The sequence below is a fragment of the Amblyomma mixtum genome, chromosome 4 (assembly GCF_055824585.1).
Source record: "Amblyomma mixtum isolate Tamu chromosome 4, ASM5582458v1, whole genome shotgun sequence".
Classification (NCBI taxonomy): domain Eukaryota; kingdom Metazoa; phylum Arthropoda; class Arachnida; order Ixodida; family Ixodidae; genus Amblyomma; species Amblyomma mixtum.
In genome coordinates, this window is record NC_143015.1 from 52,792,707 (window position 1) to 52,864,795 (window position 72,089).

Here is a 72,089-nt window from a genome sequence, read left to right on the forward strand (position 1 = left end):
ACTGAAACAACGGCCACTCCGGCCACTGTAGACATGCGAGCTCATATATGTCCGAATGCATCCATGCATGCCCTTGTTCACAGCGCAATCGTGGTAGCACTTCCAGTCTTAAGACGTGAATATAGTCCCCACTTTACGCACGCGCTCGCACATGCTGCGTTATGCTAAACAACTCCTACAGTCCGACGCACTGCAGCGGCGACGTAACCGGCGCAGATTGGGCCCCTGCTCCATTCTCGCGCCTGCGCCGCCGACTGCGTCGACTCACAATGCTTTGCTCAGAGATAAATGGCTGATGCCAGTGCGAACAACATGAGATGCGCCGGCGGCACAAACGTTTAACTTGCGACGGACAAGCCGGAGGAGAGGTGTATCGAAGTCATAAAACGTCGCCCTTTCTGTATGACCCCAAGCTACTTGATTCCAGAGATCGACAGTGCAAAGGGATCGCATGGGCACAGGTACGGCAGAACAGCGGTCCCTCCACAGGTGAGCTGTTTACGACTGCTGTTTTCGGCCTCATCTGCACGTTTCTCAGCCGTAGCACACCCCTAGCTGCTTGCACCGTAATGTTTGATCAATTTTCTTCCCTCGTTTCCGCTTTTAGTTGGAGAATGCCACAAGTTGTGCAAGGAACACAAATGTTAAAAGAACCTTTGCAACACACATGTGATATCTCACTAGTGCAATTCATGTATAACTCCTGAACTGAATGATCACGAGACTACTAAATAAAGTCAAATGTAGAGTTGACGTCTCACTTCTGCTTGCTTTGCATGGAAATGAACGTAGCTTACAGACGGGGAGGCAACAACCATGTTGCGCATTAGCATCGCCTTACTTCCCTCAGTTGCAATGCAAGGAACCCTTTGAGGACATGGAGTATCTCACGAATTCTCATGGTATCTGAAGCTGACCGGCTGCAATTGCCAGTACTCAGATGGCTCATGTGCGCTATGAGCTGCCTCCAGCCACCTTAGATTCTGTCACCAATGACCCGGTCACTATAATAATTAGGACAACAGGCCCTGTCAGAAGAAGAAAATTATGCAGACACACCGCCGCACTAACCATGTCCGTTAGCAACCCCACATCGGTTTCGAAGAAGCAGCCCCACAGGGAAACCCAAATTTCAAACGCGTTCGCAACGAAACAGAGTACCCTTGACAACCTTTAGTTAAACACCCTTTCCGTGTCATTCATTTTAATGCCATGATAAGTGCGCAATGAGTAGGGCTGCAGGGGAAATTCTGCATCTCCCACGAATCACGACGCCGTTGGTACAGCGAAACGGATAAGGCAGAGACGAAAAAGGCGCGAACGGAATGAAGATGGCCCGCTGGTTGGCGATCACCGCGCACGCCTGCGATAGTTCTGCGGATGCTCCGCAGAGAGACGCCGACGGCGCGCAGCGCCGAATTGTGTTTGGGGTCGCCGTTCGTCTGGCGTATGGAAACCGGCGCAACGTGAGAGGCCGCTAGCAATGCTTGCCAGCGCGCCGAGCACGTCCGACTATAAACACGCCTTAAAGGTTGTCAAGGGTACTCTGTTTCGTTGTGAACACGTTTGAAATTTGGGTTTCCCTGTGGGGCTGCTTCTTCGAAACCGAAATGGGGTTGCTAACGGACATGGTTAGTGCGGCGGTGTGTCTGCATAATTTTCTTCTCTCTGACAGGGCCTGTTGTCCTAATTATTATAGTGACCGGGTCATTGGTGACAGAATCTAAGGTGGCTGGCGGCAGCTCATAGCGCACATGAGCCATCAGAGTATTGGCAATTGCAGCCGGTCAACTTCAGATACCATGAGAATTCGTGAGATACTCCATGTCCTCAAAGGGTTCCTTGCATTGCAACTGAGGGAAGTAAGGCGATGCTAATGCGCAACATGGTTGTTGCCTCTCCGTCTGTAAGCTACGTTCATTTCCATGCAAAGCAAGCAGAAGTGAGACGTCAGCTCTACATTTGACTTTATTTAGCAGTGTCGTGATCATTCAGTTCAGGAGGTATACATGAATTGCACTAGTGCGATATCACATGTGTGTTCCAGAGGTTCTTGTAACATTTGTGTTCCTTGCACAATTTGTGGCATTCTCCAACTAAAAGCGGAAAAGAGGGGAAAATATCGATCAAACATTACGGTGCATGCAGCTAGGGGTGTGCTTCGGCTGAGAAACGTGGAGATGAAGCCGAAAACAGCAGCCGTAAACAGCTCACCTGTGGACGGGCCGCTGTTCTGCCGTACCTGTTTCCATGCGCTCCCTTTGCACTGTCGGTCCCTGGAATCAAGTAGCTTGGTGTCATACACAAAGGGCGACGTTTTATGGCTTCGATAAACCTTCCTCCCCCTTATCTGGCGAAAGTTAAACGTTTGAGCCGACGGCGCCACTCACGTTGTTCGCACTGGCATCAGCCATTTTTCTCTGACCAATGCATTGTGAGTCGACGCAGTCGACGGCGTCGGCGCGAGAATGGAGCAGGAGCCAAATCTGCACCGGGTTCGTCGGGGAGCGGTGACAGCCGCCGGTTACGTCGGCGCTGCACTGCGTCGGGCTGTAGCAATTGTTTAGCGTAACGCAGCGTGTGCGAGCGCATGCGTACAGTGGGGACTATATTCACTCGTTAAGACCAGAAGTGCTACCACGATTGCGCTGTGGGGCGGGCATGCATGTATGCATTCCGGCATGCATGAGCTGGTATGTCTACAGCGGCCGGAGTGGCCGTTGTTTCATTGAGAGAGCGAGCGAGCACCAAAGGTCAATAAAAAACAATCCAAAGGGGAACCTTCCTGATGACCGCCGCAATTGTAAAGTCTGTAACCAGTGCTTGATTGGGCTGGGTTTACCGGCAAATTCAAGGAGCACATCGAAATGGGAATAATAGAGGCTTATCTTTAAAACAGAAAGCGGAGCCCACGTCATCGGTAATCTCAGGTCACGTCATCGGTCATCAGTGATTTTAAGTTGTCTCTGTATTTTTTCTAACTACCTTGTTCCCACTGTTATAATATATCGGTGTACAAAAAAACATGGTGTTTTTCGCAATAAATAAAGTTTCTAGCAGGCGCTCTCGCTATCCTCCCTGTATTTGCTTGTATCGTATCCTATGCGCAGTTCAGAGTTGCAGCAACATTTTAGGCTTATGTTACTTCTGGCCAGTGCATTTCGTTTACCGTGTCTAAGACACCACGAAGCAGGCAATCAAAAATGATACCACAGCAGCAATGCTTCTGCCAACCCAGGACTCATCGGTTGTTTTCTCATTCACACTGCAGATGCAGGCCTCGCCTCGAAGTATTCTTTACCGTCTGGCCAGTTGCGTAACAAGAAAAACTAAAAGTGTTCGCTTGTTATCTTGATAGTTCCTTTAGCCAAGGGGCGCAGGCTGGGCAAGAGGGTTATGTTATTAGCATCTCAGCTAGGCGCAGGGTTCATTTTCCGGTTACTCTCTATTTCTCTGGTTTAATTCTCCTTCCTTTGCAAAGGCCGTAATTGGGAAGTTAATGCTGATATTTTAATATTTAATTGTGACATCGTGGTGCACGCGTTCCTTCCAATAAAGACCACAGACAAAGACCCCGGCTTGTTGGCCGTTGGGAGATGACATTGCACAGTCGTCTCTGGTTAAGTTCGTGTTCGGAAGACCGTGAGGCTAGAGTAAGAAGCGTCAGCGTTAAGCACCCGCCGCCTCCGCATGAAATTTACGAATGAAAATGTGTCTCGCCGAATGTTTTAGGTCAGCCGTAGCCTAGGCGAGATATTACTATTTGTCGCGCCTAATGTAGAAAATACTTATACAGGTAAAATACACTCAGTCGATTGTTTCTATTTTGAGTGCCGTTAATGTTACCGTCAATGGAGCGTCTGAATACTCTGATGATATGGTCGGTAAGGCCTCGCGCGTCTTAAGCCCATGATTTATTCAGTGTTTATTACTTAAACAAACGTACATTTTACGGGCACTACGGATTGAAACAGCCTTCATTTGTAGTATCCGGAAGATGAACGGAGCTAACCCATTCGAAGCGAACACTTTGGTATTTCCATAACTTCTTATCATTTATGCTGAATTATGTACCGTCATTTTATGCATGATATTTCAGCCTTTCTTCGTGTGTAGGGGTGCGTTTATTAGGCGTCCTCAAGAGACCGAACCGCTGTGCAGCGTCTGGCAGCGTAGACGGGCGTAGCCAGCACCAAGAGGGGGGGAACTTCGTCGTCGTCAGGCGCAGCGTAGTGTCGGCGCATAACTTCGTCGTCGTCAGGCGCAGCGCAGTGTCGGCGCATGGCGGTAGCGGAACCTGTCACAGTTGGCACACTACAGTTTCCCCCGGGTGAAAAGGAGCCATCCTGGCGTCTTAAGGGGAAGGAAGAACAGAGGGGTCGTAGTACGGCTTCAGTCGGTCGACGTGGACGGTTTCGCGGCCACGGCGACGCAATTCCGCAGCGGGTGCAACAGGCTCAACAATATAATTGACCGGAGATGTTTGCTTGAGAACCCGGTAGGGACCGTGATACCGTTGCAGCAGTTTCCGCGAAAGGCCGGGAGTTGTGGGAGGCACCCAGAGCCACACAAGGGAGTCGGCAGGGTAGGAGGTAGAGGCCGCGGAAGTGTCGCGGTCATGTTTTTGCTGCCACTGGGTCTGCGTGGTAAACGAGCGAGGAATCTGGCGGCATTCTTCGGCGTATCTGGCAGCGTCGGACAGTGGCGTGGACTCGGAAATGTCGGGTCGGTAGCGAAGAAGAGTATCCATCGTGCAGGGGGGCTCGCGGCCGTACAGAAGAAAGAAGGGAGAGAATCCAGTGGTGGTTTGTGTCGCAGTGTTATATGCGTAGGTGACGAAGGGAAGAACTTGGTCCCAGTTGGAGTGGTTGGCGTCGACGTACATGGACAGCATGTCACTGAGGGTTCGGTTGAAACGCTCGGTCAGGCCGTTGGTCTGAGGGTGGTAAGACGAAGCGGTTCGATGGATAATGCGGCATTCCTTGAGGAGGGCCTCAAGAGCGTCAGACAGGAATACGCGTCCACGGTCGCTGAGCAGTTCTTGAGGAGCATTATGGCGAAGAATCAGGTTCTTTAGAAGAAAGGAAGCCACGTCGCGGGCGGAGGCAGATGGTAACGGAGACGTTTCAGCATAACGTGTGAGATGATCCACGGCCACGATAATCCAGCGGTGACCAGCGGGAGTGGGAGGGAGGGGGCCGTAGAGGTCTATGCCAACGCGGTCAAACGGGCGGGCAGGGCAGGGTAACGGCTGCAGTGCAGCAGGCGAGGTGTGAGGCGGACATTTACGCCGTTGACAGGATGGGCAAGATCGCACAAAGTGGCGAACAAAGCGATACATGCCACGCCAGTAGAATCGAAGACGCAGACGCGTGTAGGTTTTCAACACGCCGCCGTGGGCACACTGTGCGTCCGCATGAAAAGCGGCGCAAATGTCGGTGCGTAGATGGCGGGGGATCACTAGGAGCCATTTGCGTCCGTCGAACAGGTAATTGCGACGGTAGAGGAGACCGTCCCGAATAGAAAAGTGACGGGCTTGACGTAAGAGAGAACGGGACGAATTATCAGTCGTAGGACTCGAAAGGAAGTTAATAAGAGTGGCGATCCAAGGGTCTTTCTGCTGCTCGGTTGACATGTCGGCAGTGGCAAGCGAGGACAAGTCGTAAGCAGACACAGGAGCAGGCGATGAAGCACTAGGTAGCGGCGAGCGGGAAAGAGCGTCCGCGTCATTATGCTTGAGGCCGGAGCGGTAAATGAAATGAATGTCATACTCCTGCAATCGCAGAGCCCGGCGAGCTAGGCGGCCTGACGGCTCTTTGAGAGAGGCCAGCCAGCACAGGGCATGGTGGTCGGTTACTATACAGAACGGACGACCGTAGACATAGGGATGAAATATATATATATATATATATATATATATATATATATATATATATATATATATATATATATATATTGTAGGGGTGCGTTTATTAGGCGTCCTCAAGAGACCGAACCGCTGTGCAGGGTCTGGCAGCGTAGACGGGCGTAGCCAGCACCAAGAGAGCGGGGGAACTTCGTCGTCGTCAGGCGCAGCGTAGTGTCGGCGCATAACTTCGTCGTCGTCAGGCGCAGCGCAGTGTCGGCGCATGGCGGTAGCGGAACCTGTCACAGTTGGCACACTACACGTGTAATAAGCAATTTTTTTATGTCAATGTTTAAAAAAAGCGGCCATTCATTTCGCAGTTAAGAATCTTTGACGCTTGATTGCGGAGGAGTAGATGTCAGTACTGTGTTTAGAACTCAGAAATACATGTCAGCGTTTTCAAAAAAATGAAAAGACTGTTGCATCAGTACGAACCACTAAGTATAACAAACTCAAGACATTTTTTTTTTTCGAAAAATGGCATCATCCAATGAAAATTTTTTACAGAATAGTTGTCAAAAAAAGAATAAAATAAATGTTGTCAACTGCCCGCGTTAAGACGGGCTACGTAACGCACGCCACGATAGACAATATTTTGTTACAGATGAACGAGTTAAAGGCAATGTTTCGATATTATACGCTTGAAAGCATAATCTCAATACGTCTTCTTGAGCACATAGGCGTTTGTCAAGGATTAGCTTAACGATGGCCAGATTACCCAGCGTCTAACCGCTGCCCGTCAACGCACGACGGGCAGCGGTTCTTAACATTATAAATCCTTGTTCTAAGAGAGCAGGTATATTAACGACATTGTATGCACGATGGCATATAAATATGTATGATAATTAGGCATTGTTTTGCGTACAGCGATGCGTTCTTCTGTACACATGCACTTTTCTCCGCGCGAAATTATTTTCCTTGTAGGCCGAGCTCCCATGCCCTAGTAATGGACGCGCATCGAAGCTTCCGCCATCCTCGGAACCAAACACAAGTACCTAAGGAATTGTTCTTTTGATCCTCACACATTTAAACTACTCTAAACGAGGCCAGGCGCATACGAGCTAACCCCTACACCCTTTCTGTGTATGCGGCAGGACACTGCTCTGCAGCTTACAAAAGAAGAAATAACGCCAGTGGCCATCCATGTACAGCCCAGCACCGTGCCTCAGAGCCGTATAACCAATCTCTTGGAACGTTCACAACGCCGCAGTTCTCTCCTCTCAGCCATGCACTTAAAGCTGGAAGCCAGTTGTTCGCTGTGAGCCCTGATGAAGTTCTCGGGGCGGATCCGAAACACCGGATTTTAAATAAGATGTTTTAATTATGTATCTCACGTAGTTTACGAATATATCTCGAAATGCCACGAGAAGAGTATTGTGTGAAAATGCCTACTGCTCAAGCTGCGTTATGAACCTTGTTATCTCCTGCATGCGTGCTCCTGACGAATTTGTTTGCTCTGTATAGTATTTCATCTTGAAAACAGGCATAGATATGTCGTGCCGACTGGGCTTGGCGATGCTACCGGAAGCCGACCATTACAGACTTTATGCAGCTGATTTTAATCGGCGAATCAGCGGGTACATTAACAACGTAAGTTTTTAAAATTCCGATCATTGCCTCAAATATGTTTTGCGAAATTCAAGGCCGCGAACTTGGAATCGAGCACAATTGTTTTGATATTTTTAACCTCTTTAATGGTTTAAAATATCTCTCGATGAAAATTTGTTTTTAAAAGCTAATAGAATAAGCTTTTCTGGGCTGAATATTTCTAATGTGGCGCCGCGCCTTATTTGCAATCGTGTGAATAAAGATGCTCATTGTGAATGTTGTGGAGTGGGCGTAGGTAACGTTATGCTGACGAAGGCAGCAAGTAGAGTGACGCAATTTTACAAATGCGTAAGGCAGCAAAGCCAACCCTGCGAGCTTTGAAAAGCTTGAATTCGAAGCTCGATTCTTTAAACTACAATAAAGAGCCAGAAAACGCAAGCACAGTGTCTTCCTTAATGTTAACGGCCTACAATTTTTCATTGTATTATTGTGATCTGAAACAAGAGATCGAAAAAATGCTAAGCAATGTTAAATATTTTGTTTTCTGTGCTTAGCACGCGCAAAATGTCCACATTTATTTACAATCCACCATCACAGAAGGCACTTACGTATGTATGTCTGAAGGATTGTAGAAAAAAATCTGTAATGAAAAATTGTTCCGTATGGCTAATCATATTGAGTTTCGATGGCAGTGGAGTGCCAGATGTGTAACCTCTCTGAAGACTGCTGTCCCAAAACAATACAATTCAGCTCTCGAATCGATACCAATACAATAATGACAACCACGGGTGATGTACGAGGTCACTGGCGACAGCAGTCATTGCCTTAGTGTTGTTGAACGCTTTTTGAAAAAATATTTTTTTGTTCTGCTAGCCTGGAATGCGTTTATCATGCGTATGCTGAAGCTTCTTGTACCTCATGAACGCATGAACTAAACAGGAGCTAGTGCTACCTTGTTCACATGGTTCGTGCGCCATAAGCACGTGACAAGTCGACATGTGCGCAGCTGCAGCACTAGTCCCGCAGGATACAAAGCAACCTGCGCTGCGTATAAGAAGGCGGCAGTCTTGATGTTGCGGCCACCTCTACAGCCACAGCAATAGAGACAGCACACCTTCTTTGTGTGGCTTGCTGAATATGGTGCGTAACTTTACATTTTCACTATTTTTGATTTCACTGCCGTCGAACTTTTGAGGTCCCGAAAACACGCTTTTGCGTTCTACGAAGCCGGCAGCAACGGTGCATTTTCGGTTTCTACCGACGTTTCTCATCTTCAGGAAGAAACTGAATCACTAGTCTAAAAAGGCAAAAAACGGAGCATGTGCCCAAAATCAAATATACAACTATTTCTTCACTATCCAGAACCAGTAACAGCTTTACTACGCGACGTTTTCTTTTTATACGTCATCTTTTTGCCCACAAATACTAGGGCGTAGTTTATCCTTTTCCCCGGCGTCGCCGTTGAATTCCACATCTGTTGAATAGGCGCTGCCTATTTTCATCTTCATTTTAGGTGGCATGGCCATTGCCATTAAACTACAGTATTCTCGAAGAAGAGTTGCATAGTGCGGCAGCTCGGCAGACAATCTGTGAAATTATTCCAGAGTGTTACCATATTTATCATTGCAACCATTATATTCTGCAAGCTGACAGTTCATGTCTGAAGTTTACAGCTTGCAGCTTGCAGTTTACAGTTTATGCTGAATGCGATATGCTGCAGAAAGGAAATTTGTTGATTAGCGAAGGGCCAGACGCCAAACACGTCCGTAATATTTTTTTAAATGATGAGAATTAATAAATGATACCGAAATCATGTCTATATTGTTTTTTAAATATTATAATTTTGTTTATCGCCTAAATGGCCCATTTATGCCGACAGAGAAGTCTGTGAGATCAGTTGTTGAAACAACGAAAATGTATTTTTTAAGCTCTGCGACGCGAAGACATCCAGTGCTTTCTTTTCCACGAATCCACAAAAAACTCGTGAACAGCTGAAGAATTTCACAGATACTTTAACTTCCACAGACGGCATGTTCGAGTGCAAATGACGACCAAATTGAACAATGTAAGCTCTTATGGAGGACCAAGTTAAAAATGCGTAGATTGTAGGAAAATGTCAATATTATGATCATCAACATCATCATCATCAGCCTGACTACGCCAACTGCAGAGCAAAGGCCTCTCCCAAGTCTCTCAAATTAACCCTGTCCTTCGCCATTTGTGGCCACAGTATTGCCGCAAATTTCTTTATCTCATCCGGTAAATTGGTAAATTGGTGGTCATATGTTTAGGGGAATCCCCCAAGGTGGAGTAGATTTGTAATAAGGGAGTAATTAGTCATTGGCATCCACACGAGCGCAGCCATGCGGTTACAAAGGAAAGCTATACAGCTTTCTCAGAAACTTCGTAGTTAAAGAAAAATTCGTCCTGGTCCGGGGTTCGAACCCGGGACCACCGATTCACCGGAGCAGTCGCTCTACCAACTGAGCTAACCGGGACGGCGAGCTTATGGTAGGGCGGGAGCGAATTGATCAATAACTCGAAGTGGGAACAGTGTTGGTCAAATGTTTAGGGGAATCCCCCAAGGTGGAGTAGATTTATAATAAGGGAGTAATTACTCCCTTATTGCTTGAAGTAGTCAGGAGTGAAAGCCGAAATAACGAATAGTGGGACGGCAATCTGGGAAACAAGGCAAGAATAAAGGGATGAAAATGAAGGGGCGTTTTTGGTGACAAAAGATTTCAATGAAGAGAAAAAAACGCTGTCCATGAGAGAAAGGCGAGAAAAAGAAAAAAAAGGGCGGCCTGAGGCGAAAGTAAATAAGGATGGGAAGAGAAAATGGGAAACTGTTCCAGAGAGATATATAGAAAGATCCAAATCTCAGGCATAGGTAGTGATACAGCCCTTCACTCGCTATCGGAGCCGCGAACATCATCGACAACTCTTGCTGGTCCAATCAGTTGTGCATATTTTGCCCTTGAGCGGCTGCAGCCTGTACTTGAATACGCCGCCCAGATTGCGACGCTGCGCGTATCGCGTCTGCTAGACGTGTTGCGCTTCGGCTCCGTCCTTTTTTGACAGGACCCACGACTGAAGTCGTCGGACCTCATCAATATTGCTCACTTTGGATTTGGCAAGCTGATCGGCATCCGTGGACACCAATTACATTCAGGTGGGCCCAATTTTCCTAATTTTAAAGCGGGTTTTCCTTCCCGCCTCCGGCGCCCACGCTAAGCCTAACGGCTGCGCCGGCCTTCGGCTGCGATGGAGCTGCTGCTTTCTGCAAGATGACGGAAACGCACGTTCAATGCGGTTATGACCCGGACGCCATGTCTTGGTCGACCGTTCCTGTTACTGTGGAACCCAAATCGGCACCCGCGGACCCAATCCGCAATGAATCTCTCCTCCGTCTACTTGAGCGTCGCTCCAGACGAGCGGCCAAGACAGCGGCTGACGCCCCGGCAACCGCCGAAAATGCTACTCGCCAAGCTCCCGCCTCGCAAGCGGCGAAGGACTCCGGCCGTAAGGGCCGCAACCCAGTGACCCAGCCTTTACTAAAGTTTCAACACGACGACTTTGTCATCGAGATCAAGCCCGGAAATCGTTGGCCATCCGGGACGCCTTTCAACACGGTGAGCTCGGTGCCGCGTTCGGCGCTTTCTTCGGCGCGCCTAAGGCGGCCGAGTTGAGCCTCCTTTTAAGCAAGGAAAAAAATTTGATCCTCGCCAGCACGGGGAACGCCCACATCGCAGACTGTCTTCTAGGCGACGTTTCTATCAAATGGACCAAAGGAGATATGCCTCTCGCCGGCCATCTCAAAGAACATGAAGCGGACGTCTGCTATGGGGTCATTACGGTGGCCAACCAACAGACGTCTGAGTCTCTCCAACCTTGCGTGCAGTGGAGGAGCGGCACTTTACTCGATATCCGCAAGTTCGGCAGCTCAGACAAGGCTCGGCTCACCTTTGCCGGCACGGTGAGGCCTCGATACGTACACTACACCTCTGAGATTGTCACAGTGCAGCTATATTTGCGCATTATTCCGGCCTGCAGTGTGTGTGGAACTGTCGGCCATCGGGCGGACTCTTGTCCCAACCCAACCCAAGACAAGTGTGGCCTGTGTGGACAGCAGGCACCCATACAAGAGGGGGTGCGGGCCCCTCACAAGTGTATGCCAAAATATGCGGTTTGTGGTGGTGTCCATGCCACGAACTCGCGGGACTGCAGTGATAAATATCGGCATACCAAGCCAGCCGCCCCTAAGGGCGGGAAATCCAGCGGGACGGGCAGGCAGCCACGTCACCCAAGCAACTTTCGGCAGCGATGCTTCAAAACGACAGACGCCTACTAGCGGGAAGGACGTCAAGAGCTGTCCAGTGCCACCACCGCCCCCACACGGCGGCCAGGAGAAGCAAGCCCGCTCCCAAGACAACAATGGCGCGGCCGGTTCCTGGGCCAACGCCGTCAAAAATGGCAAACAGGTGAGCGGTTCAGGCAGGGTTACCTCCTCCTCCCACCCCCTCTCCCCTCGCTCTCGCTCGGCGGATGACGCTGAGCTTCATAACCTTGTAGCTTCTCTCCGGGCACAAAACGAGATGCTACTTGCCAAAATTGAAGCCTTCGAGGCTAAAACAACTCCCCCTTCCCCTAGTAACTCCGATACGGACGCAATGGAGAGCGCGACGGCGGCGACGCCGACTTTGGAAACTTCCCTTGCCGAACTCGAAGCCCCTCTTAACGCCAAATTTGACACCCTTTTGGAAACAGCGATGGAACGCCTCATCGCTAGAGTCATGGAGGCCATCCCTTCTATGATCGCTCAACACGTCGCGACTGACACTCGCCTTTCTCGCAGAACCGGTCCACTTAAGAACTATCTGGTCGGCCCTCCAGATTGTCCCGCCGAGTAAATGATCTTGACGATGACGTAGACAGCTGCCCCCTTCCAGTTGCTGAGCTTCAGCTCCTGGTATCTGGCTCGGGGGCTGGCTCACTTCCACCTCTCACCTCTAATTCTGAGCATGGCGGGACACCCCCGGTGTAGGCGCTCCCCCCTTTCCAAATCGGCTTCCCCCATTACGATTACTCAATCGAACTGTCGGGGGCTCCGGTCCCGTTCCAAGCGGGCCGACCTCCGACTTTTCCTTTCAACCTTTGAGCATTTGCCAGCCGTAGTTGCCCTCCAAGAGCCAGGGAAAGGCGCCGTACTAACAAATTATACGACGTTCCAGCAGGACCCCTCGTCTTGTCTATTAGTCCATAGAAATTATACAGCTAACCAGGTCGACTTAGACATGCAACTTGAATACTCCTATATAATGGTGACCCTCCTCCCACTCCGCAAACAGGACCCACCGCTACACATACTCAATGTATACTGCAATCCCAAATTGCCGAATGTATCATTCGCGGAACTCTTTAGCCTCGCGCTGAGAGTTGCGGGCCGAGACCCCCTCCTGATTGTGGGCGATTTCAACGCTCTCGCTCGGATGTGGGGTTGCTAACGTGAAGAAAAGCGGGGACGCAAGTTGGCGGAGCTTGCGTCAACGCTGGGCCTCACTCTTCACACTGACCCAGTCCACCCAACTCGTATAGGCAACTCCGTGACTAGGGATACATGTCCGGACTTGACCTTCACTCGCAACATTCAATATGCAGACTGGGTCAACACCGAGGAAACCCTCGGCAGCGACTATTGCCTCCTGAATACTACGATTAGGACTCATCCTTTCGCGCGACCAACAACACAAGCCCGACTCCCTGATTGGACCAAGTTCAGGCAGAATTATAACAATGCCACACCCATACATGAGCAGGGCTACCAGTCTTGGTCACAAGAATTGGTCTCTTGCCTTTGCTCCTCCGAAACTCAAATTCAGCTCTCAGAGGCGGTCTCGGATGTGGACAACCACCTGCTCCATCTCTGGGAGGCCCGGCATTGCCTCGTCCGTTGGTGGCGCCGGCAAAAGCACAACCGGAAACTTAAAGCTGGAATCGCCGAGCTCACTCAACGAGCGGCTGAGTATGCGGCCCAACTCGCCGACTCCAACTGGGTCGCCCAATGCAATACGGCCGCGCGGCAAATGTCAAGCCGGAACACGTGGCGGCTCTTTCGCGCCCTAATTGACCCAATGCAAACACGCACGGAAACTCAAAAACACCTCCAAAGAGCAATACACAGCTTTCAGGGCAACACAAATCAAATGGCGCACAAGCTCCGGGACCAGTACTTGTGCACCACCCAGGACCCCCGCCGGCCGGCGTACTCTTATGCAGGTTCTGAGAAATTTGAGCTGGATCAACCGTTCCAGCTCCACGACCTGAAGGCGGCCCTGGCAAAAATGAAACGCGGCACCGCCCCGGGTCGGGACAAAATTACAGTCAAATTGTTAGCCAACCTCCCTGACCCAGCATACCTGTCTTTATTGAATTACATTAACTCAATCTGGCTTGGGGAAGTGCCACTCCCCATCGACCGGAAGACCGCCCTGGTCACATTCATTCCTAAAGCTGGAGAGCCATCAACACAGACAACCTCCGCCCCAGCGCTTTGACTTCCTGCGTGGGCAAACTCATGGAGACGATGGTACGTGACAGGTTGGCCGAGTTTATGGAATCCAAACATCTTTTCGCAGACACCATGTTCGATGTTTCGCCCGCACAAATCTGCACAAGATGTCCAGCTACAACTCAATAGGGCTGTCCTCTACCCCTTCGAATGCCCTCACAACGACAAGGTCGTACTCGCCTTGGATTTGAAGGGTGCATTCGACAACGTTACCCACGAGATCATTCTCACCCACCTCTCTCAAACTAACTGCGGCAGAAATGCCTTTCAATACATTCGTAAATTTTTAAACGACAGGCAATCTTACATTCGAATCCAGGATAAAGAACATGGCCCTTTTCATTTAGGAGCCAGGGGCACACTCCAGGGCACGGTGCTCTCTCCCCTCTTATTCAATTTGGCTATGATGCGCCTACCAGCCCAGCTGGGCGCTGTCGCCGTTGTGCAGCATGCACTGTACGCCGATGACATCACCCTGTGGGCCACGCAGGGTTCCCTTGGAGACATTGAGGCTAACCTGCAGGAGGCGGCGACCATAGTGGACCGTTATGCTCGCCGCTGCGGCCTCCAATGCTCCACTCAAAAGTCTGAATTTGTGCACATACGCCCCTCACCAAAGTGCACAGCCAAAATTTCATTGTCTCTCGAGACAGGTCCAATCCCTGAAAATATCGAAGTCCGGGTCCTGGGGCTCTTTATACATCAAGAAAGACGGTCAGAAACAACATTGGCCAAACTCCGTCAGGTGGGGGACCAGGTGGCCCGCTTGGTCCGCCGGGTTTCTAACAAGCGCGGGGGGTTACGATGTAAGGACGCCTTGCGGCTGGCGCATGCATTTGGAACCAGTCGAATTCTAATTCGACTCCATACCTCCACCTGCGGAAGCAAGAGGAGGATTCACTCGAAGTCATCCTCCGCAAAATTATTAAGCGGGCTCTAGGCCTCCCCGTGAGCACCTCCAACAAGCGCCTCCTGGGGCTAGGCATGGTGAACACATTTCGGGAGCTCCGGGAAGCCCACTTGACTAACCAATACACACGTCTCTCGAAGACATCGTCGGGTTGCCGCCTCCTTGTCCCACTACACATCCAACACACCACTCTGCTGGTAGAGCGCGTACGTATTCCATCCCAGTGGAGATGCGCCCTCCACGTGCGCCCTCTTCCCGCGAACATGAACCGTGAGGACCATAATGGCCGGCACCTGGCGCGGGCGGAAGCCCTAGCCCGCCACTATGGATCGAAACCCGGCGTATTCTACGTGGATGCCTCCGGCCCCCACCATGGGGGATGGTACACTGCCGCAGTCGTCCACCAATCCAGAACAGTGAACGGCCTTACTTTCCGAGCCCGTGACATAACTCACGCGGAGGAGGTCGCCATTGCGTTGGCTGCATCTGATTTTAATTCAAAAACAATTATTTCTGACTCGCGAGGGGCATGTCGGAACGTCGAGCAGGGCTGGGTACCGTATCTACCCTACCGCATTCTACAAAACAGCGTGTACACCGGTGACCCCGCGCACCGGCGTATCGTTTGGGCTCCCGCTCACATGGGCCTTGAGGGAAATGAGGCAGCTGACGCCGCCGCCCGCGCGCTCTCTCACCGGACATTCCCCTCCGACCCTGACGATCAGGAACTCGAATTTATTCCTGCTTACACCTTCAAAGACATCGTTTTACTCTATCAATCTGGCCATGGTCTTTATCCCCGCCCGTGTAAAGGTCTCTCTAAGGCGGAGGAGCGGCTTCTGCTTCGCCTCTATACTAATACTTTGCTGTGCCCGGCAGCTCTCAAACACTTCGACCCTTCTTTCTCGGGCAGCTGTCCGCACTGTGCGGAGAAGTCTTCGGACATCTACCACATGGTGTGGGCCTGCCCCTCCAACCCTGCTATCCCCCTCACCCCAACCCAACCCGGGAGGACTAGGAGGCGACCGTGCTCGGCTACTCTGACCTGCAGGCCCAACGGGCCTTGGTCGCGCGAACCCAGGCGGCGGCCGATGCCACTGGGTTCCCGAACTAGGGACCTCCACCTAGTATTTGTAAGGGCTGGCCCCCTCTGGGTCAGCTCATGCATAACCTCCTGTAGTATACCTGTACATAAATGTTTTCCACCACCACCTAGATTCCCTCTCCCGATGTCCGCAGAAGCAAATTGACAAAACTAAACACGCGTGCGCCTGATATCAAACAGCTGCCTTCCTTACTGCTGTGTGCTCTTTGATGCAGAGTGCGATCGTCGCTCACACCATCGATAAAAATTCAGGGGACACTTTAACTGTCTAAAGTGCGCAGAGGCGAAAGCGTTTTCCACACCACTTTGCCTATGTGACACTTGTGACGCCGCCACTGGATGACGTCACACATAACTGATGACGAAGTAATGAAAAATTACTAATTAGTTTCTAATTACTGATTAATGACTAAAAATCACGAGGAACTTTAGCGGCTAAAGTGATGAAAGGCGAAAGCCTGATTGCTGCATTCTGCTACGTGATTGTTCACTTCACATTCTGTTGGTGCATTATTTAACTGCCAATTAATGACGCTTAATCTTTGCTTTTAATTGTGGAACGCGACAGCGTGTTGTAGCGCTGCAAAGGAGTCCACGGAACGCCACCACCCGTTCGGCGCGATGTCTTGACTTTTGAATGCAACGGTTTTTGAGGAAAGGAAATGGCGCTGTAAATCTCTGTCATCACGGTGGACACCTCAACCGCACCGTACATGAAGAGAGGAAGTTGAGTGGAAGAAACGGAAAGAGAGGCCGTAATGAAGAAAATGAGAATTGTATTTGAAGAAAGGAGATTAAGGAGTAACTGTCTCCCGTATCTCGGTGGACACGAGTCGAAAATTGTACTTGAGGAAAAGAAATTGCTCAGTAACTGTCTCACATATTTCAGTGGACAGCCGTCAAAATTCGCACGCAGTGACGTCACGACGATTTCGACCAGTCTGAAACGGGGACAAATTTGCTAACAAATCTTGGTCACGACAGTATGAGCTATTAAATACTTTCGCCTTAATACTAATTAACTGCTAATTAATCACGCTTAAGTTTCGCCTTCATGAGTGGAACGCGACAGCGTGTTGTAGCGCTGCTACGCAGTCCACGGAACGCCACCACCCGTTCGGCGCGATGCCTTGCCCTTTGAACGCAACGCTTTTTGAGGAAAGGAAATGGCGCACTAATTCTCTCTCATCTCGGCGGACACCCGAACCGCACCGTACAGAAGGGACGAACGCCACCACCCGTTCGGTGCGATGCCTTGCCCTTTGAACGCAACGCTTTTTGAGGAAAGGAAATGGCGAAGTAATTCTTTGTCATCTCGGTGGACACCCGAACCGCGCCGTACAGGATGGGAGGAAGTGCGAGTTAAAGATGAAAGAAAAAGAGAGGCCGTAATGAAGAAACTGAAAATTGTATTTGAGGTGGGCACCCGTCAAAACGCGGACACATCTGCCGACACAGCAGTCGACACGGCTGCCGACATAGCTGCCAACACGGCTGCTAACGACAGTATGAGGCATTAAAGACTTTCGCCTTAAAATACAGCAGCGATCGCCCCCGAACGACATGCCGATCGCCACTCTAGACACCTCTAGAAACGGAGGTTGGCGTAGACCTCACAGAAGTTGACAGCGGCGTCGACGACAGCGCGTAGAGAGTGAACGATCGATTTCCAAAGCAGCAGTCTCGATGAAATTAGGGATAAGAGCGTTGCGCTCGAACGAGAGCGTGGGAAGCGTTAGCGCGAACCAGTCACCGGCTAACTACCGGTGTTTAACTTGGCGGTCATCGATTATAGCCACTTCTTCCTGTAGTTACGAAGCTTTCTTCTTTATTCTGGACATGTGTATTGTCCATTTTTACTTCTTTAGATAGAGACACGTGGCGAAAAGGGCAAAGGCTGTTGTGCTGGTGCTGTGTTGCAGCCTACTGAAAAATTTATTCCACCGACAGCTGAGAAAGCCTGAGGCAAAAGTAATAAACTACAACTTAGTCAATGTAAAAAAACTTGTTTTCGACGGCCGCCTGAGCGAATACTGATTTCGCTGAAGAAACGTCGTTGTTCACAATGCACTTGGCACAAAGGGCAAATACCAAGCATAGTTGTAGTAGGAGAAGACCTTTATTCGACAATTATTTACAGGCCGAGCATGTCGACCGCCTGGACGACCAGAAGTCGCTGTCCTTCCTCCCCTTGAGAGCCAATCCAATCGAGCCAGCTGGTGGCGGATAGAGAAGGTGGGCGGTAAGAACTCGACTGCTCAGCAACCGGGCAATAGAAGATGCAATGGGCCAAATGCTATCTGCTTATTCAGAGGCCATTATTTATAAAAAAACAACAGTAACAGCCCAAGACATGCAGGAAATCAGACACGCCGAACATTTTCACTCTCGGAGAATTGCAGCACTATTCTTCTACAAAAGTCCAATCAGATTATCACCCCATGCTTCTTCCACTATGGAAAGTCAGGTATTGTTTACTACGTATTTGTCCTACTTATGCATGTAACTATTTAAGGCAGCTAGTGGACGCAGATCCTGACTTCGAAAGCAAAATAACCAGCAGAATAAGAACGAGGCCAAATTATTTCTGCCAGATCTCTGATTTGATGAATGGAAAGTAGCTTATATCCCCCAAGTGGAAAGTATAATGCAGCTAAATCTTGCTGGTACTAATCCTGATGCAGAAGCCTAAAAGGTGAACGAAGTGGGTTGAACCTAAGTTGAGGACAGCGCAGTTTGCTTGGAAAAAAAATACAACTATACTTAAGAGGCACGATAGAGCCGAATTAGCTAGAAGAAAATGCTAGCTTTTGTTATCCTAGTCCAAACTGAGACAAAGATTCATATCGGCAGGTCATGTAAAGAGAACGCAAGAAAGCATAAGTGTTCTTAAGAGTAAGTTTAGCAAATTTTTCTAGGCAACAAAAAGCGACCAGAGCTCATTTTGTCCAACCAATTGGGCTAGGTTGTGGCTGTGTGAATTGACTTTCATCGAAGTATTTTTCTCAATACAAAATTCTTGCTGTTGTGAGCGCGATTTCATGTTTTCGCGAAGAAACAAAGGTTGGTTGGAGTTGAAAGTTCTTAACGCGGTGTGAAACATGGGAAATGGCAAATGTCAAGTTAGAATATCTCAGTTGTGTTGCTAGTCCATGTGACTGCATTATAAAAACCATTGAAAAATTTTACTCGTTTTATTGGTTCAGTTAAAAATGGAAAAAAATCTGTTTAAGAAGCTTTTTCGCAAAAATGCCGTTTGTGTTTCAACTGCAATGTATTTTCCTATTTCACAACTTGCTGTTGTTTATGACAGAAAATTTTGGAATTTCTAAAAGGCATATTTCTGAAAAATTGCTTCTAAAATTAAAAAAAAAGAAAGTTCTTCTCGTTGAGACCTAACTAAAGGGGCATGCTCCTACAGACAAAACTATGCATATGACTCAATAGAAAAAACGTCTTCGCTTGAAAGCTGAGTTTCATCTGGAGCTTATTTAGTTTGAGGGCAAAACAATTTTTAAAGCACATAACCACCTACAATGGCAGGCGTTGCCTTATTGTGCTTTTAATGCAGAGCACGAACTATCAAGCTGATTATAAGCTGCAATGCGCAGGGTGTATAGAAACTCAGTTTTCGAAGCAATGCTCTCCGAGTATTGCTGTAGACATAGAGCTAACCGTCGACACAAAGTAATCTTAATGTTTATGGATGTTGATGGCCTTTGTTAAGGGGCATTGATCCATCATAAAGCGGATACCGCTATTGATTTCACATCGGACGCCTTGTAAGTATTATTGAGCTCAATAGCATGTGCCGCTGGTTATTCTTTTGGCACTATGATGCACTGTGGCTCTCTGTCAAGTGAATGTGAGCTGTCTCGTAGTTTGAGAATGTTGTGAAGGCAATACGTAGCGTTAAAGCTTAGCTGCTGTTAAATGAATTAATCCTCCCGTTGTTTCGACTGCAACTGCAGTGGCCAATCTTGAAGCTGGTTTTGTGAATTTTTCTCCTAATTTAGAACCCGCAGCTAGAATTCCTTGAAATTTTTTCGCTGATAAAACCCAGACCCTCTGGTGATGTAATCTTGTCAAGCAACGGCCTGTGAAGGCTTTATGCGTTTTCAGGTCTTTGAGTGTGCCTGCAACACCGTTCTGTATGCAGTTTTGAGGTCTTCAGTGACGGAGAAATTTTATTCTGCCAATAAATTAGGTCCGCTGCATGGTATCAGAGAATGATGTTACTTTTGTTCTTCATCATCATCATCATCATCAGCCTGACTACACCCACTGCAGGGCAAAGGCCTCTCCCATGTCTCTCCAATTAACCCTGTCCTTTGTCAGTTGCCGCCACTGTATCCCTGCAAACTTCTTAATCTCATCCGCCCACCTAACTTTCTGCCGTCCCCTGCTACGTTTGCTTTCTCTTGGAATCCACTCCGTTACCCTTAAGGACCAGCGGTTATCTTGCCTTCGCATTACATGCCCTGCCCAAGCCCATTTCTTCCTCTTGATTTCAACTAAGATGTCATTAACCCGCGTTTGTTCCCTCACCCACTCCGCCGTCTTCCGATCTCTTAACGTTACACCTATCATTTTCCTTTCCATAGCTCGCTGCGTTGTTCTTAACTTAAGCTGAACCCTCTTTGTTAGCCTCCACGTTTCTGCCCCATAGGTGAGTACCGGTAGGATACAGCTGTTGCATACTTTTCTCTTCAGGGATATTGGTAAGCTACCATTCATGATCTGAGAGAACCTACCATATGCGCTCCACCCCATTCGTATTCTTCTAGTTATTTCCCTCTCATGATCCGGATCTGCGGTCACTACCTGCCCTAAGTAGACATATTCTCTTACTACTTCCAGCACCTCGCTACCAATTGCGAACTGCTGTTCCCTTGCTAGGCTGTTGAACATTACTTTGGTTTTCTGCATGTTAATTCTTAGCCCCACCGTTCTGCTCTGCCTGTCTAACTGATTGATCATGCTTTGCAGTTCTTGTCCTGAGTGGCTTAGCAAGGCAATGTCATCAGCGAATCGCAAATTACTCAGGTATTCTCCATTAACTCTTATCCCCAACTGTTCCCATTCCAGTCCCCGGAATACCTCCGGTAAGCAGGCAGTGAAGAGCATTGGCGAGATCGTGTCTCCCTGCCTGACCCCTTTCCGTATTGGAATTTTATTGCTGACTTTATGGAGAACTATAGTAGCTGTGCAGTTGTTATAAATATCTTCCAATATTTTCACATAACACTCTTCTACACCCTGATTCCGCAATGCCTGCATGACAGCTGAGGTTTCCACCGAGTCAAATGCTTTCTCGTAATCAATGAAGGCTATATATAAGGGTTGGTTATATTCTGCGCATTTCTCTATCACCTTATTGATAGTGTGAATGTGGTCTATTGTCGAGTATCCTTTACGAAAGCCTGCCTGATCATTTGGTTGACTAAAGTCCAAGGTTGTCCTGACTCTATTAGCGATTACCTTAGTAAATACCTTGTAGGCAACGGACAATAAGCTGATTGGTCTGTAATTCTTCAAGTCCTTCACATCTCCTTTCTTATGAATTAAGATAATGTTAGCGTTCTTCCAAGCTTCTGGTACTCTCGAGGTCACAAGGCATTGCGTATAGAGGGTGGCTAGTTTTTGTAGCACAATCTCTCCTCCGTCCTTCAACAAATCTGCTGTTACCTGATCCTCACCAGCTGCTTTCCCTCTTTGCATTGCTCCTAAGGCTTTCTTTACTTCCTCCTTCGTTACTGGCAGGATGTCCCATTGCTGTGCTTGACTGCCTCCCTCAGTAACTTGATGATTACATTCGCTACTGTATAGATTTGTGTAGAACTCTTCGGCTAATTCAACTATCTTATCCATATTGCTGATGACATTGCCCTGTTTGTCTTTTTAGCGCATACTTCTGGTTTTTACCTATGCCCAGTTTTCTCCTCACTGATTTTAGGCTACCGCCGTTCCTTAGAGCATGCTCAATTTTCTCCATGTTAAACTTTCTTATGTCGGCTACCTTGCGCTTATTTATTAACTTCGACCGCTCTGCTAGTTCTATCCTGTCTGTGGAGTTAGACGTCCTCATGCTTTGGCGTTTCTTAATCAGATCTTTGGTCTCCTGAGATAGCTTGGTGGTATCCTGTCGAACCATCCTACCACCTACTTCTGCGGCGCACTCTGTAACGATAGCTGTAAGATTATCATTCATTGTTTCAACACTGCGGTCGTCTTCATCAGTTAAAGCGGAAAATCTGTTTTGCAGCGACATTCTGAATTCCTCTACCTTCCCTCTTAATGCTCACTCGTTAATAGCCTTTCGCTTCACCAGTTTCCTCCGTTCCCTCTTCAAATCTAAGCTAACACGAGACCTTACCATTTTGTGGTCGCTACAACGGACCTTACCGAGGACCTCCACATCCTCTACGATGCCAGGGTGTGCGCACAATATGAAATCTATTTCATTTTTAGTCTCACCATTGGGGCTCTTCCAAGTCCACTTCCTGTTTGCTCGTTTGCGGAAGAAGGTATTCATAATCCGTAAATTATTTCTATCTGCGAACTCTACTAATAACTCTCCCCTACTGTTCCTAGAACCTATGCCATAGTCACCTACCGCCTTTTCTCCAGCCTGCTTTTTACCTATCTTTGCATTAAAGTCGCCCATCAGTACAGTGTACTGTGATTTTACTTTGGTCATTGCCGATTCCACATCCTCATAGAAGCTTTCAACTATCTGGTCATCATGGCTTGATGTAGGCGCGTAGGCCTGCACCACCTTCAGCTTGTACCTCTTATTAAGCCTAATTACGATAGCTGCCACTCTCGCGTTAATACTGTAAAACTCCTCGATGTTGCCAGCTATATCCTGATTAATGAGGAATCCCACACCTAGTTCTCGCCTATCTACTAATCCACGATAGCACAGTACATGCCCGCCCTTTAATACTGTATACGCCTCATCTGTCCTCCTAACCTCACTAAGCCCTATGACATCCCATTTAATACCGGCTAATTCCTCCAATAGCACTGCTAAGCTAGCCTCACTTGATAAGGTTCTGCGTTAAACGTTGCCAGGTTCAGTTTCCAATGGCGGCCTGTCCGGAGCCAGAGATTCTTAGCACCCTCCGCTGCGTCACAGATCTGACCGCCGCCTTGGTCAGTTGCTCCGCAGCCTCTGGGGACTGAGGGCCGAGGGTTAATTGGTTTGTTCATAGACGGTTGTGGCCAAGTACTACACCAGGGTGGCCAAATCCTGTTCTGGTGAGGAAGTGCGTTGTCGGTTCTGGTCACCGAAATCAGGCCGCACTCCAAGCCTGGTTATGCAATTCCATCGACACGCGGAGTTTCTTTTTTTTTTTAATCCGGTGGAGAATTGCGTGGCACCGGGATTCGAACCCCGGTCCTCTTGCACGCGAGGCGGATGCTCTACCTCTACGCCATCGCCACATCGCCGCCATCGCCGCACTTTTGTTCTTATATTAGGATAAATCCTTGTCAGAGATATAATAAATTTCTTTTTTTCTTCGAGATCTTTCAATGCAGTGAGCTCTGCTCCCTGCAGTGTGCTTGTACTCACGGTAGAAAACGGTGTATATGTGCCAAAGGGTCCCTTGCCTGCAGCTTTCTCTGTCTGTCAATAGATGACTTGCAGAAAGCGTTCTAAACTGACATACACGGGAAAGATTTGGGATGCACGTGATAAAGTAGTGCCGAAGCGTACCACTGACGCACCATCACATGTGCGTAGTTCGCACTGAAATTCCCGATCAACTATAATTACGGAACGAAAAATCAGTTTCATGAAGTATATCTCGAGTCTGATGAACCTCTGGCTCAGGCGATGGCCTTAAAAGACATTACCGTATGCTTTCAATAAACAAAAAGCTTAATCGTAAACTACGGTTGTGGGGCAACAAGGTAAAGCCGCGGAAACGAGTAGTGGTTATAATTACCCCGTCAAATCTTCGAGCAATCTTATCACACACTACAGCAACTAGTCAATACGGATAAAATTACTTGGGTCTGAAATGTTAAAGACCTTATTCTAATAAAAAAATATTTTTAGAACGCAACATTTTATGCATTTTTCACTGAAACAAAAAAGCATAAAATTCTTGAATTGCATGATTTCAGATCAAAACACGCAAATAAAGTTATCTAGAGAACATAGGACATTGTATTGAGTTTCATTCCCGATTTTAAAATTTTTAACTGCGAGCAACATGTGTATAATTATCAAATAATTTTAAAATACGCTCACTTGAAGAAAACATTTCTTTTATACTGGAAAATGCTCCAATGGAACTTCATTCACACGGCCGCGATTTAACCCATTCTTGTTCAAGAAAATCTACTGAGGTCGCTTTTCAGGTCGTGTGACGTTTCGCATAGAATAACCCTTAAGGACGCATTGACTATATTGTCTTTGCCTTACATGACCTGCCCATGCCCATTTATTTTTGATTTCGGCTACGATATGACAAGCTCAAAGGGGCAGTTCTTTTTTCACCAATACTGCTCTCAACCTGCCTCTCAACGTCGTACCTATCACTACTTTTTCAGTAGCTCAAAGCATAGTCCTCAATTTAGGCTCAAAACATTTCGCACACCTCCAAGTTTCTGCCTCATATATTAGTGCGTTGGAGGACGCAGCCGCCCTTAATATTCCTCTTTATGGATGTAAGCAAATTTACATTCATCACTTTATTACCGTTGTTACCGGTCTGCCGAATGAATTTGATGATTTTTTTTATTCTACTGGTTATTATAATCCCGTAGTCAGCTTGTGCGGCCATTACCAGCCCTACGTAGATGCCTTCCCGTGCCAGCTGCAGCGCTCCGCTGCTAACCGCAAACTGTTATTCGGTGCGAGGCTGGAATAACCCTTGAATCACCCGTGCAACTACAATTAAGGTAACGAAGTGCATTCAAACAGAAGGCAGCGTAGCATGAGGCTTCAGATATCAGCTGCGCCGATGAGTTAACGAAGTTTGTGGACCTTGAAACGGCCGCATGCTGGTATAAGGCAACGTGAATTTGAGACATGTAAAATGCTTTTCTCCTGGAGTGTATGTATTTGGTTTCTCACTGCTGCTGCTGTTGAGGATTATGGTCACCATCTCGTTAGTGTCCCATCATTCGCTTATATCTTAAGCTATATCTTCAATGAAGAGGTGTTCCATGCGTAGCTTTCGCCGCTCCGCTAAAGGATAATCAAGTATTGATTGTTCGCCAGTGGTCAGTTTATATACGTCTGTCCTCCAGATCTCCTTACGTCTGTCTTATATACGTCTGTCCTCCAGTTTCTCTTAAAATATTAAGTGTCTTAAAGTTGTTTGAGCAGCTCTTTGAGGCTAACCTAACTTGAAAAGGTTATTGCGTCATAATTGCGTAAGGTCACTCGAAAGATTGCACAGATTTTTAGTTGCCTTTCAGAGATCAAAGGTTGGACCACCGCCTTGGTCTCTTGCTCTGCAGACGCTGGAGATTGTCGGCAAGGGATAAGTAGGGGTATTATAATTTAGAGGAAGCGGTAGAGAAGTAATACAGCACGGTGACATAGACCTGTATTGTGGAGTGATCGTCTAATCGGAAAGTTGAAGCCACGCTGCAGGCGGCGTTACTGAATTATATAAACATGCGTACATTTTTAGCACGGTGGATGTGAAATTAAATGCGCAAGAACCAAAGTAACGTCCAACAGTCTCCAAAGGAAACGTAAGGTTACAATCGGCAGTGAGGTATTGAATGTGGTAAAGAAATACGTCTACGTAGGGCCGGCAGTGATCGCAGATCCGCATCACAAGAGTGATGAATCTAGAAAAGGAATCGAGTGGATCGTATTTCGCAGATCATAAATTATACTTCTCCTGTACTTTACCGGTGCCAAGTTGTTGGGCAGGAACATCGAGGCCAACGAAAAGAGCAACTTTCAATCTAAGGACAAACGTGTTCATTTCTTTACCCCATGTCGTCGTCTTTTTGATTTTGATGCAGTTTCTAACGTTAATCGAAAATGAACACACCAGCCCGGAATAAACGTCCTGCTAACAACAGCAAAAGGGCACAGCGGGTCAGAGAACAAACGCGGGTTCATGACATCGTTGTCGAAATCAAGAGGAAGAAATGTGCTTGTGCTGGGGGGGTGGGGGGGGGAGGAGACATCTGATGTGAAGGGAAGTAGCCCAAGAGAAGGTTGATTGCAGAGATATATGACAGGCCATTTCCCTGCAGTAAGCGCATTAAGAATGGTGACGATGTTTTTTTATGAATTAACATTAGAATGGTACCAAGATTCGAACTCCGGCCCTCTTGCAAGCGAGTCCCATGATGCACTTCTACACTATCGCTCAATCCTCTGCCATACCAGCCTTTTTTAAAGAATTAGTGACAATTGACTGCCCTGCCGGACGTTCAAGTAATTCCACAATTTTGACTGGTTGCTGTTTTGGAGGAAAGGAATTAACACTTCCGGATGTGTGAGACCAGACGCCATTGCACTCAGCACGAGTGCCTGCATAGCATAGATTTGATTCAATTGCATAAACCAAGTGATCTTTCTCCCAAACCACAACCTTTGGCAGTGTTCAACTTGGATGCGACGGGCTTGACTTCTCTTGAGGAGCAGAAAATAGAAATTAAACTGTTTACTTAATTCTGGTGTTCCTTATTCTGGTAAGCCACCGCCGGTGTCACTTCCTAGTGACGGCTAATCGAGGGAACCGAACCGCCTCGTCCATCGTCGTGCTCTGCCATAGGGCGCAGTTTGTCAAGAAAGGTGTCATTCATATGGGCATTCGATATATTTCCTCGTGGTTCAGGATAGATTGCCAGAGTTGGGCCAGATAGTAAGCGATATGCTGAGTTTTGTCATTTAGTCGAAGTAAATAAGGAGAAAACATAATGATAGAGAACGTGTGTTTTCAGTACACAGCAGGTTCATGATTCGCAGAACATACTGTCGTTATGTCAAGAATGAGCGCGTGGTCTGGACATGACGTTCAATCACAACACGAGATAGGTGACTTGAGCGAGGATAAGAAAGGATCAAAGACTAGAGTCGAGGCCTCATTGCTGAAACTAGGGGCAGACAACTTCGCTGACTGGGTTTGCTTGCAACGCAGCTCTCCTGCGCTTTTTTGTAAGTCGAATAATTTATATGCTTTTCACAACGTTCCAAACAAAGTTTCCTGTAGCTTTTTGCGCTAACAGAAGAAGCGTTCATTTTTTCTGCTTTGTATTTATTTGAGGAAGCTGGTTTATCATCGTTGTGGAGCAGGGCTGAAGACATACTTATATATTCTGAAAGTAATTTAATTTCAAAATATTCGTGCTTATTGTGTTAGTGTAAGCCTCTATAGCGTATCATTGCTTTAGTCTTCACGTCTGTGCTCATTCTCTTGCAGTTATAAATAACGAAAGCTGGCACGGTATAAAGACAATTGCCTACTGTTTTCTACCTTCCACAGAATTTTTCTCGGAGTATTTACGCACGCCAGCACTGCTAATTAGTATTTGCTTCAAAGAATTTCTTACTCCCATTTGTTCAGAACACCGATTTTGATTATTCCCGATCACACCAATAAAACTAAAGTTGTTTTTTAAGCTATACTTATTACTGCAATTGAAATACTGGCTAGAAATATTGAGTTCCGTTTTAGAAGAAAAAATAAACTATTTTACCTACCCGCTCGACGTTCACGGCACGTCAATCATTTGTTCGTTAATAGAAGCGGTCAGTATGCCTACAATAACAATGGAGAGATACCATTCTCTCCTATCCTATCTCTCCAATTACATTGGAGAGATAGGCCTCAAGAACTATAGCATCATTACAAATCTCCTGTGAGAGTTGACAGGTTTTTTGGTAAGCATTCAGCATTATGTGCCGAAAAGTCCGCCCAACAGGTAGGCAAGGCTTATTCAACTCAAGTTTGATCAGTCTAGATGCGCATGCCAGAATTGATCTGACACAGTTATCATAAAAACCGAATATTTCCGTCCGGCAATAACAGAAAGACCGATTTTGTTCTTCAGATACGATTTTGTTCCACGAAATGAAGAACAACCTCTAGTAATCCAGTGGTTTGAAGATCTTGATCACAGACAAGTAACTGTTATTTTTGTTTTCACGTTGCGTGCCTCGTTTTCGTTTTTCGTTGGCACGAATCGTGTTTTACGGAAGTTTAAGGAGGTCACCAAACAATGAGAACTTAGCTATAGCACTGTCTTTAGGATATGTACGACATTAATGGCTAGACCAGATACTCGGCCGGCCTTAAATCAATGAAAACAGCAATTTGTATTTAAAATTACCCACCATGGTTCAGCAAGGCGCACAAGAACCGTGTACACTCTCCGCCGCTGCTTCTGAAGATGTGATGGTAGCACCAAGCCTGCAGTCTTTTATAGGGAGGTAATGTGATGAATAATACAGTGAATGTAGTGTGGTGCCTTCGCACATGCCTCATTAAGACAGATGCGTATGACGCACGGAGAATATGCAGCCACGTTTCTTGCACTCAAGCGTTGAACAAGCGCTGACAGTTCGAAGAAGATATTCGGCGACCCGTGTTCTGCTTATCATAAAAAAGTACATTCCAAACAGTTTCACAAAAATATTTTAAAGCACTTGCTGACATCCATGAATTACTTTACCATAGCAGTTGCCAAATCACGGTCTCACCATTTAATCGAGAGCTCATCTCGGAACACAGTAGTCACATAAGATGAATTTTATATCTTCGACATAATTGCGACCTCGCATAACCACGCTTTACGGAACGAGCCCCATAACTTAGAGGCACAATCTTGTACAAAAACACCTCACCGCAAAACGTTGAACACCTTCCTCGTAGGATAGATAAGCTGTGTAATAGAGGTAAACATTTCACTAAAAATGCGATTCTAATCAACATGCTGCAGTCCTGAAACGCCAATCTCAAATATGGTGCGGTATGCATACAGCCACGTTAAATTCAGGGAAGCTTTTTTTTAGAGGACATAGTAGTAGCGGTAAAAAAACAGGGACGAGGGTAGACGAAGACAACACAGGCGCTAGACATCAACTGAATTTGTTCTCAAAAAGAACCACGAATTTATAGGTGACAATCAGGACCAAAAATCGTCAATAGAATCGCATGCGTGACTGCACTTAACAATATAGCAACTTCAAACCTTTAGTACACAGATAAACATTTGGTTTGCTCACACACGATTGCCTTTCCATGCGAATAAGAAAGGCTTCTAATACCTCTCGCTCCTTCTGGTCTGCATTCACAGATATCACACGTGTTTGCTCAAACAAAGAGGTAAAAGTTTTTTCATCATGCTTACATCGTTTGCACTGTGCCGCCAAGTGTCCATGGCCTGATATAGGAGCTGCCAGATTCTTGTGCTCCATGAGGCGACGTTGATACAACGGCCAGTTTGACCGATGTAGCATTTTCCGCAAGACAGTGGAATCCGATAGAGCACATTGGTCCTGAAGGCCATAAACGGCTTCCCATGCTTGATGGGGCATGGCAGTTTCCCGTTGCAGTCATCATTCACATCACAGCTCTGCAAAGTTTCCCGAGCTTGTTGGGTGGAGTAAGCACTACCCTGATATTGCCTTTCATGGCCACCTTTTTAAGGCGGTGCTAAGCTGGTGAGCATAGGGCAGTGCCACGCATCTTGCCCGTTCGTGAGCTTGTCGCTCAGTCGTCAGCTTATGGCCCTCAGCTTTTATCTTGTGTATCAGGCTCTCGACGATCGATGCCACCAGTTCCATAGGAAAACCTTCCCCACTCAAGCGACTCGCCTGCTTTTGGACACCCTCAAGCATCTTGTGCGAGCAAGACTTCTCTAGAGCTGCAAGAAGGCAGGTCTTAGCAATCCCTCTTTTTAATAATTTGGTGTGGGCTGAATCAAAATTCACAGTTTCTTTTTTTAACCTTGGCTGGTACATTTGGCAAACGCGTGATACACCAAAGAAATAAAAGAACATCCAGAAACTGTAGGCAACCATTACTTTCAACTTCATGGGTAAAACTCAGAGCCCCGGCACAGGACTTAGAAAGATCTAGAGTATGGTGGATTATATAATCATTTCTGTGGTCTTCGCCTTTTGCTACCACAAGAAAATCGTCTACATATCTAAAGGTTCGTAAAATCGTGTTGTCATTGAGGCGCGCTTCAGTGCGTTTGTCCAAACTCGCTAAAAACAGCTTACTAAGCAGCGGGGCGATGCACGAGCCTATGCACACGCGTTTCTCTAAACTCGCAAAAAAAAGTTCACTAAGCAACGGGGCGATGCACGAACCTATGCAGACGCCTTCGCGCTTAACAAATTTTCCGCCCTCTAAATTAACAACGGTACTAGAAAGATAAATTTCTAAAAGCGATATAAAATTTTCCAGATAGACTCCTACGTCATTTTCAAAGCCTACAGTGCCTTTAGTTTCTATGCTCTCCTTCACTGTGATTAAAATATCTTTTTGGGGAATTGATTAGAAAACATTTTCAACGTCAATCGAGAATCCCCGCACAGACCCAAAAGGCAGATCTTCTTGCGAGAAAAACTCAATTACTTTGTTCGAATTAGCCACCCTTCGAATTAGTTCTTGTGGAACTGGTGGCATCGATCGCCGAGAGCCTGATACACAAGGTTTAAAGCTGGGGGCCATAAGCTGACGACTGAGCGACAAGCTCACGAACGGGCAAGATGCGTGGCACTGCCCTACGTTCCCCAGCTTACAAACCGCCTTGAAAAGGTGGCCATGAATGGCAATATCAGGGTAGTGCTTACTGCACCCAACAAACTCGGGAAACTTTGCAGAGCTGTGAATGATGTCAGCAACGGGAAACTGCCATGCCCCATCAAGCATGGGAAGCCGTTTGAGGCCTGCAGGACCAATGTGGTCTATCGCATTCCACCATCTTGCGGAAAATGCTACATCGGCCAAACTGGCGGTTGTATCAACGTCGCCCCATGGAGCACAATAATCTGGCAGCTGCTATATCAAGCCCTGGACACTTGGCGGCACACTACAAACGATGTAAGCATGATGAAAAAACTTCACAGTTCAACCACGCGACCTCTTAGAACAACTTAAAGACCTCTACCGTCTACCATTCTCAGCCCAAACTCACCCCGAGTACGAAGGCGCCCCAAACGCACTCTTAGACCAGCCCATTACAGACGCTGAGGTAAGGGGAGAACTCTATAAACTGCAGCGTTCTTCTCCTCGTGTCTCGTTCTTTCGCTGGTGAAGTTATGTATCCATAAACTGAATACATCCTCCGTTCCGGGACCGGACGGGATCACGAACAGGGCACTACTAAATCTGCACAGCCTTAACAGCCTATTTCAATGAGTGCTTGCAAAACGGTTCCCTACCTCCTCAGTGGGAAACAGCGAAAGTTGTATTTCTGCCCAAGCTAGGCAAGCCACTTCACCATACTAATCTCAGACAAATCTCTCTTACTTCATGTGTAGGCAAGCTCTTCGAGCATGTTATTCAGACGCGACTCACCAACTACTTGGAGGATCATGAGCTCCTCTCTAACAGCATGTTTGGTTTTAGACCGGGATTGGCAGCGCAGGATGTATTCCTCCAACTCCAACATCAGATACTGGAACCCAAAACAAAAGATACGAAAGCCATAATAGGAGTAGACACAATAAAGCCTTTGATCACGTCACCCACGCGGCTATCCTAACGAACCTGCAATCCCTCGAAGTTGGACAACGCATATACAACTACGCACAGCCCATTTCTCATTCGGGCCGCATTCCTTAAACATCACCATCGGTGCACGAGGCACTCCACAGGGAGCCGTCCTCTCCCCGTCTCTCTTTAAGATAGCCATGCTGGGATTACATAAATGACTCAATTCGATATCCAACCTACACTTCAGCTTCTATGCCGATGACATTACACTATGGACATGCCGAGATAGTGACACGGAGATAGAGCACCGCTTACAAACAGCCCTAAATATCACTTGCACGTACGTCCATGATAGAGGCATCTCATGCTCCCCCACGAAATCAAAACTTTTCGTATACAAGCTCCACCGAATGTATGGCACATCACGCAATATTCAGCTCGTTTTTGGACAAGGAAGCGATTCCCACAGTCCCAAATATTCGCATACTGGGAATGCTTCTCACGATTTCTGGCTCTCACACTGACACGATCCAAGCACTCCAAACGCACACACAACACGTAACCAGGCTCATCAAACGTGTGGCACACAGAAAATCGTGCTTACTGGAACCAAACACGCTTCGACTAACACAGGCTTACATCACCAGCAGAATAACATACGCGCTACCGTATCTCCCCATGTTAGCGAAGGATAGAGAACGCTTAGACGGCCTCATTAGGAGCAGTACGGCCACAGCTGTATGCCTTCCCCCATGCACTTCCACAGAGCGCCTTGTTCGACTAGAAAATCATAACACTTTAGAGGAACTCTGTGAGGCCACCGAAACGGCACAACTAGCCAGACTCACACGCACCCTTGTAGGAAGAGCTCTGCTGCAGTATCTTCGCATATCGCCTGTCGGCGTCATACCCGGCACTGACACAATTCCCACTCCCATAAGAGCTGCAGTTCAGATACCCCCCCCCCCCCCTCCCTAAACACATGCACCCGGAGCGCGATCAAATGTGCAGGGAGGCCGGGGCCTTAGCACTACACAGAGCTTACGGAGAGGATCCCAATGCGGCATATATTGATGCCTCGCTCTACGCATCATGCGCACAGGGAGCCATAGTGGCTGTTCGCAGTGACGGCCGCCCAATCACGGCAGGAACCAATCTTACCTCATCCATAACTCCTACCTTCCTCGGTTTCCTTACGGCGCGGTTCAGGTGTCCACCGTTATATGTTAGACAGATACAGCGCCATTTCGTTTCCTCCAAAAGCCATTTACCAATTTTATAACCACGGCTGATGAAGCGGCTATCGCTCTAGCCATTTCCTCCTCAACCGCCATCAAAATTATATCCGATTCGAAAAACAGCAAACAGCACCGGTAGTATCTCTGGGCAAGCCAGCACCATACTCAGAAGCTGGAATCCCTCCAGAACCGTAAAGCTCATCTGGGCGCCAGCACATGCCGGACTACCCGGAAACGAGGAGGCGCATGCCCTCACCCGAGATCTTACCCTCCGGGCGGGAGAGCACACTGCCGCCTCCATCGAAGGGGAGTGCCTGTTAAATTTCAGTGACGTCCTTCATACTATCGCTCCAACAAACAGATATACGCACCTCCTCACCCTTCGCTATTAACCACGCAATCAACTTTCTGGCGCAGGCTTCAAACTCGCGCACTCCCATACCCGATAGTCATGCACGGACGTTTCCCTGACCTATTCTCCTCCTCCTGTCTTCTATGCGGGAAACCAGGCAACTTTCTGCATGTGCTGCTAACCTGTTCTACTTACCCGCACCATCCATCCCCCCCCCCCCGTCCCCGCCCAGAGGTGGCACTTACTGGGAACAGCTGATGTACATTTCACCACTCCAAGAGCAACGACTGACCCTCACCAGTGCATCTCACAGGCTGGCCTTCAGGGTCTGGCACACCATTTGTAAGGGAGGAACCCGCTGTGTGGGCCCTTCCCGCTGGCCGTGAGGGGGGCTCTACCCCCCACCTGTAATTTGTCATGGCCAATAAATTTTACAACAGCACCACCCTCCGCTTCGCTATGCAAGCCCTTTCAATATGCCTCTTCATCTGCCAATATTTACATATTTCGCTGTTAGTGCGACAACTAGAAGGGCATATTTTCCGGAGGAGCGAACGCAGACAGAATTGCGGGGTGGCTTACCAGGGTCGTCTGGCCGATGTAGCATCTGCCGCAAGGTAAAGGAATGGAATAAACGACGCTCGAAGAGCATGGGACAGGCGGATCCCGATGCCTTGCAGTACATTCTATTGGGAAAGGCCGGTGTTGAAGTTTTCTCGGCCCCGCACCGCCTGTCCAGTCTTTGCCGGTGGGTGAATGGCTCTGGGAAAAGGTTCCAGAATGCACTACAAGGCATCGGGGTCCGCCGGTCACAAGCTCTTCTGGCTTCGTTTATTCCATCTCTTTACCTTGCGACTGATAGTTCATCGGCCAGACAGGCCGATGCCTAAACAAAAGACTGCTACAGCACCACGCCAAGGCTAATAAAAAAAAATCGGGAAATCTGGCTATTGATTGTCACGTTTGCAGCCCTTGCTACCGCCACTCGCCGACCTTTGGCGAAAGAGAAGTTCTAGCAAAGCACGAAAACCAACGGCCCCGACAGATCCCTGAAGCTGCTGCTATTCACAGGCAAAAAGGCGTGTGTGTTAGCACACCGTCAGTGGCCCTCTCAGCAAAAAAGGTTTGCTTCTTATCTGCCTGAATCGATTCTGCGCTTCGTTTGGTTCTTGCCTGCGACTTTTAGAGCAATTTTATGCTCGAATTTTAAGATCTCGCACTCACATTCTTTGTCGATACATTTGTTATCCCGTGCATGCCTTTAGACTTCTGGTTCGCCGACTCTATTGCCTTATTTTGTTTTGTTTTTTTCATAACCGTGTTCTGCTAGTGGCCACGCACCTAAGCATCTTCGTGTTCTTATTGGTTTTCCTGTGTTTTTATTGTGTTTTGCTCCCAAAGGCTCTTCCTGTTTTTGATACTTTTTTAAGCTTTCTTGGTCTTTGCCATGTAAAAATGTGTCCATGGTACCTTAGTTTTTTACACTTTAAAACTTTTTAGCCTTTCCCTATGTCACGGTTTTCGGTGGTATGTTGATTGTGCACAGCTTTCGCAGCGTTGTTGGTTTATGTGTTTATAATTTTCCTCTTTCATTGTCATCTCTTTAGCCGTGTTGTTTGTTGCCTTCATCGGCATCTTTTTCAGACGTGTTTTAGATACGCGTCACGTTGTTAATTTGAGTTTTTGTGTGTGTTTATGCACCTGCTCTAATTTTTCAGTCTCCCGGTTTTTCTGCCCCTGTGGGTGATGATTAGAAAAAGCCTGCCACCTTCAGGCCTGTGCCACGGTTTCTTCATGCGCATGAGTACCACACCCTCCTTCATCTTCCCTATATAAGGCGCGGATCGGCCTTCTGCCAATAAAAGTTGATAGTCAGCGCATTGTGTGTCTTCTGTGTATCTTCATTATCGTTCGTTGACTGCCAGTGCTGTGTTTCAAAAGAACTCCATTGAATTAGAGTTTACAATAAAATTTACACTTTTGCTATTTTTGGTCTCTTAAACGTGCAAGAGAATACACATTTGCGGGGATGGAAATCAGAAGTAAAAGTGATGGCCGGTATGCAAGCGATGGCCAGTAGTTATACATTGTCTACTAAAAATTCCATTCCGGAATGAAAGCGCAGCTGTGCCGATGTTATCAAATACTAATCCATCAAGGTAGCTCGCGCAGAAGAAAGCTTTGGAAATTACTCTCCGCTGAAAGGCTACGAATAACTTTTCTATGCTGCCAACACATTTTAAGATGGACTGTTACAACTTCTTTCGTCAGATGTCGAGCTTAAAATAATTGATAGCAGGACCAATATATTATTGGGACCCTTATTTATACGCAGCAATGCTCAGTATTTGCTATATTTCATTAATTATTCGCATCGCTAACAGTGTCGAAGAAGCTTGTCCCGGGCAGTGCAACGTATCTATAATAAAATGTTACAACTTAAGCGCTGAATGAAAACATCTGGAAAGACAATGAAGGCATAAGTACATGAAATTAGTAATCGATACACTTATCAAGCCCAAACGTCAGGTGAAGATACCGGGACTGCGCCTAGACATGCTAGACTACGCGGCAGAAAAAGTGGAGTGGACTAACAGTAAAAAAAAATGTAGAGGGCGAGCGCAAGTTTCTAAAAGCGAGAAGAAAGAAAAGTAATAAAAATTTGATGATTTCGAAAAGTTTAACACAAACATGAACCTAAAGAATGTTCGACGTAAAAAAATATCAAATACAAGAAAAGACAAGAGGAGCCAAGAGAAGTTCCTAGTCTATGAAGAAATTTTGAAACAAACAACACGGCGGTGTAAAGAGAAGTCGCATCTGGTCTTGTTGCTTTGTTGTCTTGTTCTACTCTTTGCTGTAAAAAATAAACTTCTTTGAACACAGTGTTACAAAAAGCAAAATAAACTTGTGTTCTCTTTCATACACTTCATTTTGTGCCTTTCAAGCCGGTGTTGGCTAGTCACATACGTTGCTAGCGCTATCAGCTGTGCACATGCACTCATCTTCAGGTGCCGCTACTCGTGCGCCATGCAGCCGTTCCTGAGGACACTTATAGAGGCGGTGCTTCCCGCAAGCGTCTTTTAATTCTGAGCTTGAGTTTGAGTTTGAGTTGAGTTTCTTTATTTCTACCACAGCCAAAATGTTACATCATAAAAACATACGAGAAAAACGCTGTACAGCGAACGTTAATAAGAAAGGCGAGAAAAAAGCCACGGTTTTGTGGCTTGACAGGCCCGACCCCCCATAGAGACAAAAAATCTACGTTGACGGCGGCAGCAGGGAATAGAGTATCATCAACAGCAAAACATCAACAAACAGAAAACACCAGCAAAACATTATGTACTTGCAGAAAATAAATGAAAAAGAAACAAACAGGACATATGATTACAAAAATGATACACTCAAAGAAAAACATCATTCGCAGTTGGCTGAAGCGAAGACAGCGAACAACTCTCTTTTTTTGTAATGTACGTAGTTTTTTCTGGAATGAGGTGCAGTTTATTTAGTGCTTGTGGAAGACTGAAACAAATCATCTGCATGCCGTAATTTGTGCGAGGTGTCGGTACGAACCAAATTTCTGGATATCGAGTCGGAAGAAACGAAGTGTTTTCTCTTAATTTTGGTATTGTATGCAGGGTTTTGCGCCTTTTATGCATCTCTGATTTGAGAGTTACCAGTGGCTTGTACACATAGAGCATACTAACTTGAATTACCTGATATTTTGCGAAAAGTGAATGAGTGTGGGCATGATTAGGCTGATTTGCAACTGCGCGTAGGGCATTCTGTGCCCTGTGCTGTTTCCCCAAACTAAATGGCAGTAACGCAGCTGCGAGTCAAAAAGTGCGCTATATAGTAAGCGCATGAGATGCGGTGGAAGCAAACGTCCACATTTTCTAAGCATACCTAAAACCCGAGAAAGTTTAGTGCGCAGGAAATCAGTATGATGATCCCACAGCATTAACTCATGGAAAAAAATCCCAAGTGATTTAACAGTGGAAGAAAATTCGATTACAGAGTCATTTATACGCAAGGCAGTGGAAGTATTATATGACGTTGATTTCGCACCGAAAAGGACCGCTTTGATTTTGGCATTATTGATTAGTAATGAATTTTCAAGTGACCATAAATATAATTTGCTAAGTGTTTGATTTGCTCTTTTCACAAGGTCGTCTGCATCGGTTCCAGTAAAAAAAAAGGCTAGTGTCATCAGCGTACATTACGTATTTGGCTGAGTCATCAATGTGTACAATGTCGTTAATGTAAATAATAAATAGCCGAAGCCCTAAAATACTGCCTTGAGGCACACCACATTTAAGCATCTCCGAGCTCGATAGTTCTTGATTTACACAGACAGACTGGGATCGATCCCTCGAATAGCTACTTAATAATTCGGCGGCACTGAACACTGAGTTTGACAGCAGTATTACCACAATGTACGCAAACATTAATGCCACGGTCTGGTTTGTATTGGGCTTCAATTTTGACCGACGTAAGGTGGAGAACAGTAAATACGACGGTGGCTAAGCGTAAGACACGAATGTCGGAGCAACACGCGGAGAAAACTGCGTATAACAGAAGTCTCCTTATGAGGGCAAGGCTCGGATAGTGGTCTCATGCCTTCATGTGGCAGGCAATGAGCGACGCACATTTATAATCCAAAAATGACGGTACTATCTGTATAAATCCTCCGGGAAACTTTGAAACGAGGCAAAAGCCAATTTTTCAAATAGCTCCGTCTGCAGACTTTCTACTTCCGCATACGAAAATGAGAATTTCAGTTTCTGCTGCTGATTCGCTTTTTCATTTTTTTCAGAATTAAATGCTGCATATATACTCAATATTATTGGCAGAAATTTTCCAGCTTAGTGCCTCTAAAAGTGTTAGATGTTGGGATAGTTGGATTTGTGAAAGACCGCGTAAATATAATGCAATGCTCGGTATTTGTAGAATGTGCGAATGCATCTTCGACTAATATAGTCTGTAGTGACTCGAAGTTGTACAAATCCAAGACCGCAACAGTTGGGCCCACTAAGATGCATAGATAAACCTGGGGTTCATGGGCTAGCAGTTAATTTTTGGTTCAGTACCCAGCGAGCACGTTTTGAGTCTGCATTCACACATGTGTGATAGGACTTTTTTCACGGTATTGTTCGCCAGTGTAGCTGGCTGCCAGTTTGGAGTATATATGTTTACTAAGCGACTGAGCACTCCCCTTGACTTTTAATGCATACCGGCTTTTGATGTCTGCATGCGTCTTCTGTAAAGTCGACATGCAAGCTGATAATTCTGCACTGCACATGTTTCAGAAAGTCATGAGCTCGGTGCTCCCTTGGCACATGTTGAAATGGTTTGTTGATTCTTACTATTTTAATGCGCTGACTGTTTTTTGCCGGCAGCGTCAAGACGCTGATTCCAAGAAGTATCATGATCTGTCTATCATTTCACATATTATTGTCTTGATTATTGATGGGCCAACATTCCGCGGAAGGATTTGGTAAAAGGAACGCTTGTTTTGCTTTGCTTATAATGTTTGCGAGCATCAGTGAGTTTCGTTACCATTTATGGAGCTGACGTCAATGTACCGCTGTCAGAGAGGTATGTGAGTGGCGCCACTGTGCGCCGAAACAGTGATGACGGTGATTATCCTTTTATTAAACGAAATCTTGACAATAGTTCTTGTGTATATCCCCTATGACTTGCTGATAGAAAAACACCCAGGAATGCACCGGAGAACGTGGCGAGCTTATTTTAACCTATGCTAGGAATTATATTTCGCTTTTGCTCTATACGCAATTCAACAGAATAGAGGCACATGAAGCGGCACTACAAAGGGCGGAAGCGTGCTTGGCTATCCTGGTTGAGCGGGCAGACGTAAATTTGGTTTATAAGTGCTAACAAATTTCTCTGTAGCTGGAAACGGAGAAGAATGCCTTAGCGATTACGAGAGGATGGCTGCTTTCGCAGCTTTTTTTTTTTTTTTAAGAGGTACAAACTGCAGCTGGTGCGGGCTCAGATGCCCGCTTGCTTTCATGATGGCCAGTCGAACGCTTATACGAAAATTTTGAATAACAATGAGTATAGTAACAACAGAACACACGATACGGAGGGAGACTTCAGTGGCAAGGTAGCTAAGCAGCAATCTGGAGACCAGGAATAGCTAACAATGCATAGCCTGTAGAAATAGCACGGATGAGTGCTAGTACACTTCGCAGCGCGAAATAATTTACGAATTATGAGCACCTTTAGAAAGCAGGAAATTCAAAGTCGACGTTTAATAGCCCGAACAGACAGTCTCAAAATGAAATAGCCTCCATATATCGTCGCATTGTGCAGAATTGGGACATGCTATACTAAGTAAGATGCACGGATTACAGGATGGCAAGACCTGTTTTTGCCTACCCATAAGGAGGGCACAGTGGACACTAGTACAGTAGAGGCCCGTGAAAGAGATTGCGTTCAGCGTTCGAATAGAAAAATTAGGATCTCAGTGAACAACAACACATGTTGCGCTATAAGGAGGGTAGCGACCCTATTCTTCAGGACATGAATGACAATTTCCGCAATGTTACTACGGACTGCGCTGCAGTAGGTTGTAGGGTCGGAATTCATACGGTTAATGAGATGCCTTAGGACGAGAAAAACCTGCTAAAAAACTCCAAAGCAGTCAAGCATGTAACCGCATAGAAAATACAAAATTGGAAGACCTGTCAAACCTCATCAGTAAGAACAACATAACCCACACATAATGTGGAGAAAATCAAGCACGCACTTATGTAGTAAAAAAGCGGTCAGAGAAAATCAAGAGAGTGAGAAAAGTGAGATTTTTGTTCAAATATAAAAAAAGCAAATTACCGTTACCCATATGGTTAACATATAGCTGAAGTAGCCTACATAACTCACGCATATCTATACATTAGCCGATACCGTTACAATAATAATTAAACAGGCAGTAATGTTCACACATTTCGCATTCAACCGGTAGCTAAAAAGGAAAAAAAAAGAAAACCTTGCAAGAAATTGCGTAGGGAGTTGCAGCTGCTGAGTAACAGGCAGTTGCAGGTATGTAGAACAGCCGACAGATTCTGCTATGAAAAATGGTCAATCTCTGTAAACAATATGGCATGATCTCGGCAGGACCACAATCTTGGAAGACTCTCAACATTTCTTAATCCTTAAGAAGGGTCATGTTGGGTATTTTAAAAGTTATAGGTCGATCAGCTTTCTGCCTGTTGCCTACAAACTAATTACTACAGATTCTAACTACTAGAATGAGAGCAATCTTGGGCTTACAATTTCAAACAAGGGTAAAAGGCGGCATTCGTAAAGACTAGTGAAGAGGAGACAATATTTACATTAACATTGAGGTTCCAAGTAAATGAGATGAATAATACCAAGCCTTTTAAAGGGTGTTTCCAAGAGGGTTTTTCTTGGCAGCTAGGTTGCAAAAGTAGGCTTTGGGATGCGAAAGACGTATTTTGCGCCACAGTATGTTCATTGTGCAAGGCATGACCTGCAAAGCATGATCAATGAGTTAGGCAGGCAGAGCAGTACGGTGAGGCCAAAAATTAACATGCAGAAAACCAAAGTTATGTTCAACAGCATAACAAGGAAACAGCAGCTCGCTATTGTTAGCGAGGTGCTGGAAGGAGTGAGAGAATATGTCTACTTCAGCGTTCGTCGTCGGCGAAGCGTCCACTGCTAGCCAACTCCACTCTCTAAGGGACGCCAAGAGCTTCGGGGCCATAGACGCGTCGCAGCCGCCTGCGTTCGTCGCCGCTGCTGGAGCCACTGCACCTACTCCAGCCACATGTCCCACTGACACCGAGACCTCCAGCTCGGCACCCGCGTCGCAGATTGAGACTCCGGCTGAGGATTCAGACATGGACCTTACGACGTCCCCGGCAGACGACACTCCGTCCCAGGAAATCGGCTGGAACACCATCGGTGCCAGCCGTAAGCCTGCCTCCGCAGCCCGAACCCGCGCCGAGGTCATCACAGTTGCCATCCAGCTTCCGCCTGGGACCCTCACCCCCAAGCTACCTCTATACGACGTACTCGCCGCAGTCGCCTCCGCTGCACAACTTTCCTCCAAGACCAGTGCCGACATCACCCTTCAGGCCAAGCCAGCCCAAAGCCTTGTGTTCTTGAAAACTCATTCTCCTCTCACCGCCCACCTCCTACTTTCTATCATGCATCTTTAGCTTCATGGTAAGCCTGTCACCATCAAAACTTATACCCTCGATCCTCCGATCTCATGTCTTGGCGTCATCCATAACGTCGGAGGCCACTTCACTCCTGATGACCTCATGCATGATCTCGAATCTTTCAAAACAGATATTCTCGCTGCTGGCATGATGAGATCCACTCAATCGGTGCTCATAACTTTCGCTGGTACCGTAATCCCCCACTTTGTATATTTCAAACGCGTTGCCTTCCGATGCCGTCCTCATAAACCTAAGCCCCCCACGTGCACCCGTTGTCACACTCTATGACACCGTGCCCACCAATACCCCCAGCACAGCGTTCCGGCCAAGTGCCGTCGCTGTGCTGCTCCTCTACCCGCTGACGCTCCCGCTCATGTGTGTGCCCAGCCCTGGTGCGTTCATTGCCAGGTAAACACCCACCCCTCCATCGACCCCACTTGCACCTTCCTCCTTGCTAAACAACGCGAGTGTGCCAAAGCTGCATACCTCCGACGCCTAGCTTTGCGCCCGGCCACGCAACTCACCCCCTCCTCCTCCTCTACTCATGAACCTCCATCAGCTCCAATCACGTCACCACCATGTTCCTATGCCGCCATAGTTAAAGGATCCTCGGTTTCAGCGCCCCTCTCTTCCCCTACACCACCCTCTCCATCCCTGACTAATGAGAGCCGCTCGTTCGACCTGCGGCTCGCTATGCTCGAACGCCAGCAGCGAGAACAGCAGCGGATTTCCCACGACCTACAACAGCAGATCCATGCCTTGACCCAAACCCTCCAGACAACCACCTCCCAGCTTACAAAGCTAAATGAGCACCTTGCCACGTTCACCACTCCCTCCTCTACCGCCCAAGTCGCCCCTTTGGCTGATCTTCTCGAAACCACCACACAGGCACAGCACACTCGCTTGGTTCAGCTAGAGACATCGGTTCTACAGATTCTAACCACCCTCCAAGCACAATCAAAACAATTGGAATCCTTCACTACTACGCTCCACTCCCTGCATGACTCACTGCCCCCAGCCAATAAGAAGGAACGCGTACCCTCTCGAGCCTCTACCTATACACTATGATAATGGCTTTTGGCGAGGACCTGGAGATTGTGCAGTGGAACTGCCGAAATCTGTGCCATAATAAGACCCCCCTCCACCAGTATCTCCCCACCCGCCCCTCCCTGCCCCATTTTCGCCTTCTCCAGGATACACGGACGGCCCGCACTGTCCCAGGCTACCGCGCCTACCATGCCACTACGTCCACACCACTTGAGTCTATTTATGTACGCAGCGACGTGCTCGTGGAGCCACTTGACATCCCCTCCACCCTCCTTAAATATTTAGTTGTTATGGTCTATTACCACCCTTCTTTCCGCCTCTCACTCACCCTTTTGTCTTTTTACAACCCCCTGTCACCTCCTCTTTATTCTCTGCCCTGGGCAAGTTCCTTCACACTCTTCCTTCTAACTCCCATCTCCTATTTGGTGGTGACTTCAATGCCCCTCATACACTCTGAGGCTACCCTCAAACCCTCAAACCCGGCCTCCTCCTCAACTGCCTGGCCCAGGAACGCCACCTCACCCTTCTTAATACTCCTGGCTGCCCTACTCGAGCGGGCACTCCCTCTCAGCGCCCCACGACACCTGACCTCACTTTCTCTCGGGGTTCACTTTCCTTTCACTGGCAGGTGACAGCCGAAACTCTTCTCAGTGACCACTTTCTCGTCCATATTCACACCTCTCTTTCCCACATCCCTCGATGTCATCCGGTCATTCACACTGACTGGCACGTCATCCGCACTAATCTCGCCTCCGGCTCCTTTAAGTCCTACGACGACTGGACGTAGCGCATCACTGCAGCGCTCGCGTCCAGTAGCCGTCGCATTCGCATTCGTCACACAGTCCCAGACCCGGATCCTCATCTTCTCCGTTTATGGCGTCGCCGTGAACGTCTTCAACGCTCCTTTCGCTCCCAACGCCACAATGCCCAACTCTCATCCCGGATCACTGCTCTGCGGGCCGAGATCGTCACCCACTGCGTCTCACTCGAGCACTCTCATTGGAGTACTCTTTGTGAACGTCTTGACTCTGTTTTGCATTCGCGATCCGCATGGCCTCTCTTCAAATCCCTCCTTCGCACTAAGCCTGCCCTTGCTCCCACTCTGGCTAAAGCCCTCACTCAGGGAACTCCCACTGATGTTTTTGATGAGCTCGCCTCTCTCTACCTCCCTCCCCCTCTGGCACCCTCCTACCCGATGTACTCGGGCGGACCTAACCCCGATCTGGACCACTCCTTCACTCCCCGAGAGCTCGAGTCGGCTCTGGCTGCTAATGCTACACGCCCGGCTCCCGGTGAGGATGCCATTACATATACCACACTTCGCAACCTTCCTGACTGTGCCAAAGAATACCTCCTTCAAACCTACAATGCGGCCTGGAAAAGCGGCTGCCTGCCGAGCTCCTGGACCTCCTCACTCATTTCTAGGATTCCAAAGCCGGACAAACCTCCCTCTCTCTCTAACCACCGCCCAATCTCCCTGACATTGTGTGTTGGTAAGACCCTTGCGCGAATGGCCTTGATTCGCCTCTCTAATTTTCTCGATGCGAGGGAGTTCTTCCCCCATCCTCTTACCGGCTTCCGACGCCGCGTCTGTACATAGGACATGTTTCTGATTCTCCAGCACACCTTTCTGTCACCTACCCCCACTAAAATTCACGCACTTGTGACCGTCCATGTTCGCAAGGCCTTCGGCAGTATTTGCCACGACCACATCCTTTCCCAACTCAACTCCCTAGACTGTGGCCCCCGCATGTACATTTATATCCGTTCATTTCTCTCTAACCGCGTGGCTTGCTTTCGAGTAGACACACATCTATCCGACACCCATCACCTCACCCGTGGCACTCCTCAATGTGCTCTTCTCTCTCCTACCCTTTTCAATAATACTATGGCCCCTCTCGCCTCCCAGCAAGCTGAAATTCCCGACCTGCATCATATATTTTACGCCGACGACATCACTCTGTGGTGTTCGTCGGGCTCTCCCAGACACGTACAGGACACCCTGAAACGTGGCCTAGGTCTCACTGACTCCTTTCTGATCACCCCTGGCCTCTCTCCTGCTCCTGAAAAAATCGAGTTTCTCCTTCTCAACCATTCCTCATATCAGCGCTCACACATCCACTTCGTCTCTCTCCAGCTTTCTGGCTCCCCGATTCCTGTCGTCACGCAGTGCAAAGTTCTTGGCTTTCCTTTGCATGTGGCCAAGAACGTGCAAGGCCTACACTACGCTGTCACCACCTGCCACTCCGTAACTCACCTACTGCGGCGCGTGGTCACTCGGCGCTCAGGTCTCCACGCGCTGGCCATCAACAAGGTCTTTTACTTTGCACCCTACATTTCCTTCAATCAGACTCAACTTAACACTCTCGAGACTGCCTTTGTGGGCTTCTACAAGGCAGCTCTCAACCTCCCTATCAATACCTCTACCGCTAAGATCTTTGCCGCAGGCCTCTTTAATCCTCTCCGTTCTCTTCTCTCTCTCCATTATGACTCGCAGCTTGCCCGCATTTCCCTTACCCGTCAGGGTCAGTGGTTACTGACTCAAGCGGGTATCTCGGCCATTCTCATCGCCCCTTTTACCTCTCCTATTCCAACCCCGGCTCCCAATCTTAGTATGCCGCCGCGGTGGCTCAGTGGCTATGGTGCTCGGCTGCTGACCCGAAAGACGCGGGTTCGATCCCGGTCGCGGCGGCTGAATTTCTTTGGAGGAGAAATTCGAGGCCCGTGTACTGTGCGATGTCAGTGCACGTTAAAGAACCCCAGGTGGTCGAAATTTCCGGAGCCCTCCACTACGGCGTCTCTCATAGCCTTAGTCGCTTTGGGACGTTAAACCCCATAAACCAAACCAAACCAAACCAATCTTAGTATCCTCCCCCTCCCGACCAACATGTCGCCCGTCCTGCACGCCGGCCGTCATCATGCGGCCGCGAGCACCATTCCCCTCTCTTTGATACCCAGGGTGTAGCCTACACGGATGCCTCCTTCGTGGCCCCTCCGGATGCACTGTCCCTCGAGGTGCTCGCCATTGCACATGCCCTTCAGTCATTTGCTCTCCTTCCCTCTCTTCAAGAGTACACAGTCTATTCAGACTCACAAGCCGCTATACACCACATACAGAAACGCACCCTAACCCCTTCTTTTCAACAGGAGGTCGAACGAGCGGACTCCGCCTTGAAGCCTTCCATCATTTTCCTCCGCTGGGTCCCTGGGCATTCACGGATTTACGGCAAAGAGCTGGCCCATCAGCTCGCCCGCGACACACTTTTGCGGGCACCGTTGATCCCCTGGCCCAAGCCTTCGGAGGACGGTGAGAGACTCACCCTTCGCCGCACCATAAAAGAGGTCTACCTCGAGCTCCACCTAGACGAACGCCTTTACCCTCCCCCTCATCCATCGCTAACGGTGCCGGAGGCTCGCCTTCTTCGGCACATCCAAATGAATTCAGTTATTACCCCGTTTCGCCTCTTTCTCTATCGCTATCGATCAGACCCTTCCTGTCCCAACTGCCCTTGTGTCTATGCGCACCTGGCCCATTGCCTCTTCTATTGCCCGGCTGCTCAGCAGTCGGGTTCCTACCCCCCACCTCCTTTATCCATCACCACCTAGCTCGACTGGCTTGGCTCTGAAGGGGAGGAAGAACAGCGACTTCTGGTCGCCCAGGCGGTCGATATGCTCGGCCTGTAAATTATGGCCGAATAAAGGTCTTGTACTACTACTACTATGTCTACTTAGGGCAGGTAGTGACCGCTGATTCGGATCAAGAGAGGGAAATAACTAGAAGAATAAGAATGGTGTGGAGCTCATATGGAAGGTTCTCTCAGGTCATGAATACCAGTTTAAAATATCCCTCAAGAGAAAAGTATACAACAGCTGTATCTTATCTGTACGCAACTACGGGGTAGAAACGTGGAGGCTAACAAAGAGGGTTCAGCTTAAGTTAATAATAACGCAGCGAGCTATGGAAAGAAAAATGATAGGTGTAACGTTATGAGATCGGAAGAGGGCGGAGTGGGTGAGGGAACAAACGCGGGTTAATGATATCCTAGATGAAACTAAGAGGAAGAAATGGGCTTGGGCAGGGCATGTAATGCGAGGGCAAGATAAGCGCTGGTCCTAAAGGGTAACGAAGTGGATTCCAAGAGAAGGCTAACGTAGCCGGGGACAGCAGAAAGCTAGGTGGGCGGATGAGATTAAGAAGTTTGCGGGGATACTGTGGCCGCAACTGTCAAGGGAGAGGGTTAAATGGAGAGACATATGAGAGGCCTTTGCCCTGCAGTGGGTGTAGTCATTCTGATGATGATGATGTTCATTGTTCGCGTTCATTAAAAAACGAGTAAATCTTGTGCAGAATTAACTGCTTATCTAGCTTATAAAATACATTTTAACAGTTACAGTTACGTGTGTGGCTGCAGTAAGAAATTTGTAGCTAGCTTATTTTAAAAATTTGTAGTTTCCGGGCCTGCAAAAGTCGAAAATAAACATCCCCTTGAGCGCTGAGTAATGCATATCAAGCTGCGTCATTAGGTTACGCAAGTGCCACACCACTCCAACGCCTGGGGTGCAGCAGCGAGCACATGTGAGCACCGATTTGTGGGTGAGCAGGAAAAGTGACATGGAGCGTGGGCCACAGAATGGCGCAATTTAGTATGCATCGCTAATTGCGCACTGTAAGCCTGCGATTTTCGAGTTATGTGAGAAGTATCCAAAAAATTTGTGAGCCACAGATTCGCCTGTAACCTCCGCGGTTTTGTCAGGGATACCCACAAAATTGTGAGCCACATCGTCGACTGTAATCTCCGCGTTTTGGACGCTATAAATATTGTAATGTGGTTTACAAAACACTCAGCTACGGATATTTAATTACTACAAGGCGGCTACCTCCAGAAGTTAGAAGGTAAATATTGGAAACTACTTATATCTCTTGCTTCTTATGAAGATTATTTAGCTTGCAGGTTTCAGCATGCCCGAAAAGACATAGTTTTACCTTGAAATATTTTTTATTCAAATTACCTAAAGCTTATTTGGAACCCGGTTGTGTATAGTCTGCAGTAACATCATTGTGTCACATCAGTAATGTGACGCAGCTGAGCTGTAGGTGCTACGTTGGCTCGGACTTACAGGTGAATCGCACTTGACTAAATTAAAACACAATTTAGGTAACCGTTGTAATTGAATAGTAATTGCAGGTACATTCACGCAGGCTTGCTTTTTTGAAGTAGGCTTTGTTTGCTTTGTTAATCTACGTGAATAAATGTGTTCTTCTTTATTTCGTCTGACTAACCGGAAGCGTGGATTAGGGTTTAAACAAATGTGAAGGATTAAGGGGAAAGTTTTTTTTACATTTTTTAAATACAAGAAAAAAGTAGTCAAGCGGTGGTTGCGCGGCAAAGAGTATATGTTGCAGCGATCCGCTACTTGCACTCCGAGCCAAAATCTCTGGCTGTATTCTAGTGGCGCTGGCACCGTCCCACAGCAATGGCAGACTTTGAGGAAAATAAACGCTCACGGTGAGCGCGGCCATCAAAGTAATGAGCATATGGTTGTCGAGCACGAGTTCTGTGACACTGTTTTGAAAACCGGCTCACAGGCTAGAACACCTAAGGTTCACAGCTGCAAACCACACTAGGAACACGGTGATCGCTTGTCGCTGTGTTTGTTTCTAAGGCACTCATACAAAAGAAAAAACAGCACAAAAACACGAAATTGGTTGTGAGCGGCTTCGCAGCCCAGTTGCATCTATGTTTAGTTCTTTCAGTAAGAATCAGAATGCATAGGCGAATAGTTCAAATAAAATTCGGCGTTCAGCCGCATCGATGATTTCGAGGCAGAAGGTGAACACTGGTCTCCTTATGTGAAGCACGTGAGAAAATATTTACTGCCAACAATATGGCAGTGAGAAAAGAGGGCCATTTTGTTCAGTTCTTGTAAAACAGGACGTCCGCTTTGTTGCGTAATCGTGTTAACACAAGACGCAGCAAGCCGAGTCGTTAGGAGGCATTCACGACAATATAGCCGCGCACTGCGCTCCAAAACCATCCACTGTGGTGCAGTGGTAGAAGCAGAGTCCGTGAGTAGTTACACCGTGGTGGTGAAGCATTTGTCAGAGCATTGCGACTATGCACGGTAGAGAGCAGGACAAAATGCTTCGGGACAGAATCGTCGGTGGTATTAGTAAAGCTTTAATTTAGGCTCGACGTCTCGATGTGCCCGACATGACATTCAAGCCTGCTGTCGATACGGCACTTGCTATGAAATCTGTGGACAGGGCCGCTGAAGAAATTTTTAGATGCCAATTTTACGTCTTTTCTTTGCAAGAAGAATGGGTGTGTCGCCTATGTGTGCAACTCGCATAAGTGCGAAACGCGAACTAAGCATACGTTGCAAAGAACACGCGGTATAGACAGACGAAGTTGCTGACATAGGGCTTGGCTACGACCACGTTTGCAGCCTCCTCCGCGTGGTTGCCGGTTCCCGGCTGAGAGAAACGTGTTGAGGAGGCAGGCTTGCTATAAGCATCTGTAATTTTTGGTTATGGCCTGACACGGAATTAGCCTCTCACCTCTTGGAACAGCATGGTCCGAGACCCCCTCACCGGCTCGGCGGACTAAACCTCGCACATACTGGTAGCGGCCTCATTCCCTGGAAGAGCCTTGTGGGCTGGGACCAACACTAGATCCACTTCCTTCCTGCAGTTTGGCATCGTACGAAGAATTTGGTATGCAGTGGCGGACATAAGTCTCCTCGCGAAGTTGCGAAGGGCCGTTTGGGAATCACTGCTAATTGTGCTGGTGCCTTCCTGAACGATCCCTAGTCATATTGCAGCCTCTTCGGTGTCTTCCTATCGGTCCGTGACCACCGTGGCCGCTACCCCGCGAGATATGCTCACCGCGTTCACAACGAAAGCGTCTTTGCCTATAATGTTATAATGTGCCTCATCAACATAGAAGACCCTATCGTCCCCTAGATACTTTTTGCTCAACCTCTTCGCCCTGGCCTTCCTTCGGTTCCCCTGACGGTCCGCGTTCATGTTACTGGAGATAGGTTTGACCCGAATGCGTTCGCGCATCTGTGCCAGTAAAATTACTTGGCCTGAAGGATCCTCGCTCTCTGTGCCTAAGCTTCTCAAAATGTAGAGCTCCGTGTCTGCCTGCCTGAGCCGCTGCTCTTGCGATGTAAGTTGTGCCTCAACCAACTCTTCGAGGGTGTTATGGACCCCAAGAGACAGAAGTGTCGCGGTGGACATGTTTGTGGGGAGGCCGAGAGCCGCCTTGCACGCCCGCCTTGTCAGACAGTTCAGCTTTTCACTCTGTTCTCTCTTGAGATCCAGGTAAGGGGTAGCATACAAGAGCCGACGGACGACGAAAGCCTGAACGAGCCGACACGTGTCGCGCTCTCTCATGGCTTGTCGCCGAGTTGCCACGCGCTTAATGAGCTGTATGGTCTGCTGTACCGAGGTCGTAAACCTGTCCACCATTGCTTTATGGACCTGTTTGATTGTGTAAGCATTCCAAGCACCCGTATCGTTTCTACTTCCGGAATTTCGTTTACGTGGATTGTCAATTGTATCCTATTCGGCTTCGTTTAGCAGGCCCATCCGTTAATACGGATGAACGTATTCTAATATCTTTCCCGATTTGGTAAATCCGTACTGTAAGCTGTGCGGTGAGCTTGCCATCTTAGACCATATAATCTAAGACTGCACAGAGGATCCGCTTCCGGCAGATCTAGTCACATCTCCCACGCTTGAAAATGAGAAGCTGTTCTCGCCAGCCCGGACCCGGACGTTCTGTCCAAGGCCACGACAAGAGCGCAAGAAGTCTCTGACAGACTTAAACTGCCGGCCACCTGGAACGGCAGAAGAACCCAAGAACATCGCCAACCTTTTGCTGACAATAAAGTTTTCTCTCTCTCTGATGACATCGGCACCCATGAACGCCGTTAGCCACGCCGTTGTTGATAGCATGGTGAACGAGATTTGTGAAGCCAGCGTTCTGGTGACTCCACACTGCCAGCAGGAATGCGCCACGAACGCAGTCAACATGTGGAACCTAAGCAGACCATCTGCGTTTCAGCTGTTCCCGATCCCCGCGGACATCCAACGTTGCAACTGGACACTGTAGCTAGCGTTTAAGTAATGTCCCCTCACACGTTTCGAGCTGCGTTCCCAGACGTGATTTTCTAACAATTCAGCGTTTTCCTAGAGCCAGTGGAAGGAAAGGCAAAGGTCGCAGTGCAACACCGAGTCCAGGAGAAAATATTTTTACTTTTCATTTCGTCAGAAGGTTTGTTTTGTTGCGGTTTAACGTCCCAGAGCAACTCAGGCAATGAGAGACGCCGTAGTGAAGGGCTCCGGAAATTTCGACCACCTGGGATTCTTTAACGTGCACTGACATCGCCCAGTACTCCGGCCTCTGGAATTTCACCTCCATCGAAATTATACCGCCGCGGCTGGGATAGAGCTCTCGTCTTTCGGGTTAGTAGACAAGCTCCATAACCATTCAGCCACCGCGGCGGCTTTACTTCACTCTTAGGGCTTGGAAAGGCTTGAACATCAAATAAATTGAACCAATAAACAAAATGACTGATGCGAAAAGCCTCATTAGCCAATACTCTTCCATTTTCGAAGCAGGCCTGGTGCTGAGGACGAGGAGAGGAGGCGACGAGACTCGCCGGCGCCGCTGTAGGTCGGAACGCTAGATACCTCGCGAATCCGCGCCGCTCGTCAGTCACGTGGATATGCGTTTCACCTGCACAGCACGGTATCATCAAAGCGCCTAGTTGCTCTAGTCTCTCTCTCGTTGCCTGCACGCTCCCCTTTCGAGTTTTTGTGAAGAATAAACTTAGTCTGTTCGGAATTATTAGGCTGTGACAGGGTCTCATTCTATCCTGCGGCAGGATGAAGCCCTGGGTGCAATGGGAACCTTTACAGGTAAAACTGCTAATATTCATGTTCTAGCAGATGCTTTTCCGTAATTCTTCAGCCTCCGACTACTTTCGTTCGCACTGCCAGATGGAGTCATTCAAGAGGTCTGAAGGTTGCAACGTGAGTGAGCGCTTGAGGCTGCTAAGATATTTGACTTGGCCGCACCTATTACGCCAATCATGAAAAAGGTGGGTGGAAGCGCATCTATGGAGAATTAGAGCTTACCTTGAATACAGTTGCCTTATTAGAGACCTATCAACTTCCTCTTTTTGAAGAGTTATTGGCTACTTTTACCCAAGGCGAAAACAAGAATCAGGGCACGCTACATCATAGTAGTAGTAGTAGCAGTAAAAGACTTTTAATCGACCATAATTTACAGGCCGAGCATTTCGACCGCCTGGGCGACCAGAAGCCGCTGTTCTTCTTCCCCTTCAGCGCCAAGCCAGTTGAGCCAGGTGGAGATGGATAGAGAGGGTGGGGGGAAGGAACCCGACTGCTGAGCAGCCGGGCAATAGAAGAGGCAATGGGCCAGGTCCGCATAGATACAGGGGCAGTTGGGACAGGAAGGGTCCGATCGATAGCGATAGAGCAAGAGGCGGGACGGGGTGATAACTGCATTCATCTGAACGTGCCGAAGAAGGCGAGACTCCGGCACCGTGAGCGATGGATGAGGGGGAGGGTAAAGGCGTTTGTCGAGGCGGAGCTCAAGGTAGACCTCTTTTATGGTGCGGCGAAGGGTGAGTCTCCCACCGTCCTCCGAAGGCTTGGGCCAGGGGATCAACGGTGCCCGGGAAAGTGTGTCGCGGGCGAGCTGATGGGCCAGCTCATTGCCGTCAATCCCTGAATGCCCAGGGACCCAGCGGAGGAAAAGGATGGAAGGCTGCAGTGCGGAGACCGCTCGTTCGACCTCCTGTTGGAGAGAAGGGGTCAGGGTGCGTTTCTCTATGTGGTGTATAGCGGCTTGTGAGTCCGTATAGACTGTGTACTCTTGGAGAGAGGGAAGGAGGGGAAAATGACTGGAGGGCATGCGCAATGGCGAGGATCTCGAGGGACAATGCGTCTGGAGGGTGTAGATACGGCCCGCTGGTGTGGGTTTCAGGAGCAGGGAGGTGTGGATGGTACAGGGCGTAGCCGCAGGAACCTCGAGGAGCCACGAAGGAGGCATCCGTGTAAGCTACACCCTGGGTATCAAAGAGAGGGGAATGGTGCTGTGCGTCCGCATGACGACGTCCGGCGTGCAGGACGGGGAATATGTTGGTCGGGAGGGGAAGGATACGAAGATTGGGGGCGGGGGTGGGAATAGGAGAGGTAAACGGGGAGATTGGAATGGGCGAGATACTCGCTTGAGTCAATAACCACTGACCCTGACGGGTAAGGGAAAGCCGGGCAAGCTGCGAGTCACGCTGGAGACTGAGAAGAGAACGAAGAGGATGGAAGAGGCCTGTGGCAAAGAGCTTAGTGGTAGAGGTAGTGATAGGGAGGTTTAGAGCTGCCTTGTAGATGCCCACAAGGGCAGTCTCGAGAGCGTTAAGTTGAGTCTGAGTGAAGGAAGCGTAGGGTGCAAAGTGCAAGACCTTGTTGAGGGCCAGCGCGTGGGCAACTCGGCACGCGTGAGCCTCGTGGAGAACTGAGCGTCGAGTGACCACGCGCCGCAGGAGGTGAGTTACAGAGTGGCAGGTGGTGACAGCGCGGTGAAGGGATTGCACATTCTTAGCCGCATGCAAAGGGAAGCCAAGAACTTTGCATTGTGTGACGACAGGAATGGGAGAGCCAGGAAGGTGGAGAGAGACGAAGTGGTTGTGTGAGCGCTGGTATGAGGAATGGTTGAGAAGGAGAAGCTCGGATTTTTCAGGAGCATTAGAGAGGCCAGCGGTGGTGAGAAAGGAGTCAGTGAGATCTAGGCCACGTTGCAGGGCGTCCTGTAATTGACCGGGAGAGCCCGACGAACAGCACAGAGAGTTGTCATCGGCGTAAAATATATGATGCAGGTCGGGAATTTCAGCTAGCTGAGAGGCGAGAGGGGCCATAGCGAGATTAAAAAGGGTAGGAGAGAGAACAGCACCTTGAGGAGTGCCACGGGTGAGGTGGTGTGGGTTAGACAAGTGGGTATCTACTCGAAAGCGAGCCACACGTTTAGAGAGGAATGAGCGGATATAGGAGTACATGCGGGAGCCACAATCCAAAGAGGCGAGTTGAGAAAGGATGTGATCGTGGCAAACACCGTCAAAGGCCTTGCGAACACGACGGTCACAAGTGCATAAATTTGAGTAGGTGTAGGGGACAGGAACCTTTGCTGGAGAATCAGAAACATGTCCTGTGCACAGACGCGGCGTCGGAAGCCAATGAAAGAAAGGGGGAAGAACTCCCATGCCTCAAGAAAATCAGAGAGGCGAGTCAGAGCCATTCGCTGAAGGGTCTTACCAACGCACGACGTCAGGGAGATAGGGCGGAGGTTAGAGAGAGAGGGAGGTTTGCCCGGTTTTGGAATCATAGAAATAAGGGAGGATGTCCAGTAGCTCGGCAAGCAGCCGCTCTCCCAGGCCTCATTGTAGGTTTGAAGGAGGAATTCTTTGGCGCAGTCAGGAAGGTTGCGAAGTGTGGTGTATGTAATGGCATCCTCACCGGGAGCCGAGCGTGTAGAATTAGCAGCCAGAGCAGATTTGAGCTCCCGGAGAGTGAAGCATTGGTCCAAATCGGGGTTAGGTCCACCCGAGTACACCGGGTAGGTGGGTGCCAGAGGGGGCGGGAGGTAGAGAGAGGCGAGTTGATCAAAAACTTCGGAGGGAGTCCCCTGAGTGAGGGCTTTAGGTAGAGTGGGAGCAAGGGCAGGCTAAGTGCCAAGGAGGGATTTAAAGAGAGACCATGCGGATAGCGAGTGCAATGCAGAATCAAGGCCATCACAAAGAGCACTCCAACGAGAGTGCTCGAGGGAGGCGCAGTGGGCGACGATCTCGGCCCGCAAAGCAGTGATCCGGGCGGAAAGTTGGGCATTGCGTGGTTGGGAGCGAAAGGAGCGTTGAAGACGTTTACGGCGACGCCATAAACGGAGAAAGTGAGGATCTGGGTCTTGGATTGGGCAACGAGAGCGAACGCGACGGCTACTGGACGTGAGCGCTGCAGAGATGCGCGACGTCCAGTCGTCGTAGGATTGAAAGGAGTCGGAGGCGAGATTAGTGCGAAAAGCATGCCAGTCAGTGCGAATAATCGGATGACAGCGGGGGATGTGGGAGAGAGAGGTGGTGATATGGATGAGAAATTGGTCACTTAGAAGAGTTTCGGCTGTCACCTGCCAGTGAAAGGAAAGTGAACCCCGAGAGAAAGTGAGGTCGGGTGTCGTAGGGCGGTGTGAGGCAGTGCCCGCTCGAATAGGAGAGCCAGGAGTATTAAGAGGGGTGAGGTGGCGTTCCTGGGCCAGACAATGGAGGAGGCGGCCGGGTTTGACGGTTTGTGGGTAGCCCCAGAGTGTGTGAGGGGCATTAAAGTCACCACCAAAGAGGAGATGGGAGGTAGAAGAAAGAGAGTGAAGGAATTTGCCCAGAGCAGAGAATAAAGAGGAAGTGACAGGGGGGTTGTAAAAAGACAAAAGGACGAGTGAGATGCGGAAAGAGGGGTGGTAATAAACCACACCAACTAAATATTTAAGGAGGGTGGAGGGGATGTCAATTTGGTCTACGAGCACGTCACTGCGTACATAAATAGACGCAAGTGGTGTGGCCGTAGTGGCATGGTAGGCGCGGTAGCCTGGGACATCTACGTGAAAAGTTTGCAGAAGATTCTGAAGCGTATATAACCATCCCTTCTTCTGTGACAGCCTTATTGTGAACAAGGGCCCCGTATGCGACCCGAAACGTCATTTTTCATCTTTTGACTTGGTCAGTGACCCAATTTTCCTTTGTGAATAAATAATGCTTCACCTGACCAGAGGGTGTTCCGTCGAACCTTGGACTATGAAAAGTTTACGAATTTGGGCGAATATTAAATATAAAGGCCTTTTTCTGTATACAAGGCTACCGTTTGGAGTTCCTTATCCTGTTTCCTTATTTCTTCGTGGCACAATGTTTTTCAAGGCCGACCAAATGTAGCCGTTTACTTTGACGAGATTATTGCCACAGCCGCTGATGACACAGAGCGCACTAAGGATTTCAAGGAAATTTTGAGGAACTACAGAGCATCGGAATCAAGATGAAGCGCGAGAAATGCAGCTCGTTGCCTTTGAAGTGGATTTCCATGGTCATGTCCTTAGTAAACAAATCATTGCAACTAATCCGAAGAAAGTGGAGGCAATCGCCATTGCACCAGCTCCTGAAAATGTCGTGCTGCTACAAACCTACCTTGGTTTGATCGACTTTTACAGGATGTTTTAAGCCAACATCTCGTCGAAGCCACGTCCGTTTCATCTACCGCTGCTAAATGGCGCGACCTGGTTTTGAGAGGAAGGACCAAGTCAATTTTGATGATCTTGAAGCCTTCTAATGGTTCGGTGATCCAGCGACACGTTGCGGAACAGACAGGACACTTCTTCGGGGACTATGTAGTTTATTCACAAGCGCTCATCAGCGACTTCTCTCCGAGCCCTCTCTCAGACCTCGCCCGGTCTCCCATCCGGTGCCGGCCGGTCTCTCCGGACTCCCTCAAGCTCCGATCTCCCCCCTCGATCTCTCAGTCTCCAAGTCCCCCTTTTCGCGCCCAAAACTCGCCCTTAAATACACTTTCCCAGCATTCTGGGGCCATTTTTGTAACCAATAGTAAATGCGCTTGTCAGAGCCAATCAGGTGAATTTTGTTCAAACTAAAGGAGCCAATAGCATGCCAGTGCTCGCGGCGTTGTTGCTTACGCGAGCACCGCGCGAATTCCACGAAGAGGTTACGCATTTCCCCTTGGTTACAGCACCGACACTCACAAACACAGAAAAACATCATCGGCGGCACAGGGAAAGCGAACACTCTGTCCAAACCGCGCGAACCGCCCCGGTCGCGCTCTCCGCCTTCGTCGCTCGTCTTTGGGGCATCCCGTCCGTCACGCGCTCTGCAGTCAAAAGCAATAAATTTGCACGCGACCCCCTCTCGAAGCCACAGGGGTCCGCGCATCGGCCGTGTCTTGCGGCCCGAACGCGGCCTTGCAAGGACGGGCCTCCCCCTTGCGGTTAACCGTGGTTGCCGCCATCTGCCGCGTTTGCCTCAAAACAAACCCATTTCGGCGGCGCCGGGATGGCGGCTGCACAAGGAGCCCCGACAAACAGCCAACACACACAAAACCAAGGGGGCCAGGCTACCGGCTACGGGGTGCGTGCGCAATGGGTCCGTGAGCCGGAACCCGGCAACTCAACTGACCAAGAGAGAGCTCTCACTGAAAGCAAGAAGCTGCGAAGTGCTACTCCCATATTCGCACATTACGATTTAAACAAACAACTTATTCTCACCTGTAATGACTTTCCACTTGGGCTAAGCGCAGTCCAAGCACATGTCGAAAGCGAAAAAACTGAGAGCGATATAATTTCCATCAAGATCTTTGCTTCCTCCTGAGAGAAACTACAGCCGAACTGAGAAGGATTTTTGGTGTCAGCAAATTCTATACTTTGAAGATGTCAGTTCAAGGTTGTACAGGTAAACCGCAAAAGTCGAAGTTTAGAGTGTAAACGTAATAAAAAATAACATTCGTCCAAGGTAAGTTATCGATAGCCTGTAGTATTGCCAATTTTGAGAGAGATATTTAGTTGCAATGCGTACCAACGAACGCCCACAATCATTCAGGCAGGAAGCAAAGGTACATCTGGATATGCTTTGGGAAAACACAACCACGACACATCGAGGTGGCTGACTCTGGCTGCTCTTGCAGAACCTACACCTCACTGTTCAAAACACGTTTCAGCCGCCTATGCGGATCGGCAACAGTGTCAGCATGGACACTATTCCAGACCTGACGCTGAGCCGCTACATCCGCGGTGTTACCTGGAACACAACTAACACTGGGCAGTGATCATTGATATATAAAAATCACTGTCCTGTACCAACCACCCTAAGGTCCATAACACTGGAAGCCAGGCCGGTGGCGATGGCCTGCACGGCCCGGTCCTCCGAGCGCAGCAGGGTCTCCCAGTCCCCCCAGTTCTTGAGGTTCTCTAGGTCCCGCGGGGGAGGGTCCGCCGGGCAGAGGGAAAGTATGGGGAGGGAAGAGGCGAAAGGTGATCGCCTGATGTTTAATTCGATCAAAAGTTTTGGAGCGATCCAAAGCTAAGACTGCCTTGGTGTGACCCCGAAGAAGCGGGTCGAAAACGTTGTGTGTGAGTTGCAGCATTGCGTCCTGTGCGGATAGATGGGGGCGGATTCCCACTATGCTGAGCGGGTATAGATTGTTGTCTGCCATGTGAATTGTGAGTGTAGCTAAGACAACATGCTCGAGGAGCTTCCCGAGGCATGAGGTTAGCGAAATCGGGCGAAGGTTTTGAGTGCAAGTGGTTTGTTAGGTTTGGGTATGAATATTACCTTCACGTGGCGCCAGGACTGCAGTGGGTTACCCTCCCTCCAGCTTTGATTTAAGTATTTCGTAATCTGGGTCATCGATTGGTCGTCCAGATTGTGGAGCCTGGAGTATGTGATCTGGTCTCCACCAGGTGCGGAGTTGTCGCGGAGAATTAGGAGGGCAGCTCTGACTTCCTCCTCCGTGATGTCGGTGTTGAGTGCGGTATTGCCTTGTCCAGTGTAGTAGGAGAGATGTGGGAGCACCTGGAGAGGTGTTCATAGTTTGAAGTGTGTCAGGAGGGTGTCGGGATCGTCATTGTATTCGTGTGTGAAGCGTGTCACTCGGTGTTGTGTTGCTGACTTGGTGCGTGTGGGGTCAATAAGGTGCTGGAGGAGTTGCCATGCACGTTTGCTGGACAGGTTTCTTGTGATGCTGTCACATATCTGTCCCCAGTTGGATCGAAAGAGATCCTCAGAGTGTTGATGGATTTGGGACTGCAGCGTGGCCAGCTGCTTTTTAAGTGACCTGTTATGTTTGTTGCCTTTCCAGCGTTCCAGGAGACTATGATAAGCGTCCCAGAGGTGGGCTAGGCGTGTGTCGAGTGCAGGGGTTTCGGTTGTAGTTTCACTGTGTCGCGTGTTGTGGTGAACGTCATGCTTGAGTGATTGCACCCATGCGTCGATGTCTGCTACGGAAATTCTAGAAGGCCGGTGCGTGCAGCGCTAAGGGCATCACAGTAAATTAGTTTGTGTGTTGTTTTTGCTCGACGGGGTGGTTGGTACAGGACAGTGATTTTTATATAATAATTATCACTGCCCAGTGTTAGTTGTGTTGTATTCCAGGTAACACCGTGGATGTAGCGGCTCAGCGTCAGGTCCGGAATAGTGTCCATGCTGACACTGTTGCCGATCCGCGTAGGCGTCTGAAACGTGTTTTGAACAGTGAGTTGTAGGTTCTGCAAGAGCAGCCAGAGCCAGCCACCTCGATGTGTCGTGGTTGTGTTTTCCCAGTCAATATGCTGACTGTTGAAGTCCCCAGTGATGAGTAGGGGATGTTTCCCTGCTGGATAGTGCACTTTTCGTAGAAGTGACTCTAGCGGGGCCATAGGCTGGGACGGGGGTGGCATATATTTGCTATAAAGAATGAATGAATTGTATGTGTGTGATGTATAAGTTCTTTGATCACGCAGGGCGTCTCACACGTGATGTGATGACTTTTGTAGGTGAGGCTGCGATGGATGAGTGTGGGCGCCCTGGGTGTGTTAGTGGTATCTGAATGTGTAGATGTGAAGCTGGGGAAGGTTGCCCGGTGTGCAGTCTCCTGGTGACGAAGTATGTGGGTCGTGGTCGTGATTTATTTATTTATTTACTTATTTATTTGCAAAAGGCTGCTCGCTTCATTGCAAAGCTTAAACCAGGAGTGGGTTTTAAAATACACATTGCCAAAAAGAAAACACCCTTTTAGTACACGCTATTCAGTACACAATAGAGAAGAAGTGAACGAGAAAATGAAAGAACATTCTTCAATATTTGACGACACCTCGTGTCAAAATGAGCACTAGGGGAAGAAGAAAAAAAATTATTGAATGCTTCCAAATTGCTATGAATTCAAAGAAAAGCCATAAACGACTCCACAGTAGAAGCCTCTACAACATTTGTTTTCAGGACATTCCATTCCCGCACAGTACGGGGGAAAAAAGAATTCTGATATGTTTCAAGGCGGCATGATTACTCGTTCACTTTTGAAGAATGGTAGGATCTTTTTGAACGCCCCGGGATGAGCTCAATGTACTTGCTGCTGTTAATTCTTTACTTGTTGTGAACAATCATAAACATGTACTTAAGCCGGTCTCGGTATATCCTGAGCTGCAAAGACTCCAAATTTCCTTTGTCAAGTAGCAGGGTAGGGGACGTCTGCCAGCTGTATGAATTATAAATAAATCGCACTCACTTTGTTTGATTATTTTCGACTGTTTTAATGTTTCCCTTAGTATAAGGGTCCCACGGCACATAGGCATAGACTAAAACAGCTCGCATAAACATTTTGTATGCTAGTAAGTTAATTTCCTGCGTGGAGTGCAGAAGAGACCTTCTTAAAAAGCCAAGTCTGTTTATATCTTTTTTTTTATTTAAAAATGTGTTTGTTCCACCGTAGATCAGAGCTAATCGTTAATCCCAAGTATTGTAGCTGTCCATGGTAGACAGAGCACGACTATTAATAGTATAGGCAAAACTTAATGGCTGCTTCTTCCGCGTGACAGCCCCGCCGCGGAGGCTTGGTGGCTACGGCGCTCGGCTGCTGACCCGAAAGACGCGGGTTCGATCCCGGCCGCGGCGGCTGAATTTCGATGAAGGCAAAATTCTAAAGGCGCGTGTGCTATACGATGTCAGTGCACGTTAAAGAACCCCAGGTGGTCGAAATTTCCGGAGCCCTTCACTACGGCGTCCCTCATAGCCTGAGTTGCTTTGGGACGTTAAACCCCAATAACCAACCAACCACCTCCCGCATGACCGACATTGATATTGTTTTTTTAGTATTAATGCTCATCTGCCGCATTGAGCACCAATCATGAATTTCAGCCAAGGCGCCATAAAGAAAAAAGCTGGTCAGCAGGATTTCGTATTTCATGATATAATACACAATCGTCGGCAAACAGCTTGATTTTGACAGGAATTTCTTTAGCAATGTCATTCATAAAAAAACCAATGGCCTGAGCACTGAGCCTTCTGGGATACCGCATATCACCAAAGCTGGGCTCGAACAAGCATTATCGATTGATATGGGCTGAGATCGAGACGATAGGTACGCCTTTACCCACGCCAACAGTAAATCGTTTTTCAAGATATTCTTTAGTTTTAGCAAGAACGTTTTGTGTGAGACGCTGTGATATGTTTGTTCAAAATCTAAAAAAATTGACATCAATTTTACACCGGTTTTCAATGACTGCGGCAAAGTCCTGAATCGTCTCCAGAAGTTGGGTCACTGTAGAAAAGCCCTTACGAAAACCGTGTAACCCGTCGTCAATTACGTGATTGGTTTCCAAGAAGGCTCAGATATGGCCAGAAAGAATATGCTCAAGTATTTTTGAAAATGCAGCGCACATCTGTCACTGCCGCCACATAGCTTAAAACACGATTGAGGTGTCCACTGTTCCAAGAGAGCAGTTATACGCCTTTCCTTTGCTTTCCAAGCTGCCGCTCCATTGGTTTCGCAGCTTAAAGTGCGACTAAGATGTCGACTGCTGGTTACAACGGACGATGGCGACAGCGACGCCGCGAAACCCAGAACCTGCTATTGCCATTATTAATGTAATTCGTAGCCTGTTTGGATAAGCTTTATTTGCTAAACATGTCCACCATGTTCTTTTGTAAGCATTTGTTAACCGAAAACTCCACATTTTTTTGTTACAAGTATATCCTTCAAACACCGTACAATAGCTCCCCACGTAATCAGGATAGAAAAACAGCCATGAGAGCGCTTAGTGGCGCGCATCAAATACGGGCTTCCAAATAAATCCAGCCAAAAGATGTGCGCCTTGGCCCGCTGAGGGAGGTTCGCAACGGACAGGCTTTGACGGTTATCGCTCTCGACGCACAGCCTTAGCTAAGGGCGCTGCTCCTAATCGAACTTTTCTTCGTTGAGTGGAAGGCTGCGGCGATACTATAACAGAAAGAGGGCGAATAGCAGAAGCGACGAGCACGACGGAGTTTAGAGACGTGAGAGTGGGGTTTCAAAGGAATGGACCAAGGGCTGGCATGTTCGAATGGAACGCACAAGGTCGGAGCATTCGGACCAAACCAAGCTACAGCTTACAATGATGGTGATTGTAAATCGTTCCATATGAACACACTCCTGGAGAGCTAAGACCGAAATCGAAACGATCAGCGTTCTCAGTGCACACTGGTCCACTGAAGCTGTTGATTGCCAACAGCTTTTTTTTGCCACACAAAACGTGTCGGGAAAGGATATGGTAAACGCTGCAAAGGAGAATCTGTAGAAATATCAACAACCTAGGCGTCGTGAACAGCGCAAACCTTACAGCACGGTGGACGAAAAAATTTACCTGTCGGCGCTTGTACTTGACAGACCCCTATGTCCCTCTTCTGTGAGTTCAGAGCCGAGCTTCGTTGCGGCATCAAAGAGGGTGGGAAAGAATGCGAAGGAAAAGGTGAGCGAAGGACCGGAGGGACAATTATGTGCGAGTGTGAATGGCGCGGATTGAACACAAGGCGGACACCATGATGTTCGCTTGTGAGACGAGCATATCCAGGTGTGTGCATGGTGCTGGCGATTTGCGTTGGGCTGCCCTGTTGATTAGTACTGCGGATAATCACAAATCGTTCATGGATTGTAGGGTTTAACATTCAAAACTGACTTAGGCTATTGGGGATGCCGTAGTGGAGGGCTCCGGAAATTCCGACCACCTGGGGTTCTTTAACGTGCACTGACATCGCACAGTACAGGGGCTCTAGCGTTTTGCCACGATCGAAATGCGACTCCGTGGCCTGGATCCCACCGGCGTCTACCGTCTCAGCAGCTGAGCGCCATAACCACAGGGATAGTAACAAATGTAAACACATTGCTTTACTTGGAAAGTTGGTCATTTGATCCTTGAGATATTTACACTTGTATTCTGATTGCTTTTTTACTGATAGTGTTGAGAGAAAGAATATATTTACAAATATTTACAAATAGAGAAGAACAGCTACTAGCGGCAACGAGAACACAGTCCGAACTTCGTTGTCGTCTTCCACTCGTCCCACTCGAGCCATCCCTCATTGTCGTCGTCGTCTACCCGCTTCAGGACCCCCGGCTGCTGAAACGCCGTCTCGGCGTTAGGGCGGCGACGTATGAGCGTCGTGATAAGGTTTAAGGCGACAGACGTGGACGATGTCGGTGGTGGCGGCAGAGGACGATGGCCAGGTCTCGAGCGGAGCAATTTCATAGTTCACGTCGTTAACACGGTGCACGACACGGTAAGGACCCCGGTAGTGCGAAAGGAGCTTCTCGGAGAGACCGACGCTGCGAGAGGGCGTCCAGAGAAGAACGAGTGATCCCGGGGTATATTCGACTGTCTGGTGACGGCGGTCGTAGGCGGACTTCTCGGAAACTTATGAGGCTTGGAGCCTAGTACGTGCTATTTGGCGCGCCAGCGTGGCCTGGGAGATCGCGTCCCGAGCGTAAGCAGTGGTGGGGACTGAAGAAGGCGGCATGAGTGTGTCCAAAGGCAAGGTGGGATGCCTACCAAACAAATGGTACAAAGGAGAATAGCCTGTTCTGTCATGAAGGGAAGAGTTATATGCAAACGTCACATAAGGCAAGGCTGCGTCCCAATCTCGGTGGTCTGGCGATACGTACATGGCTAAAATGTCGGTGAGCGTGCGGTTGAACCTTTCCGTAAGCCCATTGGTTTGTGGGTGGTAAGCTGTCGCGAGCTGGTGCTGTGTGTCACACGAACGGAGAATGTCGTGAACTACTCTGGATAGAAAATAACGACCGCCGTCGGTGAGCAGTTGACGAGGGGCGCCATGGTGAAGGATGAGGTCTTGCAGAAGAAACTCGGCGACATCGGTAGCGCATCTGGACGGCAAAGCACGCGTGATGGCGTACCGATTCGTATAATCAGTTGCGACAGCGATCCCCTTCTTGCCGGAGCGGGACGTCGGAAAATGGCCAAGCAGGTCGAGGCCAACACGGTGAAAAGGTTCCGGAGGTATGTCGATGGGTTGCAGAAGATCGGCAGGCAAAGTAGAGGGCCTTTTCCGACGTTGACACAGGTCGCAAGCGGCCACGTAACGCTTGACGGAACCATACAGACCAGGCCAAATGAAGCGATGCCGCACCCGAGCGTACGTGCGTGACACGCCAAGGTGACCGGCTGTCGGCAAATCGTGCACTTCTTCAAGGACAGAAGAGCGTAGACGTTTGGGTATGACGAGCAGGAGCGGAGGACCATCGGAGCGTAGGTTGCGGCGGTACAAAATGCCGTTCTGGAGCACATAAAGGTTCAGAGACGGAGATCGGTTTGCAGAACGGATGCCATCAAAGATAGGTCGTAAAGATTAGTCGTGGCGCTGTTCGTTGGCAAAGAGGCAGGGCAGGGTCTCAGCGTCCTCTAGGTCAGGTGGTTCCACAGGGTATCGGGATAAACAGTCAGCGTCCTGGTGATGACGCCCTGACTGGTACACGACGGAGTATGAGTATTCTTGGAGGCGCAAAGCCCAGCGACCAAGGCGACCGGTGGGATCTTTTAGTGAAGACAGCCAACAGAGAGCGTGGTGATCGGTGACAACAGCGAATGAACGGCCGAACAGGTAGAGTCTGAATTTAGCTACTGCCAGAACAAGGGCGAGACACTCGCGCTCAGTAATGGCGTAATTTCGCTCTGCGGCTGAAAGTAGGCGGTTGGCTAAGCGGTGAAGCGATCTTGACCCTGTTGACGTTGGGCTAGCACGGCGCCGACTCCATATCCGGAGGCGTCGGTGCGAACCTCGGTGGGAGAGGACGGGTCAAAATGTGCTAAGATGGGCGGAGTGGTCAGCAAATGGAGGAGGGATGAAAATGAGTTCCCTTGAGCAGGGCCCCAGATAAAGGGGGCGTCGTTCTTAAGAAGATCGGTGAGGGGACGGGCGATGCCGGCGAAATCTTTGATAAAACGGCGAAAATACGAGCAGAAGCCGACAAAGCTGCGCACATCTTTCGACGACCTTGGAAGAGGAAAGTCCTTCACAGCTTGAATTTTGACGGGATCTGGGCGTACACCTGAAGCGTCAACGAGGTGTCCGAGAATAGTGAGTAGGCGGCGACCAAACTTGCATTTTGATGAGTTTGGCTGAAGTCCGGCTTAGCGAAACACTGTCAGAATATTGCAGAGGCGCTCGAGGTGCATGGCAAAAGTAGGCGAGCAAACCGCAACATCGTCTAGGTAACAGAGGCAGGTGGACCATTTAAAGCCGCGAAGAAGGGAGTCCATCATTCGTTCGAAGGTAGCCGGGGCGTTACAGAGGCCGAACGGCATGACTTTAAACTGGTATAAGCCATCAGGCGTCACGAAGGCGGTCTTCTCGCGGTACTTTTCATCAACGGCAATTTGCCAGTACCCCGATCGAAGATCAATTGAAGAGAAATATTTGGCGCCGTGGAGGCAATCTCATGCTACAACTATCCTCGGGAGTGGATATACGTCTTTTCTTGTGATGCGGTTGAGGTGCCGACAATCAACGCAGAAGCGCCAGCTGCCGTCCTTTTTTTCACCAGGACGACTGGTGAAGCCCAAGGACTTGACGAGGGCTCGATGATGTCTTTTGCGAGCATCTTGTCCACCTCTTCATTTATGACGGTGCGTTCGGCGCTGGACACTCGGTACGGACGTCTGCGGAGAGGAGCGGAATCACCGGTGTTTATGTGATGCGTCACCACAGAGGTCCGAGCCAAAACACGGCTATCAAAGTCGAAGATGTCGCGGAAAGATGATAAGAGGCACCTAAGATTGCGAGCTTGCATCGGCGGTAGGTCAGAAGCGATCATGTCGGCGTAGTCGTCCGTTGGGTTCTCTGTTGATGGGGTCGCAGGCAACCGGCATTGATGAGTGGAAGGTAAGCAGCTGTCCACCACTGATATCACACATTCGGCAGCAGGGCACAGCGTGGCGAGTGAGATGCCTTGCGGGAACGGTTGGATGGATGAACCAAAGTTCAGGACCAGAAGGTACGCTCGGTTGGCCGACATTGTAAATACAGTGTGTGGAAGCGCAATGCTGTGCGTCAGGGCGACGTCAAGTTCCCGAGTGACTACGTAGTGACCATCAGGTACAGGGGAACAGATGAAAAAGAAATGTAAGTTGCGGCTTGAGGCGGTAGACGGACAAAGTCGACAGCACAAAGACGGTGTATAACTGGGGATGGCGACTCAGCAGAAAAAGGAAGGTCAAGCTGAACAACATTATTGGCGCACTTAATGAGGGCTGGATGCTCAGACAAGAAGTCGAGGCCAAGAATGACTTCATGAGGGCACGGGTCCAGAACAGAGAACAGAACGGATGTATGGCGGCCGGATATGGTCACACGGGCTGTGCATAGTCCAACAACAGGAGGCGTTCCGCCGTCGGCAACGCGAAGAACGGCTTTGGGTGCAAGGGTCAGTACTTTTCGGAGGCGGCGTCGTAGGGTTGAACTCATGACGAATACGTGCGCGCCTGTATAGATCAGGGCTCTCACAGGCACTCCATCGACATGAATGGCGAGCAAATTATGGTGTGCGCGGAGGGCTAATCGAGGATTTTGGGACTGGGGCTGTACTGCAGCATCACCTCCAGACGCTGCAGCGTCTAGTTTTCCGCTTGCGAGCGTCCGTAGGGGCCAGGAGAGGAGCGACGGCGTTGGGGCGAACGAGACTGTCGACGCAGAGGGGACGGGGAGCGGCTGGAGCGGGGAATCTGGCCATCGACTGTAGCACTGTGCTCGGCTGGAGGGGGTGTGTAGTGGCTGGGCTGTTCGTCGTCGTGTTGGGAGCCTAGAGGACGGTATGTGCTGCGACGGGACCAATAATTTCGACAGTGACGGGAGATGTGGCCATTGCGGTGGCAGTGGAAACAAATGGGCCTGTCGTCGATTGTCCGCCAGTCGTTAGGGTTTCGCCGACGAAGAGTGAAGTACGAAGGTCGTCCAGGAGCAATCGCAGTGATTTCGGGTGGTGGTGAAGGCCGTACGGGGCTGACGGGCTGGAAACCAAGAATTGCGAGCTCTTGGCGGACGACAGCTTGTACCACAGAGATGGTAGGCAAGCGGTGGTCGCCATCATGTAGATGCAGGGGGGCAGGGGACATAGCTTCGAGCTCGCGTCGGATGATGCGGGTCACATTTTCTGGAGGCGCTGGAGTTTCTCGGTGTTGCAGGTCTTCACATGAGGAAGTCGCATCCGTGTTGGGGAGGCGTGTGTACGGCTGGCTAATACGCCTGGTTTTGGCTTCCTCGAAGCGTCGAGAGTCCTTAATAATTCCGTCGACTGTAGTGCAGTTCTCGTATACGAGCAAGTTGAACGCATCGTCGGCGATTCCCTTCAACACGTGGCCGACTTTGTCAGACTCGGGCATGTTGGCGTCAACTTTGTGACAGAGGGCCAGCACATCTTGAATGTACGACACATGGGACTCCGTAGATATTTGAGCTCGGAAGGCGAAGTCCTTCTTAGCGGCAAGCGTTCAGCCCAGCGGCCGTCCAAACAATTCGCGAAGCTTCTCTTTGCACACGTTCCAGCTGGTCAGATGGTCTTCGTGCGTCTCATACCAGACCCGGGCGGTGTCTTTTAGAAGATTACATTTGCCAGCATAAGGCTCGGATCCCATCGGTTGTAGGTACTCAGGCGTTCGTACATGTTGGTCCAGTTGTCGACGACAGTATTGTCGGTACCAGAAAATGTCCCAGGGTCACGAGGGGGGAAAGAACGAGTGATGTCATGGCCGGGGCTGAGGTTTGCTGGGAGGCGTCTTGGGTCATGATGAGTGAAGGCAATTGGCGGCCGCTGCTGAGCTCCGTCGTCGGTAGACGTAGGGGAAATCCGCACCTCCACCAAATATGTTGCGGGAAAGAATATATTTACAAATATTTACAAATAGAGAAGAACAGCTGCGAGCGGCACCGAGAACACAGTCCGAACTTTGTTGTCGTCTTCTACTCCTCCCACTCGTGCCATCCTCCAGGAAGTCGCGATAGAAAAACAACAGTGAGAGGAGGCGAAGGCGCGCATCAAATAAGGGCTTCCAAATATAGAAAGCTTCAAGAGGTGCACCTTAGCAGAGGTAGTTGAGAGAGGTTTGAAAGGGTTTGGCCAAGGGGGAGCGCGTTCGACAGGAGAGCTCAGTCTCAAAAAATTAGGGCAAAACCAAGCGCGAGCTCATTACGATTGCGTTTGGAAATCCTGTTTTAATGGCACACGTACTGCTGGAGCGCTAAGATCGAAAATAAACCGACCAGCGCTTACAATGTGCACTATAGTCCACGGCAGCTGTTATTAATTGGTGACAGGTCTTTTGCTGTGGAAAACGTGTGGAGCGAAATATATGGTCAACACTGCAAAATTGATACGAATATCATCAGGCTAGGTGGCGACAACAGCCCGAACCCTACGGCATGGTGGACGTAAGAATTTCCTAACTGTCGTTTCTTGTAGATCACAGAAGCATATTTTCCACTTCTATGAGCTCAAAGCCGAACTTCTTTGTGGCATAGAAGAATCTGGGGAAGAATACGAATGAAGAGGTGAGAGAAAGACTGTAGGAATGACTATGCGAGTGTTAATGGCGCAGATTGAACAACTGACGTTCGCTTTCGAAACTTGAGCTTTTACAGGTATGTGCATCATGCGTACGATTTGCGACGAGACAACATAGTGCATCTGCCGACGCTGTTTATCTCTGCTGCCAACAATCATAAATGGTTCGTGCTTTATAGGGGTTTACTGCCCCAATGTGACTGATGCAGTGAGAGACACGGTAGTGGAGGGCTCCGCAAAGTTCGACCGCTTAGTGTTTCTTTATTTTTAAGTTCTCTCACACGTCCCTCTGGTGCTTCGTAAATTTCGACCGCCTATGGCTTTTTAAGGTTTCCTGACACGTCAATGTACCATTTCACCTCTATCGAAATGGGACAGCCGTGGCCGTCTTCGGGATCAGCAGCCGACCTCCATAACCATGGAGCCACCACCGCGGCATAATCACAATTGCCCGCATTTTTCTTAAGTTTCTGATATGAATCTGCAGACTTTTATACTATCAATGTGCTTTTGGTACTGAAAACAACCTGACAAGGCCAAAGTTATGTGAATACTGGTAGTGTCTTTGACACCAGCGGTATGTTTATTTCCTCAAATGCTAACAAAACATAATACAAACGCAAAAGCATTTAAGTCAGTTTATAAGAAATGCGGCTTCATTTTTATAAGCGCCGCAAAGGATAAATATTCCGCAGAAGAATCTGTTTTCTTCTCATTGCTAGTAGAAGACAGCATAAAAGCCGACCACACTGTGCGTATGCATCTGTACACTGAGAAAATTGGCTATCACTCTTCCTTTCCTTCAAAGATTTTCCTCCTGCTCTCTGTCTCTCAGAAACAATTAGCTTTACTTTTCCCACTGCCTTCCTCAGTTTCCACTGGGCCGCATTTTCAATTCATTCTGACAGGTTGGAGGCAAGAAATTAAAAAAAAAGTATTATATTCATTACCTTGAAAAATATTGCAGCAAGCCAATTTTTTGTGTGCTTGTATAAATAAATAATTTTTAAGTAAATAAACACAGTAATTGAATAGAAGACGTCAGCCTTCCCAAAGTTATAATTGCTGAGCCATGCTTGTTGTCAGCGGCGCAACGAATTAAGCCCCGTTGACAGCATAACAATCCCATTAGCCAGACAGGGTTTGAATGTATAGGAATAGGTCTGGAAATATTTAATGGTACCGGTATATCCTCCGTATTTTTTTCAGGTTTACTTAATCGCAAAGGCACATACTTATTCCGATGCGCTATATTTTAAATGCAACAGCTTTACTCGCCGATAATGTGACTGCCGTTTCGTGTCCAAAACAAAAAGGCTAAGACCTACCGTTTATGCCGTACGAGTGTGTTAGAAGACAATGCCTAAGAAGAAGAAAAACTGCGCAGTTCCCCGATGATGATAATCATCATCATCATCGAAGTTCGCCGACCAATTTCACATTACGAACTGGCTGCAGAGCGGGATAAATGTGCACACTGACGCGGGCCAAATTGAGCTGACTCTCTCACGCACAGAATTACAGGTACAGTCTTTGTCAAAAGTGTACAGCCTAAGGTATCTGCTTCTGAGCCCTGCATCGCGGCTCCTCTTGCATACTAAGGGATCCCGATCTCACGAAAGCGAGGGGAACTTAAGTCCTTAACTCTCCCAAAGATATGACTGCCGACTGTGTTAAAGAGCCCCGCTAAACGGCTTAAAAGCAAACCCCTTGGACTGTATACTTGTGACAAAGACTGTACAACAAGGACGTAGGCTGTCTTGTTCGCTGAAAAGTTCTTCATGAGGACATCATTCTGTAAACAAAACGAAGACAATCCTCGCTTGAACGAGGCGGGTGGGGGGGGGATGTGTCCCAGGAAGGCGTCCTCAGCGTCGTCCGGCGGTGGTGCATCTAGAGGGGCTCGTGACAGACAGTAGGCGTCAGAGTTCTTGCGCTCGGACTTGTAAACGACGGTTACATCAAACTCCTGGAGCTGCAGGCTCCATCGAGCGATGGGGCCGGGAGGGTCCTTTAAACTGGCAAGCCAGCACAGTGCGTGGTGGTCGCTGACCACCTTGAACAGTCGTTCGTAAAGATAGGGGCGGAATATCGACGCAGGCCAGGTGATGGCAAGCCACTCCATCTCAATTGTTCTATAACTAGCATCGGCCTTGGACAAGGAACAGGTGGCGTATGAGATTACCTTCTCCACTCCTTCAGTTTTCTTAACGAGGACAGAGCCTAGGCCCACGCTACTTGCTTCGGTTTGAATTTCAGTCTCGGTGATTGCATTAAAGTTGGCGAGGATCGGTGGGGACTGTAAAGGACGCTGAAGTTCCTCGTAGGCTTCCAGTTGCGACGTTTTCCATTTAAATTGCACGTCTGCCTATATCAGGTATGATAGTTGCTCGGCGATGCGCGAGAATTTCTTGACAAGTCGTCGGTAATACGCGACCAGTCGGAGGAATCTGCGCACAGCTATCTGATCGGTAGGTGGTGCAAACATTGCTGCTGTAGCAGTTGTTTTCTGCGGGTCTGGCGTGCGCCCTACTTGCTAATGATTTGGCTTAGAAACAGCAGCTCTTTATAAGGAAAGTGGCACTTCTCTGCCTTCAAGCTTAGGCTGGATGACTTAATAGCGTCTAGTACTATTCGAAGTCTATTTAGGTGTTCTTAAAAGTTCGAGGCGAAGGCAACGATGTCGTCTAAACATACCAGACAAATCTGCGTCTTCAGTCCTGCCAGCACTGTATCCATTACTAGCTAAATTGTCGCAGGAGAGGAACAGAGGCCAAACGACGTCATCTTGAACGCGAAGAGCCGATCTGGAGTGATGAATTCGGTCTTCACGCGATCACTTTCACTTACCTCAATTTGCCAGTAGCCGCCCTTGAAGTCCATCGATGAGAAATACTTAGCTTTACAGAGCAAGGTTAGTGTGTCGTCGATGCGGGGGAGGGGGTACACTTGCTTTGTGATGTTGTTCAAGCGGCGGTAATCAACGAAGAATTTAAGAGCGCCACCTTTCTTTCACACTACAACAACTGGTGCCGCCTAGGTGCTCTAAGAAGCTTGGATGACGTTGTCGCGAAGCATTTCTTACACTTGGTCCTGAATGGCTTGTCGTTTTCGCGGCGACACTCGGTAGGGGCTTTGACGGAAAGATCGGGTGCGCTGGTCTGTTATAATGCGATCCTTGACGATCGACCTTTGTCGGACCTTCGGCGATGACAAGAAGCACTAGCTGCAGCTTTGAGGCAGGCTGTGGATCTGGTCTTGTGTTTTCCGGGGCACGGCCGGGTTGCTCTCGAAAGTGGACGAGTTCTCTTGGTCAGGAGAATTGCTATGAATGGGCCAAAGAGGGCGAAGAAGTCTCGTACATCGGATATTTCGTCGAAGGACGCACTCGTCGTTCATCTGTTAACGTGCCGGTAGTCTTCGCTTAAGTTAATCAGCAGTACTTCGACTTGTACTTTGCAGAAATGTGCGATGCTTCTTGCCATGCCCACTCCTCAGCCGAGAAGCAATTGAATGTTCCCCTCAATTATGGCTTCAGTGTTATTCGCTTCCAAGGCGCCTGCGGTGACGATGACGCTTGAGTGGGGTGGAGAACTCACGTGTTCCTCCAGGACACTAAGCGCAACGTGGTCTTCCGCCGAAAGCGTGATCAGCTTGGATCGCCGGTCAACGATCGCCTGATCCTCATTAAGGAAATCCATGCCGAAGATCACTTCGCGGGGACATTGTCATAGCAGAAGGAAGGTCGCGGGATAGACATGTCCCTTCGCAGTGACTCGGACTGCGCATCGTAGTGGTGGCTTAATGAGGTGGCCTTCTCCGGTGCGAACTTTTGGGTCGTCCCTAGCGGTTCCTACTTTCATCGGATGCGCAGCGAATGTTGTATTCATCACCGAATAATC